The following is a 72089-nucleotide window of genomic DNA, read 5'->3' on the forward strand; positions in this document are numbered from 1 at the left end:
GTGGTGGAAGTGAACAAGAGAGAATGAGGGATGGGGGAGGGAAGTGGATGAAGAGGTGGGTATGGGGGTGTGAATAAGGGGATCACTGTGGGTGGAGGTGGAGTGAGGAGATTTGGAGGGGGATGGACAATGTAAGTGAGAGGATCAGGAATGCTGGAGTGTGAGGGGATGGGGGTGTGATTGTGAGGACTATGATTTCCCTTTTCCCTCCTCCATCCCAATCTTCCCTCCTCTTCCAGCCCACCTCCTCATGCCTGATCCCACTTCCTTTTTCCTCATCTTCCCTGAATCCCCAGTCCTCTCCTCCCTTGCTACATCTATCCTCTTGTACCTCTTATCCCACCTAAGATGCCTTCTTCATTTCCCTCCACCGAGTTCTCCTTTCCCTCTTCTGAGATATCCTCTCTTCTCGTTCCCACATCCCTTCCCCTCCTTCTTCACCATCCCCAGTCACCAAGATTCCTTTTCTCCAAGAACCAAATAAATTAACTGGATGCACAAATGTCAGAAAATGACTTTCTTTTTTAAACTGCATTATATATAAATTCCAAAATTCTGCAAATTCGCTGCCTAATTTTGAAAAGTCTGCCACAGAATTTGCCAACTTTTGCAGCAGAATCTTGAAAAATCTGCCGCAGGAAACCGGGGCTCTGGAACAAACTAATTAGTTAATTAGCTGCACCAACTAGGTGCACTCTCAGTAAGAGACTGCCAGCAGACAGAGAGAGGGAAAACTTGGCACACTCTTGGCGGAATGTGCACCAACAAAAAAAAAAAAATGCTGAACAGGCGAGCGGGGGCAGAAAATAAGTCAGCTAAGAGGCTACAGTAACAGAACAGGAGCGAGTGAAGGCAAATACAAAGAAGGGAAGGAAGAGGGCAGGAAAGTACAGTGTCAGGGTTAAGGGTTCAGCTCCCCCAAATCCCCAGGGTGTTACCTCTTAAGAGCAGATGGTGAACCTGCCTGCAGGACTTCCCCGTGCAGATGTGCACCCCCTGCCAAGCCCTGAGAAGGGCTGGTGCTCCGCAAATTAAAGGGAGACAAAAAAAAACCCCAACATGTAGGGGGGGGGCGGGATTTAAGAAAGAAGTAAAGTGAATGGAATTAAAACAAAAATGCCTGGGGCTGATCCCTTGAGCTAGGAAGCAGCAGGAGCAGAGCTTGGGGGCAGGTAAGAGCCCTCCTAATCCCCGGGCAGGCAAACCAGAAAGGTAATAGTGCCGAGCTCTGTCTTTCTCTTCCCCACAGCTCTGCAGACCAGGACCGGGGGAGAGGGGGAGGCCGTGACGTAGGCGGAGGAAGGCGGCGCCTCAGCTCGCGTCATTCTTGCATGCAGGGGATGGGGGCGCGGTCTGCTCTTTGCGCTCCTTGCGATTCTCTCTCGCTCTCTCTTTTCCAGCACTGCCAGCGCTTCCTCCTCCTCCTCCTTCCCCACCATTGTATAATGTTTGGTGCCTGCAGCCGGAGGAGAGCAGAGGCTTAAACGCCCCGCAGCCCTGTGCCTGCAGCGAGGAACATATGGAGCTGGTGTAGATCAGCAGCCTGCAACCCTGATGCTTTAGTTCTCAGGTGGAGCTGCATGTGGTAAGTTCGGCTCTTTTTTTTTTTTTACACGGTGGCTGCCCTTTGCTGTCCAGCTGCCAGAAACTGGCTGTGGATTTTGTTTCTTGGGCAGCTTTGGTTTGGTTTTGTAATTTTTTTTTTTTTTTTTTAAATCTCTCTGTAGTCAAGAAAAGCAAACTGCATAGACAGAAAAAAATAATAATAATAACAACCGTAAGGGCTTGGGAAAAGGGGATCGGGCGAGTTAAGTTTCGTTGTTTCCGTGGAGCAGAAAAGAATTGGTGGGGTAACGTTTCTGGCCGGAGTGATCGCTTGCTCGCACGGGGCTCTCTCTTCTTCGGGTCTGTCATGCGTCGGGATCGGCAGCAAAACAAGTGAACGAGAGGAGACGGAAAAGATGAGCAAGACCAGACATTTTTTAAAATGATTTCTTCCAAATGTTATGTGCGAAGCTGAAGGCGCTGGGCTCGGGCAGGTGGGGTGGAAAGTATTCGCCTGCTTGGGATCCGGGGACAATCCCAACCTTTCCGCTTTCAAACTTGTGGAAAATCCTTCAGCGTGAGCATAAAAACTTAATGGTTTTGTTAATCAATTTGGCCGTGTAAACGGGGAAGCCTCTGGCCGCCCTCCTAGACGCATCTTGCCTTCCACCTTCTCCTTCCAACACCGCACATCAAGTCACAGCCCCCCCCAAGCGCTAGGTTCCTGGAAGTTTTGGTCCTTTTCAAGTGTGCACTTAGGGGAAAGTTTTTGGGAAGGGGTTTACATTGATTATTCCGGAGCCCCTGTGGCATTTATCGCTAAATGGTTACGTGAAAGCTTGCTTGATATGGTGCGTTTTTTTTTTTCTCTTTCATTTATCCCTGCCCAGTGCATCATCAGGTCAAAAGCCATTGTAGGCCTGTGGTATAGATGCATCCATTTTGCATACATATGGTCTCTTATTAGATTAAGAAATGAGCAGATGGGTGTTGTATGTGTGCAAAACATATATCCCGACTTTAGCTTTCTTTGCAGTGCTCCTTTGTTTCATAGGGCAGTAGCTTTCTGTCCAGTGTTGCAGGATGTTAAAGGAAGCTCATTTCCTGGCTCACTTGGGCCTCCCTAAGGTTGGAGCAGTCCCTGTGGCTCCGTGTCAGTGATGCATTATTCCCTATTCTGTCTCAGGCATGTTATGTACTTTACTAGCATAGTCTTCCGAAATGTGCAGGTGCATGGCCTGGTGGCCTGCTTCAGCTGCTTGAACTGCATGGCAGCTTCCAGAGCACAGAGGGGAAGAATGAACAATATTTTAGTTACCAATTACATTTGGGTATAATCAGACCCACCGTCATGTACCATGTGGTAAACGAGATTCAAACTGGAGTCTCCCCGTGCACCAGACCCAAGGCTCTTTGCCGTGCTGCTGCAAGTTCCTCCTTCATACTGGGTCTCTCCAAGGGGTTGGCAAACAAGCAGGTAGATTGCATGTCCAGTTATTACAGAGCAGTTTGCCGTATCATCCCATGCCATTAAAAATGGATAAAAATTGCTTATAAACACTTAGTACTGTTAATGATCTGGTGATTGCTAGAAGCAGTAATCTTTAACCCTTAGGTCTCTGGCTTGACTGTAGTTGCTTAAAAAGAAAACCTTTCTCCGCACATTCTGTGTGGACTGCTACCAGACCCAGCTGGGTGAAACTTTGCTTTGGTGAGTTGAGTCGTCTCTCTTCAGCACGCCACTGGTTCTAAGATGTGTAATTTAATTGCCTCCTACTTGTGTAGTTAACCACCCGATGGCCAGCTGAAAGTCCTGCTTAAGAGCTATTTTAAAGGCCTGCAACTTCAGCCGCTTGAGTGTCTTCTCCTTTAAATTAAGATGATTGTGTGGTTAATAACATTTATTCTCAGGTACAGGCCTAGCTGTATACCGACATGTTCAGATAGCAAGAAAGTTATTTGAAACAATTCCAAACACCCCCCCCCCCCCCCCCAAGGTGCAGTGTGCAGATCAGGAGTCTGATTTATGTATTTATCAAGCAGATTTGGCTTCCAGAGCTAGCATTAAACCTATTACTCTGTTTATCAGAGCAGGAGGGAATGAGCAGCTTGTGGTGCCAGACGGATACACCGGAGCCTGCATCCCAGAGAACATTTGCTCTGCCCAGACAGGTATCACAACACCTAACAGCTGCAGAGGACCGCCCACCTTCAAGCATTAGTGGGAATAACGTGCATCTAATATGTGCACCTTGATTTTAATTTACAGTTTCGATTGCACCTAATAATTGACAAAAATGTATTAATTTAAAAAAACCTTTCCTCCTTTCGTCCTAAGCTGTCCTTTAGTGGTTCCGATGGCAAAGCAGAACTGATAAAAAGAAACATATGCATCTTTTTTTTTTTTTTTAGGTTTATATAGATATCCAGTGATTTATTTTTTTTCCCCTCCTATTTCATGTCTCCTCCCTAGCTGGTCAGTCCTGGGCAGGGAGCCATGCACCAAGGCCACTTCTGGGAGCCCTGCACTCAAGGGCTCTAATTCTGGTCACTAGGTGTCACCCTTGAGCAGTGACATTCCTCCCTTTTCTGGGGTGGCTGTGATGCACCTCTCTAGCATCCCCAGCCAAACTTGGGCAGTGGGAGAACTAACTTGGGGCTTGACTAAGTCACTAGTCCTTGGTTGTGAGTGAAGGTTCATGATGCCGATGCGAGGATCCCAGTCCTGGTGCTGACTGAGCGGGAGGAAACTGGCAAGTCGTTTTGATCACTAAACTCTCCGGAGGTGGTTAGGTGCTGGTTCCATTTGTAGTTCTGTGGTGGAGGGGTGGGGATGGGGGCATAGGCTGTGCTCATCCATGGCGAGGAGGGCCCCTTTTTGAGCAGCCAGGCTTTCTCACCCAGCAGGACACAGGGAAGCCGGCGCTCCAGTTCCTCCACTTTTCTTGGCACTGCATCACCAAAAAAAAAAAAAAAAAATCTGTGCTAGAAAAAGCAGATGCTGATTACCAAGTCCAAAGATCATCTGCATATATGAGAGAGAGAGAGAGAGCAAGGTCCAGTTTAAATGGAAACAGATTGACAGCAGGTACAGAGGCTAGAGCAGCAACTCCTCCCACTAACTAATGCTGGTAACAATGAGCGGGACTGAGATTAGGGAATGCTCTGGGCTTTTATAGCTGGATTGTAATTGCTGCTGTCTAGCTGTTTATTATTAGAAGTACGGTGTAGGGTTTGTTGTTTTTTTTAATCCTCAAAATTACCGGTGCACTCAGAGGTAGAAGAGAGTATTTTCAACAGTCTAGGTGAAGGATATTTTCTGTTTAGTCACGAATGGCAGAAACCTCCGAGCACACTTGCCTCTTGTGCTGTATTCCAGTGCTTACTTTTCCCGAAGGATAGGACAGTTAACACGGCCTGGGGTTTTTAAATTAATTTTTCGGTATTCCGGAGTAGTAGAGATTGCTGGGGCTTTGGATGGCACAGCCTTGAACTGGGAGTGGAATTGTGGTGCAGGATGACAGTCTTGGATTAATCGATTCTCTGTGTGTGTGTGTGTATCTGGCCAGCTTTATTTTACCCTTGCTAGCCCTGTTTTAAACTGCTCCCTGCTGTGTGGTGATCAGCTTGGCACACAAATCCTTAGGAAGGCAGGATTGAATCCAAAAAGCTGATGGTAGTTTTCCTGGTTAAGGAGCCGAATTCCCTTGTTTTGACCCATGGTAGATATCTTCTTTAGGAACTGAGGGTGGGGGGGGACAGCTAAGCGCAGACCAGGTTAAACATTACGATGCCATGCACAGAACGTTGCAATTTTATTCTACAAAATCGGAAAGCATGCCATAAACAGCCGCTGGTCTTGCATGAAAGCGATGCACTGGATTTTATTTAGGTGGAATATTTTTTTTTTTATTAAATTGCTTAACAGGCTTTGGTTTAACGTAGTGGTATGAGGAATTGTCACGTTGCTGTACAGGAAAGTAGTTTTTAGCTGAGGACTAGAACTGGTGGGCTTTCAACCTGTAAGGTACATAGTGGTATAGATTTAATTCTCCAAGATTGGATACCTGTCAAGATTATTCATAACACCCCAAACATTTCTTCTTGCTGTAGACTGCAGTGGTAGCCTCCCGGCGCTTCTGGCATTCGGTGGTGTCCGGTTCAGATTGTGGCACACAGGCTGTCCCTCGCCTGTGCTGTGGAAGTCAGGGGCTGAGTGAGCTCCAGCAGTGAGAGAGAGAGAGAGAGAGAGAGAGAGGACCGCCCAGGACTGGCGATAACTATGCGGATGCTTGGGGGTGGGGGTTGGAGGGCTGGCCGCCTGCCACAGCAGGTCTGACTAGTTTTAATTGCCGGGAGGCAGCTGTGCACCGGGGAGCTGCAAACTCTCTAGTTCTTAAACCTAGCCGGGCTGCGTGGGGCCATCCCTGAAGTGTCACAATCCCCTGTTCTTGTGTTTCAAGATCTGGCTCTCTGGATCTGTTTTGTCTTTTTATATTTTCCAGTTTACAGGCTCCCCTCTCCCCCCCCCCCCCTCCCCCTCCCCCTCCCAAAGTGCAGCACAGGGTCCCACGCTGGTAGATGCTGAAAGGAAGTCTTCGAGTCTCATCCTCACCTTTCCAATTTGACAGCGGATTGACACGTTAGCGGTCCCCCAAACTCTCCTCTCCAGAGACACCACAGAGCAGACAGAGGGGTATACGAACAGGGGCGCCAAGCTGCCCTGTCCTGAGACCCAACACATCCCATTTTACCTTCCAACTGAGTGCCTGTAACAGGGGAGCCATCCCCCCCACCGCCCCCTCACCCAGACGGCAGCTGAAAAGGCTGTGAAGGTGAATTTTCAGAACTTACATTTGAGTTGTAGGAGACTTTTTTTTGCTTCTTCCTTGTATGCTGCTTTTTTTTCTGCATTGGCAGGAGACTTTTCTGTTCCAGGTATTCCATCTGAACAGCTGGCTCTGGGGACCCTGAGACTCCTAGGTCAGTGGGATGCTTACAGTGAATGTTTCTGGGCAGTAAGGAAGGTGGAAATTGGGTCCTAATAATCGGGAATAGCATCAGTCATGGTCAGCCTTCCATGATGTCCTAAATCTCTAGGAAGTGGACCTAAAAAAAAAATTCTCTAAACCTCACAAGCACACTAATATCGCACAGAGCTATCCTGCATTGGTCCTTTCAGCCACCTCCAAATACAGTTTATTTAAAATGATTCACTTGGCAGGTAAAACAGAATCATTATGATCCCTCATTGTCATTCTGATTTATATTTTGTTTTTTAAGAGGTGTTAGTATTTAAAATTGTATTGTTTGTCTTTTTAAGCCCTCCCCATCACCACAATTTTAATTAAAGCAGGGCCCTGCGGTGCTGCTCCTCTGCAGGCCTTGTGCATATAATTGTGAAGCGGGAATACAACGCAGAGGGCCCAACGTAACAAGCCAGGAGTAAAAAACAAAAAAAAAATCTTCTTAATGTGCTCCCTAAGAAAAAAGTCTAGATCCCAGTGCAGTAAATGAATAGTATGTAAATGCATCAAGAGTGTGAAAAAAAAAACAGGTAAACCTGAAAATGTGTGCAAAAACTTTGAATAGCACATATGAACCCTATTTACCCTTAGGAAACATGATTAGTTCGCCCAAAGAAAGCTTTAGGAGCGCAAAACATGGTTTTTGCACATAAATCTTCGGTTAACGCGCACACAACATCCCGGGAGCATAACCATGGTTTGCTCACAGAAGCTGAGCTCCTAAAATGGAGAAATTACTTACCTGATAATTTCGTTTTCCTTAGTGTAGACAGATGGACTCAGGACCAATGGATATTGTGCTCTTCTGCTAGCAGATGGCAGACGGAGTCAGATTTCAAAGCTGACGTCACTCTAGATGTACCCCTGCAGTAACCTCAGCTCTTCAGTATTCTCTTCGAAAAGCCATTGTGGATATATATTTACTTAAATAACTTGATTAAACTTGAGTAAATCCTGAACTGGTTCAACTAATTTCCAAACTGGAGGCGGCCAGTAAACTCAACCAATTAACGCCGACACCAGACTAACTGTGGGTGTCTTGAACTAGGGGTAGGCCGCGGCTTAACCGTATTTGCTTAGTCTCGAGGTTTGTTATCCGAGGTTCTCTTTTTCCGGGGCAGCCTTGGGCGGGATGCTGAGTCCATCTGTCTACACTAAGGAAAATGAAATTATCAAGTAAGTAATTTCTCCATTTCCTAGCGTGTAACCAGATGGGCTTAGGACCAATGGGATATACAAAAGCTACTCCCGGACAGGGCGGGAGGCTGCCGTGGCCCACTTAATACTGCCCTTGCGAAGGCTGCATCTTCCCGGGCCTGAACATCCAGGCGGTAGAACCTGGAGAAGTTGTGTATGGAGGACCGCGTCGCCGCCTGACAGATCTTGGCGGGCGACAGTAGCTTGGTTTCTGCCCAGGAGACTGCCTGGGCCCTCGTAGAATGAGCCTTAACCTGTAGAAGTAAGGGCTTTCCTGCCTCTATGTAGGCTGCCTTGATTACTTCTTTGATCCAGTGGGCTATGTTTCCCGTGAGGCTGCTTCTCCTTGTTTCTTCCCGCTGTGAAGAATGAATAAGCGAGCCCTTTTGCGCACTGGTTCCGATTTTTCCAGGTATCGCAGCAGGAGTCTGCCGACATTCCGATGGCGAAGAAGGCGTGAGTCTTCCAAGTCCTTATGTTCATCCGGAGCTGGTAGCAAGATGGTTTCATTCAAGTGAAACTCGGAAACCACTTTCGGAAGGAAGGAGGGGACAGTGCGCAGTTGTATTGTTCCAGGTGCGAACCTGAGGAACGGTTCCCAACAGAATAGAGCCTGTAGTTTGGAGATGCAACGAGCTGAACATATTGCCACCAGGAATGCCATCTTCAATGTTAAGAGGCGTAGTGACAGACCACGTGTTGGTCTGAAGGAAGCCCCAGCTAGGAAGTCTAATACTAGATTGAGATTCCATAGAGGTACCAGCCACTTTAGGGGTGGTCTGAGTTGTTTAACCCCTTTCAGGAAGCAGGACAAGTCCGGATGGGTTGATAGCCAGATACCGTCCACTTCTGCTCTGAAGTAGGTCAGTGCAGCTACTTGGACCTTGAGGGAGTTGAGTGACCCTGCCCAGTAGTGACCATGGGGGGAAGGCATACAGTAAGTCTTCCTCTGGCTAAGTCTGGATGAGAATGTTGATTCCTTGGGATTGCGGCTCTCATCAGCGGCTGAAGAACCTGGGGACTTGGGCACTGAGATGGGTGGCCAGTAGGTCCATGGCTGGGAGGCCCCAGCGATTTTTACTATCAGTTGGAAGGCTGTGGTCAACGGCATCCATTCCCCCGGGTACTTTAGCGATTGAGAGGGCTGCAGACTGCTCTTGCCCATGTTCATGACCCAACCAAGTTCCTGCAGTAGGCTCTTGACTCTGCTGGTCACCTGCCGGCACTCTTCCGAAGACTTTGCCCTGATTAGCCAAACATCCAGGTAAGGGTGTACCAAGATCCCTTCCTTCTTCAGTGTTGCCGCCATGACCACCATGATTTTGGTGAAGGTTCTGGGGGTGGTTGCTAGGCTGAAGGGTAGTGCTCGGAACTAGTAATGGTGACCCAGTATCGCAAAGCGCAGGAAGCGCTGGTGATCCGGATGGACTGGGATGTGAAGGTAGGCTTCAGAAAGGTCCAGGGAGGTTTGCAAATCTCCTGGTTGCACTGCCATTATTACAGAGCGAAGAGTTTCCATGCGGACGTGTAGAATCCGCAGATGACGGTTGGCGTTCTTGAGGTCCAAGATGGGCCAGAAAGATCCTTCCTTCATGGGAACGATAAAATAGATGGAATAGTGCCCCATATTTTGTTGGGGTGTGGGAACCGGAGTTATTGCCTTCAGACTGAGTAGTCTTGTTAGAGTGGTTTCTACTGCCAGTCTCTTGGAATGGGAGTGGCAGGGTGACATCATAAATTTGTCTCGAGGGATGCTGCGGAACTCCAGAGAGTAACCTTCTCGAATAATGTTTAGAACCCATTTGTCCGACGTTATCTCGACCTATCTTTGGTAGAAGAGAGCAAGTCGACCCCCTCCCCCCATATCTTCTTCCTATGGATGGGTCAGCCCATTCTCATTGTGGAGCATGGCTGGAGCCTGCCCCCAGGCCTGCTCCCCTCTTGGCTGGGACCTTCCGGAGGGTCTAAAGCGCTGTGATTCTCTGCCCTTGGTTTACTCTATCTTCCAGTAGCCAAGACACTGGGGATGCCCCTTTAAAAGGCATTCTTGTGAGATTTACTTTAGATGTCGCGTCCGCAGACCAATTCCGTAGCCATAGTTGTCTTCTGGCTGCCACTACCGAGGCAACGCCCCTGGCTGAGGTGCGTACCAGGTCTTGAGCTTGCGTCCGTAAGGAAGGCTGCTGCAGGTTCCATCGTCTCACCGGTATACGTTCCGGAGTTATTTGCCTCTCTCTCGAGAGGAGCAAGCAGGAACGTGCCACCAGTGCGCAGCAGGAAACAATCTGCAGTGTCATTGCTGTTGCGTCGAAGGCCGCTTAAGGATGGATTCCAATCATCTGTCCTGAGTGTCCTTCAATGCAGCCCCTCCCTCAACGGGAATCGTTGTTCGCTTTGAGATGGCACAGACCATTGCGTCCACTTTCGGGAAATGCAGGCGTTCCTTGATCGCTGGTTCTAGAAGCTATAGGGCTTCCAAGGCCTGACCCCCTTTGAAGCTGGCCTCTGGGGCATCCCATTCCAGGTCAGTCAGTTCCTGGATGGCTTCCATCATTGGAAAGTAGCATGAGGCTTTACGAAGAGACACCAAGATGGGCTGCTTCTTTGGTTCCGCCATAGGGTCTGTGCCAGGAATACCCGGCGTCTTCAGAGTCTGGGAAACAAGGGCTGGTAATTCATCCTTGTGGAAGAAATGAAGCATAGTTCGGTATGGTTCCATTCCTGGAGGGATTTCTCCTTCTTCCAGGGAGTCACTCTCATCATCTGAGGTGTCTGGGTCCCTTTTAGAGAAGTTCTTGGTTAGGCGAGGCATGTCTCGAGGCATCCGAGCAGGGCTGGGAGGATCTTGTGCTTCCGGCAGGGGATGAACCTGGGGCGCAGCTGGGGCTGATTGCACCTGAACAAAGGCTTGCAGCCCTTGGAAAAATTCCAACCAGGAGAGGGTCCCTGGGTCCATGTTAATCCTAGGGGGAGTCGGAGTAGGGGCCCCAGAGGTGCCCTCCTGTGGGGAAGCCATCTCGGAGATGGAAAGTTCCGGTGAGCTAACGTCAGTAGTTCCAGAACCATCTCCCGACAGTAAGGGACCAGGCTTTGGTTCTCCCTGGGCTTCTTCGCAATGTTGACACAGGCAGGACTCCAATTCAGGCTGTGCGGCTCTTATGTGGCAGGCTGTGCAAAGAGAGTGCCTTCTGGCCTTCTTGGGCACCGGTGCCATTGTTTCTATGTGTTTGTGCGTGTGCAGTTGTAAACGCGGCTGTGCGTGTAGTTATGCGCGCCAGGTGCGTTCAGTTGTGTGTGCACAGCTATGTGCGTGTCTGTATTGGACGCGCGCAAGTTAGGCGCATCAGCCGCCCGGACTGCCCTGTGCGTGCCGCCGGCGAGAAGGGAAGATGGCGCCGACGACCCCCGTGCGTAAGATGACGCATGGCCCCCCCCCCCCCCCCGGAGGGTCTCCATGTGTGTGGATCCTTGCACCGGATCGGGGCCTAGCCTAACCAAGGCTGCTCAACCCGATCGGTGCTCCCTTCTAACCTCACCGGGACGGATTCAGTACGGCATTCCGAGCTGTGGAAACCGGAGACCTGAATTTAAAGATTTTTTTTCTTACCTGTCTCTGTGCTTACCGATCATGTGCTGGTCGCTCTCTGGCTGCGGGGGGAGAGGGAATTACCTTTACCGCAGCGCTCATTTCTGCACCTGCTGCCTTTCAGCCACACTGGGGGGGGGGGGGGGGGGCGCTAAGTCCACGCCGGGAACCGGCTACCGGACCAAGGCTCACCTCTGAGGGATATCAGAGATCAACCTCGGGAATTCTTGACTGGGGAAGGGAACTTAAGTATCACCGCAGGAGAGCGGGGCTCGATCTTCCTTAAGGTAAATTTTGTTTCTTCTTGCTGTAATTTTTAACACTATTCTAGTGTGTGGATTAGTGTCCGCATCTGCTAGGAGACAGAGAGATACTGGGGAGCTGAGGGTTATATCTAGAGTGACGTCAGCTTTGAAATCTGACTCCGTCTCCCATCTGCTAGCAGAAGAGCACAAAACCCATTGGTCCTGAGTCCATCTGGCTACACGCTAGGAAAGTTTTTATTTAGCATTTCAGGACCCTCACATCACGAAATCCAGGCTGAGCCCCAGAAATTCTGAACAGGAGTTAATTTTCCAGCCTTCAGAAAACACGAGTCAAGTCTGTGCCCCTCTCTGCATTGGGGAGTGATAGCCAGTGCTTTGATTAACGTGAGATTTTCATGAAGAAGTGCTAAAACTACGTGTATAGTTATACCCTTTTTTTTTTTTTTACTCTGGGTTGTGCACAAAACTTGTTACATTAGAAGTGAAAGTTCTAGGCAGAAAAATGTTCACATAAAAGCATGCTGATTACATCGAGGCCAGCGTGAATAAGGGTCCTACACTTCGGGGTTTATAAAATGAGAGCCGTCACCCAAATAAGGTGTATGTATCTATACACATTTTATTTATTTATTTATTTATATATATATAAAATATAATTTATTTTTTTTTAAGGCCAAAAAAAAATATTGGCCTCTGAGACTACCAGACAAGTTGATATTGTGACTTGGAATCTAGTGCATGCTGCTGGTTTGACTTGGTTTCTTTCTCTCATATGTTGCTCTGTTCATCTTCCAACTATTTATTACTACTAGTGCTACTCCTATTTATAGAGTGCTGCAAGACATACACAGCATTGTACAGACCCATAGAAGATAGTCCCCTCTCCGTGGAGCTTGCAGCCTAGGCCGTACACACAAACAAGGCAAAGAGGTTTCAGGAATCTAATTATTATAGAAGCTGTTTTTTTATGTGTTTTCCTAAAATAAAGGCAATTGTTCCCTCTGGTGTTCTGGGGCTTTCCTTCTGGGAGTGTCTTCTGATGTGGGAGTGACATGAGCAGTGTAGTGACGTTGCCCTCCCCCCCCCCCCCACCTCTCATATTTGTTATTGCTTCACATGCTATGCGTCGCACGTTTTTATTCAAACATTAACTTCTGAAAGTTGAGCTGTAAAGATGTTGTTTCTGAAAGGTAAGGAAGTACTTTTGGTGCTTTCCGTCTGATGGGGCAGATGCATTATGGGGCAAGGCTGCATTAACTCTTCTAGTGATGTCGTCCGTCCCCCCCCCACCCCCCCCCTCCCCCTTGCAGGACCTTGTGCACAGTCTGAGGTACACAAGTCAGTTATGGCTCAGCAGTCGACGACCGACTAGCAAAAGATATGCGCACGTCCCTGCCCCAGCCGTGTGTTCCAGGCATCCCTGGCCAGCGGATTTCTTGGAGCACTGCCCCTGCTGTACCGGCCCTGCTCGGTGCCCTTATGTCTTTTATAAGACACAACTGCTTCTGCTCCCACCTTTTGTACAGTGTCGGCGCATAAAATATAGACTTTCAGCTTTCTCTCTGAATTTAGTGTTTAAAATGTGGTGGTGGTGGTGGGGTGTGTGTGTGTGTGTATATCTATATATATAGCAGGAGGTGTGTGGACCCATTTCCAGTGTTCTGTTCGATCTGGTAAACCTTCCCTTTCTTATATCTGTTACAGTTTACTGGGTTAGGGTAGCTGTAGGCTCTCGGTTTTTTGGTTTTGGAAATCTTACAGTGAATCGCTCTTTTTGATAAGGAGAACACTTAGACCTCCCTGTTTTGGTTCGCTTTTGTTTTTCACAAGGCATTACCGATGTGTGCCTGCTCCCTTTTTGGCATACGGGGCACTGGGAGGATGGAACATGGCGCAGGGATCTTGGCATTGGTATCGCTTCTCTCTCTTGACTGTGGGAAGAGCTGCTTGTCTGTGTTGAGCTGATGTGATGGTACCTGGGACCCCTAGTAATGGCTCCATTAACAGAAGACACCGTCCCTGTTACAGGCATGGGAAGAGAATGGGATTTCAGCATGCATTACTTTATATATATATATATATATATATATATATATATATTGTTACGTTTAAATCTTTGCTAGCTGATTCAGGCAGAAATCTTTCAGGCTAAGAAGGGTGGCTGTGAATGAACATAAACCTCAAATCACCAATATGATCAGCTGATTTGGGATTTATGCTCGCATAAAGTACTCCATGTGCCTTATGAGATATTATCTGGACTGGGCATTTAAAAGCCAAATATTGTAATAGGTTTTGCTCATTGTGTATGTGAAAATGCTTAATACACCTGGTCCCTTGAAGCGGATTTCGATTCTGGCTGCTTGATTCCGGTGTTGACACATGAGCGGCCAGACTTAGTCCTTCTGTCTGCCAGTGCCGTTGAGATTCAGGCGTATCATGTGGAGTTTGGGCTTGGCAAAGGGGAGTTAAGAGGGTGGTTACTGCTTGCAGGGGATCAGCACTTGGTTCCTTTTTAGCAGGAGAATTCCTTTCCGGCCTTGGCCTTGGATCACCCTAGCCCATGTCCTGAGGGATGGCAAGGAGAAGGGAAAAAAAGACGACAGAGCAGATTCTGAATTTGTAGATTTCCAAATAATGCAATATTACTATTACATAACTGCCAAAATGTTTTGCAGTACATGGGCAAGCCTCCCAAATTAGCAAACTAAATCTTTATGCCAGTGTTCCACGGTTCTCAGACTCTCTCTGTTCTAGACCCAAAACAGGATGCTGGGCTTGATGGACCCTTGGTCTGCCCCAGTATGGCAGTTTCTTAATATCCAAGCTATAGTCAGAATTCTGGAACTTGGCACAAAAAATGCAGTCATTCCATTGCAAATCTGCAGTGGATCTTTTTCTGCCTTGATTATTTAGTCTAACCTCAGTCTACCAGTACTCATGGGCTTTATAAAGCAGCCGCAGGCCTTCGCTAGAGAAGCCCCAGCCCCTAGGGGGAAAGACAGATCCTGCGGTGTACAAAGCAAGGTAGCCAAGTCTTATCAGGACACGTTATTCCCCCATGGCTACTCTTTCCCTGGCAGATGCACAAGGGCAGCTGTGTCTCTCTTTTTCCCCTCCCCATTTGTACAAGATCAGATGTGTGAAGATGCTGGTTCTGGTGCTAGCTGCCGGCACTAGGGCTGTGTCCAGGCCTTTAGTCCCTGCTTCCTCCAAGGTCCTACGTGTGCCTTTTAGTCCAGAGGGTTGAGTCCTTATGCTTAAGGCTGGCACGAGTCATGATGCCACCAGGCTACGACATTGACTTTGTACCAAGCTTACTTTCTCAGTCCTAAGTTGTGCAGACGCAATGCAGATTTTCAGAGGGAGATATAATTAAATCCTAAATTTTAAAAAGCAGTAATGAATGGCAGTGTGTTTATACTTTTGGCTTTCTTGCTCAGTTAGGCCTAAATGTTCTTTATCTGAAAAAAGCAAAAAAAGTTACAGTCCTGTAGTGAATCCTGATCCTTGGTTCAGGACTAATTTTTACAATTTTTTGGACCTGATTTATGAAAGGATTCCTCCCATTCTGCTGTTTTTCTCACCAGGCTTATTAGATGAGGGGTGGCTAACTCCAGTCCTCAAGAACCACAGACAAGTCTGGTTGTCAGGATATTCACAATGAATATGCATGAGATAGATTTGCATACAGAGGAATTAGTGCATGCAAATATACCTCATGCATATTCATTGTGGTATCCTGAAAATCAGACTGGTTTGTGGCTCTTGAGGACAAGCATTGGTCACCCCTTTTACTAGATGGGTATAGTACCACCTACAGGGTGAGAATTGTTTCCTGAGCTTTCATTTAAGCTGCTCCTGCCATTTCCCTTCTCTGGTGACATCACTTCCTCCTCGGGACTATAGCAACTGATCTGCTGGGGCAAAGATGCCTTGACAGCACATAGTTTGAAAGAGACTTCATTTTGTTCTTTTTTTTCTTGCCAAGTCAGTTTGCTGGCTCTTCAGCCACTGAAGGAAATCTGCAGTTTTGGCTAGGGCTAGAGTGCCCTGTGCTGACAATTAGGAAAATGCTGACAGTCAGGAGAGTGCCTGTGCTGCATTCCTCCAGAGCTTGCCTGAGCACATGGAGCTGGCTGTCAGCTTCACTGCTGCTGTGCAAATCAGCTTGGATTTTCCCACACTGCAGGTTCTTGGGCCCCACAGGGCCTGGGTGTTTGCCAGAAAAAGGTGGTAGTAGTGTCATGGGTCTGTTTTTCCTCTTCCCTCAATCTGCTGCAGTGATTTTATATATTCTTTTTTTTCTCCTCCTGACTGGCAGGTCTTTGTATTTGTGGACCCTCGGGACTCATGGTCTCAGGACAGTGTTTGTTTTTACAGTTGGGGATCTGGTTGCCTGTAAGAACAGTAAAGCTGGCCACACTTACAGAGATGCATCGGGCTGGGAGGTCACAGGGTAGTTGTTGCTTTTCCACCTCTGCTGCCCCTCCCCCCCCCTCACACACCTGTGATCAGTCTAGTTGCTTTTTTGGGTGGAAGGGCAGACCTCTCCTGCTACTGCAAGGTCCCCAGGATAGTAGATGGGGTCTCACAGCCTAGCATGGGTCTCCAGTGCAGGAGAGCAGGGAATGGCTCAGAAGCTCTAAGCACAGGTATTGCTGCAGACAGTGTCTTTGAAGATGATCTTCCGGGTTCCATCATTTAACTTGTCAGGTTGGGAGGTATTTTATGCTGCCTGGGTCTCCAGGATGCCTTTCACTTCTTTCTGATTGCCAAAATCTACTATAGGAACCTTCTGATTTGCTGGATTGAGTACATTTTCTGCGCACGGCGTTGGTCTTTTGGGTTGATATTCCTAATGAAGGTCTTTACCAAGGTCATAGTGATTTTTCAACAACTGGGAATTTTACATTACCAATTTACTGTTAATTGGAGTTTCCTCATTCCAGAAGTCCTTTGTGGCATTGGACAGGGTAGTAGATACCAAAGTCCATGAGTGTGTCTGCTGAGACTAGTATTTCCAATACCCTAGCTCTCAGACCTTGGCAAGAGTGGCCAACCAGACATCTAAAGACTGCTGTGATAGACCCAGCTGGTACGGTTTTAGATGAGTTGTAGCATAGTTACTTACTAATAATCCTTTTATTAGTCTTACACTAGACTGGACTAAGCATCCCTCTGGACCTTAGATTGCAGAATGTGATTAGTAAATGTGCTTATGGGTTGATACTGTAAAATGATCATTTTGTATATCAGGGCTGTTAATGCAAGATAGACTGGTGCTGAGGAGGGAAGGATGTCGCCCGCAGAATAAGATGGCTGGAAAGCTCAGAAAGATTGATGATCTTATCCAGCAGTTGGCGCTAAACCCATCTAATTCACTCAGCTTATGGAAACTTTTTTTTAAAATAAATCAAGCCATTTGTGAGTAGGGGAATGCATCATATTCGGACCTTGATGAATTAACATGTTTATCAGTTAGCTTTATGGATTTCTTTGGGGCCCGACAGGTCCCTCCCTGTTCTTTTTGGGACACTGTGATACCAGGATATGAATTATATTGACATGATAGGGCAGATCAAACTGGTGGAGGGCTGGCGCTATATGTAAAAAATGACATAAAATCAAGCATGATAAAAAAAAAAGAGTCACCTCAGATAACCAAATACATTGTGGAATCCTTTATGGATAGAAAGTCCATATATGGTGGGTAAGAGTATAACAGTGGGTGTATACTACAGGCCACCTGGCCAAAATGAAGAAACACAAATGTGAAATGCTAACTGAGATTTAAAAAGCTAAGAAACTTGGCAACACAATAATAATGGGACATTTCAATTACCCTGGTATTGATTGGGTCAGTGTCTCATTGAGACATACTAGAGAAGTTAAGATGCTAGATGCCATAAATGACTGCTTCATGGAGCATCTGGTGCTAGAACCAACGAGAGGGGCATCTACTTTAGATTTAGTCCTCAATAGACTGCAGAACCTAGTATGAGGGGTTTCTGTGGTGGGGGCTGCTAAATAAGTGATCCTAATGCAATCAAATTTGGCATAATCACAGGAAGGGAGGACATTAAATAAAACTACTATAGTAGCATATAACTTTAAAAGGGGAGGCTATCATAGAATAAAAAAAATTAGCAAAAAGGAGCAGTTGTAAGGATTACAAGTTTGCATGAGGCATGGACATTGTTTAAAAATACCATTTTGGAAGCCCAGATTTAAAAAAAAAAAAAAAAAAAGTATTTTTTGTATTAAAGGTTGATGGAAGACCAGATGACTGTCAGCACAGTTTAATGGTGAGGTAAAGGAGGCAGTTAAAGCTAAAATGGTATAGTTCAAAACATAGAAAGCAGACCCAAATGAAGACAATAGACAAGAGCATAAACCCTGGCAAGTTAGATGTAATACAGAAGAGAGACTTTGAGAAAAAGCTTGCCAGTAAGGCAAAATCTAACACAATCTTTAATTATATTCAAAGCAAAAAGCCTGTGAGGGAGTCACTTGGGCCACTAGATGACTGAGGGGTAAAAAGGGTGCTCAGGAAGGACAAGTAAATAGCAGAAAAATGAATTATTTGCCTCTGCATTTACTACAAAGGATATTAGGAACATACCTGCACCTGAAATATTCTTTAATAGTGGAGATTCTGAGCAACTAAAACAAATATCTGTGACAATGGGGGATGTAATAGTTCAGAGTGACAAACTAAAGAGTAACAGGTCACCAGGACCAGATGGCATCCACTCCAGAGTTCTAAAAGAACTAAAATATGAAACCGTAACAGGTTATCAATCATTTAAAACAGCCACGATTTCTGAAGACTGAAAGGTAGCCAGTGTGACTCAGATTTAAAAAAAAAAAGGCTCTGGAGTGATCCAGGAAACTATAGACTGATGGTCCTGATGTTGGTGCCGGACAAAATGGTAGAAGCCAAGCTTAAAAACAAAATCATTGGTCATATAAGCAGATATGAAAGATTCAACATGGTTTTAGCAAGGGGTAGTCTTGTCTTGCCAGTCTTTTAGATTTTTTTTGATAAGATGAGCTAGGTTGGTATGGTGTATTGGTAATTTCAGAAAGCACTTGACAAAGGCCCCCATGAGGGACACCTTAGGAAATTACAAAGTCATGGGATAGGAGGCAGTGTTCTATTGTGGATTGGTAACTGAATAAAAGGCCAAAAACAGTAGGACTGAATGGTCAGTTTTCCAAATGGCGAATGGTCATTAGTGGAGTACCAGAGAGATCCAGTACTGGGAAGTATGCTGTTTAACATATTCATAAATGATCTGAAAAGGGGAACAGTGAGTGAGGTGATTAAATTTGTAGATAAAAAATTATTCAAAGCTGTTAAAAAAAACAAAAACAAAAAAAAAAAAAACCCAAACAAACAAAAAAACGCAGTGGATTGCGAGGAACTGCAGAAGGACCTTGTGAGACTAGGAGACTGGGCATCTGAATGTCAGATGAAATTTAATGAGGAAAAGCGCAAAGTAATGCACATAGGGGAAAAATAATCCCAGCAACCTGGCCACTGCTGGAAACAGGATGCTGGGCTTGATGGGCCCTTGGTCTGACCCAGCATAGCAACTTCTTATGTTCTTACAGGTACACGATGTTGGGTTCTGTATTGGGAGTCACTATCTAAGAAAAGGGCCTTGGAGTTCTTGTGGACAATACACTGAAATTCCCTGCTTAGTGTGCGGCAGCGGTCAAAAAAGCAAATAGAATATTAGGAATGATCTGAAAATGAATGGAGAATAAAATGGAAAATATATTTCCTCTATATTGAGCCGTGGTGTGACCACACCTTGAGTATTGTGTGCAGGTCTGGTCGCCCCATCTCAAGAAAGACATAGCGAAACTAGAAAGGGTGCAGAGGAGGGTGACTAAAGTGATTAAAGGGGGATGGAACAGCTCCCCTATGATGAGACTACAAAGGCTAGGGCTCTTCTTGGAAAAGAGGTGGCTGAGAGGTGTCCCGATAGAAATTTATGAAATCATGAGTGGGATGGAATGGGTAAATAAAGGACGGCTATTTACCCTTTCACATAATGCTAAAAAAAGGGGGCCCTTCCGTGAAACTAACAACCAGCAGATGCAAAACAAATCATAGAAAGTATTTTTTTCTCTCAGCGCACTATCAAGCTGTGGAATCTGTTGCCAGAGGACGTGATCAGGGCAACTAGAACAGAGAGGTTTAACAGTTTTTTGCAAGTTCCTGAAGGAAAAGTCCCCTGGGGATAGGGAAAATACCTACAGTACCTGAATGTAAACCGATGTGATATCTCAGATCGAATGTCGGTGTATAAAAAAAAAAAAAGTAATAATAATAATGCATTATTAGCCAGGCAGACTAAAGAAAGCTCCTGCTATCCCTGGGAGTGAGTAACAGGATTTAGATTTATTTCATGGGATCTGCCAGGTACTTGTGACCTGGATAGGCCACTGTCCGAGACAGGATGTTTGGCTCCATGGAGCTTGGACTGACCCAGCATGGCATTCACGTTCTTATGGTACTGGTTTCTACTGGGGCTATGGTAAAATGAGCTTTTTTTTTTTTTTACTGGGGGGGATATTCCCCCATCTTTAATCCTCTCAGGAACCTGATGTGCATGCATTCTGACTCTGGCCATGAAGTGTTGCCATGATGGGAGTTGAGCTCATATCTCCTGCGTGGCCTTGTATCATCAGGCCAGCATTTTGGCTTTCAACACGGAATGATGCATACAGTGTTAGTAGCTATTTTTGCATTTATTTTTAAGTCTCATGTAGTATCTCTAGGTTCCTAGTGTTGCCTGTGTGCATTTGTTTGTACGTTGGTGAGTCATTCTTTCCAAGTTAAACCCCTACCCTACTGAATTTTGTGTTTTGAAGGTGCATACGAACATTTCTCCTTCTGAAAGCCTAAAATTTGGAGATATGTAAAGCTAAGATGCTCTGGAATTTTTATGTCCTCTGGCTCCCAAATTGTGGCGGTCATAGGCTTGAGTCAGCTGCAGGATTCAAAATGCAAACCTCTGGTGTGCTAGACCACAGTTTGATGCACATTGCTCCTTAAAGCAGACCTTCAGCCTGAAAACGCTGAGGGTTTCACAAGCTCTCCATCACTAGAAACCTGATTATAATTGCTTGTTTAGATTTCTTTAGTCTTGCTCCTGGGGTTTCTCAGCTCATCAAGTCTTAACCTGGAAGGGACTTATTTAGGATCTGAAGGCTTAGTGATAACTAATTTAATATATAAAAGAAAAAAAAAAAAAAAGGGAGAGCTCCCCATATTAATGATTGCTAATTTTAAAACCATGACTAAAAATGCTTCCTGCTGTACTTGGTTTTTGTGTTCATTGCTTGCAGAGGTAAGAAACCGGCAAAGAGCTGAAGTGAGGAAACCAAAAGGGCTTTTGCCCCCTCCTTCATTTCTGGTCTGTGCTCTTGCTGTGCTCCAGCAGGCCGGACAGCTCAGCTGTGACAGTGATTTATGGCTTGGTCCCTGATACCGACTCTTCCTTGGTGTTGTCAGACATCAGTATGGGGGGGAAAGCAGGCTTTTCCTGAGGCGGGGGGAATGTGCTACAGCGGGCCTGGAAGCAAGGATTTCAGCCAAGTAATCGGAGAGACCAGAGAAAACCAAACAGTTTGTGGGACAGAAACTTGGAAGGTTTGCATACGTTAAGCCAGAATGTAAGGTGCATCTCTGCTCCTTCCAGTACAACACAGTCTTGTGTAAAACGCACTGAGCAAGATGTCATCCTACTACAAGTGATCCCTCGAAAACAAACACGCCAGGTCTCCTCTTTTTTTTTTGGATACAGTATATCCACATGAGCTACAGCTTTGGCCTTCCATACTGATAGCGGATGTGACATGCGGCACTGTAATGTCGCTGTTTAAGATTCGTGGTTTTTGCTGTGAAGCCCAGGCGTCCTTTCGGAGGGCTTTCTTCCCTTCGTTTTTAAGCCTCTGCACCATCCCGACTAACCCAGCCGTCCTAGGGATAGTTCTTGGTCAGGAACGGATGACGTAAGGCAGGAAAAGAGGGGGGAGGCATTGCGAATGATTTCTTTTATTCCAACATATTAAAATTCTGCGCCGGCATAAGGCCTTGACAGCCGCTTAGGCCTGGCTTAGATAAGCCCCCATCTCGGACGACGCACCCATGCCCATCGCAGCTGCAGCCCTTCGCCAATGGCCCCCCCCCCCCCCCGGGATCACAACTTCGTTTGGACCCGGCACTCCTGCCCTGGCCCCGTTTGCATGGCGGCGCGTAAGGAGATGGAAAGCAGCCTAGACGTTAGCAGCTGATGCTGGTCATCCTGATTGCTTCAGTTTCCATTGCCATTGCTTTCTGGGACTCGAAGGCCACCTTTTTGGAATTGTCAGAATAAGAAGCTGACTTTCAGGATCCAAGATGGGGATTCAAGCTAGGTCTTCCTCTGAGGTCAGCCTAGGTTAACATGGGCAGTCCAGGGCACTTGAAATGGGTTTTGAAATCTAATTTTCAAGCTTCGTTTGGGGGTCTGTGTTCAACTGAAGTGGTTTTAAGGTCTGAGCAGGTTGCCTGTTCTTTGAGGCAGTGACTCATGCTTTGAAGCAGTTGGGTTGCAGCTGTAGTGGGGTTTCGTTTTAGACTCTGCAGAGAGGATTGATTAGGAGGAGCTGCGTTCAGATAATTGGAGGAAGGTTTTCGCTCTCGCACCCCTCTGCCAGTGAAGCGGCTCCCTCCTTCCTGAAATCCCATTAGTTTTGTTTTTGACTGTTTCAACAGGGTCCAAACCATATCCTGTTCCTAGTGGGATCAGGTAAGAGGACAATATCTGGCATATAAAGAAGTTTATTGCCTCGGTGATCTTCCAGCTGGAAAGATAGCGTGCAGCTGAAGGCACAAGTCTGTAACACTAGTTTTGAGAGCCTGGCTAACTTTTATTCTTGCTTTACTGACCAGAGACTCATTCAGGGCTGTCTAGGCCAGTCAAGCCCAGAAGTTTGGTGGAGGTCATGGGTTTTAGTGACTTCTGTTTTCCATTATCCATCAGTGGCACAGCTGTGAGTGGGAGTGCCCTGCCAGGAGAGCAAAGACCAAGAATGCGGCATTTCCCTTAACACTACTAATCCCATGCTCATAGCATAATCAGGATTGTGTAGGCTGAGTAAAGATCCTTATCTGTCGGGCAAATTTGTGTGTGTTGGGTCAGTCACATAAGGAACATCTGATGGATGAATGTTCAGTTTCTCAGATCTTTTGGACTGTATGATTTACTGTAACTCCTGGCGCTGACTTAGGCACCGTTTTTTATCTTTTGATCTTTAGAAAGGAGGTATTTTAAATGACTTCTGAAGAAGGCACTGAATTCCTGCCCTAGTCTGAAATGCAGAAAGGAAATTCTTCCTGAACACATTGTTGTGTTGGTGGTGCTGCATGCATGGGTTGTGTTCTTTATGGATGCACGGCATGCCTTGAGAGAGACACACACACACACACGTGCACGCACGCTGCTGGGGCAGGGCAGCTACATTGATGGAAAGTGTATTTGACCAAAGTGCCCCACAAACTTATGATTAAGAGGAAGAGGGGATCCACATGCATGGAGAAGGGAATTCCCTGTCTGGGCCTGGGTAGGTTCCACTCTGGAACCCCGGCGGAAGGTACAGCATGTCGCCAGCTTGTCTTGCAACCAAACCCGGCAGCGCCTTGTATGTACTAACGTGGTTGTATCATACAGGATGCTGTTCCTGTGAGTTATTTAATGAGCTTTTCTTTCAGGTTGGTTTTTTTTTTTTTTTTTTTTAATGGGTTTCTTTGTCGTCATTATTCTCTGTGGTAAATGCAGTTTGTGTCACAAATGCCGAAGGTGGCATAGCGAGAAATAAAACACGCAGCACATAAAACACTGCACAGGTTGCGAGACTGACGCTTAACAATCTCTTTTTTTTTTTTTTTTTTTCTTGCTTTATTCTTAGTGATGTAAAATTGCACAGAGCCAGTGCTGTGAAGGTGGTGGGGAGGAGGGTTCATCTGAAGGAAGCCAGGAAAGTCTGAGCTGCTGAAGGATAGCGCGGGTGGCGGTGCTGCAGGATCTCAGGCGAAGTGCAGTGTCTGAGCATTAATCAGCTGCAGGAGCTGCCTTTACCCTCTGGGCCTCAAATAGTACAGTATGCAGCAAGGGAGAGCAGGCAGGGCACGAGGATGGAAACAGTAGTATCAGATTACAGTTTCAAAATATCACTGGAACACGTTAGTTGGCTCTGCACTGTTAACTTGCTTTATAATTACATTGCTTATTTGTTAAAGCAGGTTTTGCCTTACTTGCCACTTAATGTGGATGTTTCTGCAGGGACTGTAAGACTTTTGAGAGAGATTTGGCATTCATCTAAGCTCCCTTTTTCTATTTCAGCAGCTCTGTGTAAGGCATAGCCAAGTCTTGTCCTTGATTCCTAAGCCCCTGTTGTCTTCCTCTCCCGCCCCCCCCCCCCCCCCCACCTTCCTTGTGCTTCTCCTTTTTTTTTTTTTTTTTTGGCAGTAGCCCCTGCTGGCTATAGGGCAGAGAAACCACCGAAGGCTCCCTCAGAAGACCCCCTGCTGCTGTCATTCACAGTTGCTCCTCCAGCACCATTTCTTCTGCTGAATCACTTCAGAAATCTTGAATTTGATTTTATGCTAAACTTACCTGCTAAGGCAGTGACCTCTGGTGCATGGACCACGTAAAAGCGCAAGCATTGATTTCTGGCCACACTGCCGCACATGACGCCCACAGCGGCAGCACTGGTTGGTCTGGTCTGGTCACCCTGGTTGATACCTCTGGACTGGCTTTCTATCGAGCCTGGTCTCCATTCCAAGTTGGTCTCAAGACGGTGGCCTTCCAGGTCATGTTGGGGTTTTTTTTAAAGGAGTATTTAACTTGTAGGTGAAGTTGGAAAGAAGTGCAGAGCAAAAGCCTTTTTTTTTTTTTTTTTTTTTTTTAACGTGCATTGAGCTGTTCATTCTATACACTGCTCTCTGCATTGGTGATGTATGGAAAATATGACCTGATGTTAACTTAAAGTGGGAAAACACTGACCTCAAGGGAGAGAGGATAGTGCTAGAGAGGGGAAACTCTTGTCCTGAGATCACTGTGCTTTCTAAGGGGCAGGAGCAGAGGGGTTTTTCCCCCCTACTGTAAAGCAAAAACATCTGTTTACTTTGATACTGTCTCAGAAATTCTGGCAAAATGTCATGCTGATAGTTGCTGAGGCTGGTTTACCTGTGGGTAAAATGGCCTGCATAGCAAAGGGCCCATAAAAGCAGAAGGGAGAAGAGCTACTCTTCTCGCTAATTCATGTGCTCCTCTCTCCTCCTCTGTGCAGGGAGCAGGAGTGGAGGGGTTGAGGCTAGAGCAAACACACGTTCTTTTCTGTGCTGTTTTCTCCAGTCTCACCTTCGGTTCCCTGCATAGGAGGAGAGGTATTAGTTTAGGAAGAAGAGTAGCTGCTCTCTGTGCTCCCTGCAGAGGAGGAACCAGTGGCATCAGAATTTCGGATGGAGCATGGAGACGGTTAGAGGCTGAGAGGGGTTGGCATGGGCCTGGGGAGGGAAGGAGGAGAGTGGTGGTGAGTGTTCCCTCTAAATTTTTTTTTGTGGGCTTTGTGCAAAAAATGGTTCTCGTATGCAATGTAATATACAAATTTGTACACCATGTTCTCCTTTTCTTTGCACACCCACAGCTTAAAGAGAATATTGATGATGAGTCTGGAGAAAATTAAAAAGGGGGCACATCCAGAAGTTTGGCCAGCAGAGCTGTAACTAGCCTATGGCCAATATGGCCATGGCCATAGGCACCATCCACCATGGAGCGCCACTTATAATGTGGCTTACAAGTTGCCTTTCCTTCTCCCCGATAAACCCTTGGTCATCAAGAACTCTGATGTGGCTGGGAGAAGATTAACTAACTCTGCCTGCTCATGGTGCCCCCCACTCCTTCAGCATCCTCCTTTGAAGAGGGAGGTGGGAAATCGCCACCAGAACAAAAATATAAAAGCTGCCTCTCAGTCGAGGTGACATATACAGGCCACGCCTCCCTCTGTAATCAGTCCTATGCCTCTCCCACCCAGCACTCGGCAGCAGAAGGAACAGCACAGCCCAAGGGGCCAACAGAACTGTTTTCCACTCTTCCCCTGAAGACAGAAGCAGGAGTAGCAGCATGACCCACCGGCCAAAAGATGCAGCTTCAGTCAGGAGCAGCGCTGATTTGAGGCTAGGAGGAAGGACTGGTGGGCCCTGGGGCTGGAGGCTGCTGCTGCTGCTCCTTGGCTTCCAGAGGAAGGCAATGAGAGTGAGAGAGCTTTGTGCATGTGTGATTGAGCATGGCACAGAGAGAACGTGGGTGGGTCAGTGTGTGTGTGTACGCGTGCATGTGATTAAGCACAGTGTCATTCCTATAGTGTTCCTAGTCGGGGTTTTCAGCGATTCATTAAGTTTCGTGGCAGCGATGCATCGGTACCCCTGGCCATCGCCACCTCACCGCCATTGTTTTTGGTTCGTGCACCTTTTTCTTTTGTCCAACATGGCTACGGCCAGGTTTCGGCAAAGTCCATCATGAATCTGCATGAGATATGTGTCCTGTGCCTGGGGGCATCGTATAATGTCTGGTGTTGCTGAAGGGACGTCAGCATTGACTTGACAAGATGGAACAGCTCTTCAGATCAAAGAAATCTGAGCCATTGGCATCGGCAGCATTAGCTTCGAAGGACCAAGGAGCCACACCAATGGACACCGAGTCATCAACATCTGCGGGACTGTTGGTTCCATTGATGCTGTCGGCGGACAAGGGCACTGGAAACAAACCAACATCGCTCTCCTCTAGGCCGAGGACGTCTGGTTCCTCATCATCGGTCTCGGCTCAAGGGAAAGACCGTTGATACAAGGGGATGCGACGGCTTTTGCTGCTTTGCCCCTGAAGCGACCCTGTGGCGAGGAATACCAATCCTCCTTCATTGCTGGGGGTCCACATTGGTCTCCACCGGTCCTGATGCCAATCACCAGTCCACTTCGAGGTTCTGAAGAGAATCTGACTACTCCTCCTTCCTCCCAGTTGATGTTATCGACAACATTTGAGGAGGAGCTGGAGCGCAGAGTTCAGTAGCAGTGGACCGGGTGCTGCAGGGCTTCGGACCCATGGCACCGACAACACTGGACCCGATGCTGCCCGTCCTCATTCCACTTCTGGGAAGCTCAACATGCACTTTGGTGTACAGCTGATGTTGGTTCCTGGCACAGCCTTGGTGCCCGATGGGGCATATTCCTTCGCAGGTTTTGTGAGGGTGATGGCAGAAGCCATCCTGTTTCACCTATTGATGGAGACACAAAATGTTTGAGATCTTCTAGTTCATGGAGCCTTCTAAGGAGATCTTGTGTACTGGGAGAGCCAAGATCTTTTAAGGAGTTGCTGCTGAGGATATGGGAACACACCCTCATGGTGCCTCCCGTTAATAAGAAGACAGACTGGGTCTACCTCATCCAGAAGGCTGCTGGATTCAATAAGCATCAGTTGCCCCACCAGTCAGTGATGGTTGAATCTGCCCTCAAGATGGCCAAGCACTCTCAGACTCATTCCTCAGCACCCTGGGGAAAGACCATAGAGCGATGGACACTCTTGGAAGGAAGGTGTTTTGAGGTGCCATGCTCATTGCCTGCATCACTGCCTACCAACTCTACATGAGCGAGTACTCTTGTGACATGGTGAAGAAGGTGGCCAAGCAGTTGCCTCAGCAGCAGAGCACCTTCATGTCACTGGTTCATAAGGGCCTGGAGTGTGGACCTACAATGTTTTCGAGACAGCATAGAGTCTCTGCAGCAAGAATCAGTGCCCTCAGAATGGGACAGCTGTGGGCCTTAGAATTCTGATAAGAGGTACAGGAATGATTTACTAATGTGCTGTGTACTGGAGGGAATTTCTTCGGATATTGGGTGAGCGATGCTGTGGCTCAACTCTGGGACCACCATGAAACCCTCCAACATATCTCCTGCCAGTACTCCAGACCCGTCCTTCTCTTCTAGGTGAGACTAGGGCCAAGGAAGTACTATCGTCCGCCCCCTCGCTTCCATCAACATCATTAGGGCTTCTGCATCCATCCTAGTCAGCAGAGATCCCCCAAGCCCCAGTCAGCTCCTCAGTCAACTCCAGGGATGGTCATAGGGAGCGTACACTAGTAACCAGGACAATGGACCTTCCGGTCGGGGAAAGGCTGCAGTGAACCAGTGTCCTAGAATAAACTTGGACCAACTAATTGAATTTATTGAGTGTCCTGCCAAATTGCCTTCCATGCCCATTTTGGGGGCTGGTAGCACATCAGGAGGTATACTAGTGGAGCTCTCCTCCCTCTTAATGGCCAGAGTGGTCAAGCCCATACCAGCAAGTCAAAGAGGGCAGGGATTCTATTCCAGTACTTCCTGATTCCAAACAGAACAGAATGACTCCATCCCAACCTAAACCTAAGGGCCTTGAACAAGTTTCTAAGAAAAGAAACATTCAAGATGGTTTTCCTAGGCACCTTGAATCCCCCTTTAGCAAAAAAGGGGATGGCTATGCTTTCTTGACCTAAAGAACGCATACACTCGTATCAAGATTTTCCCCGGTCACAGGAAGTATCTCAATTTGTCATGGGAAAACAGTACTTCCAGTACCAGGTGTTGCCAATTGGGCTCACGTCAGCCCCATGGGTCTTCACAAAATGCCTGGCTGAGGTGGCGGCACACCTCTGGAGGCTGGGAGGCATGTTTTCCTGTATCTGGTTGGTTGGCTGGTCAAGGGGAAATCTCAGGCAGTGGCCACCAGGTCCAATCACTTGACCATTCGGATGTTACCATCACTATGGTTTGTTCTCAACTACCCAAAGTCCCAACTCAGCCCATCACTTCAGTTGGAATTCATGGGAGCCCTGCTAGATAACGCTCAGCCAAGGCCATCCTGCCTTGCCCAGAGGGCTGACATCTTGATGACCATTGCGGCAGAGATCCAACAGAGCTGCAGGTGTAAGCCTGGTACATAGTGAGGTTGTTGAGCCATATGGCTCCAACCGTCCATGTCACTCCCTTGACACATTTTCATATGGGCAGAGCCCAATAGACCCTGAGGTCACAGTGGTGCCAGGCCACTCAAAGTCTCCAGCATTGCATCTGAGTCACCCCGTCTCTCCAGGACTCATTGTCTCTTTTCAAAGTCCTCCTACTCAAATTGTCCCAACCATTGATGCATCCACCCTGGGGTGGGGAGCTCATGTTGATGGTCTCAGTACTCAGGATCTCTGGTCTGCCCAGGAACGCTATTGTCAAATCAACTTCCTGGAACTTAGGGCAATCAGCTATGCACTATGGGCTTTCAGAAATTGGCTGTCTAACAAAGTTGTCCTGATCCACACAAACAACCAAGTAGCTATGTGATCTATTAACAAGCCGGGAGGCATGGGTTCATACCTCCTGTGTCAAAAAGTGGTCCAGATCTGGTCGTGGACCCTGTCCCATGGGATGGTGCCAAGGGCCATGTACCTGCCCACGTCAGCGAATGTGGTAGCAGACAGGCTGAGTCGAGCTTTCAGACCCCAAGAGTGGTCCCTGGATCAGGGGTTGCAAATCATATATTCCACTCTGAGGGAGCCCAAATGTAGATCTGTTCATGTCCCCCTGCAACTGGAAGGTGTCTTGTTTCTGCTCCCTGTACAGGTCAGACAGCAAACCAGCCTCAGATGCCCTCACCTGTCATTGGGGCAAGGGTCTTCTGTATGTCTATCCTCTAATTCCCTTAGTAGCGAAGACTAACTTGAATCTTTGCAAGGACAGGGGGACTATGATCCTCATTGGCCAAGACAGGTCTGGTTTTCACTTCTGTGGGAGTTGTCCATCCGGAGACCGATCAGTCTGGGGACTTCCCAGATCTCATCATGCAAGATCAAGGCAGGCTGCGGCATCCCAACCTCCAAGCCCTGTCGCTCACAGCCTGGATGTTGAGAGGTTAATCCTGCAGCCGCTTGATCTTTTAGAGGATGTGTCTTGGGTCCTAGTGACTTCTAGAAAGCCTTTCACCAGAAAGTCCTATGGACTGAAATGGAGGAGGTTTTTTATGTGGTGTGAGCAGAAGGCACTAGATCACGTCTCCTGCCCCACACAAAAACTGCTTGACTACCTCCTTCTTAAAGACCAATTCCGTTAGAGTTCATCTCAGAGCGGTTGGTTCATACCCCCAAGGTGTAGATGGTACACCCATCTCTGTACAGCCTATAGTTATACGCTTCATGCAGGGCCTGCTTCAGTTGAAGCCTCTCCTAAGGCCTGCCACTGTGTCTTTGGACTATTACGTGGTATTAGCTCAGCTGATGAAAGCTCCTTTTTCTTTTTTATTAAATATAAACTTTTATTGACCATATAAACAAATCACATTGTACAGATTTTGAGACACTATGTCAACAGTGGTCAAGATATTTTGTTATGATACAATTGCCAAATTCCAGCCACAATAACATATAACCTGTAACCCTCCCCACCCAACCACCCCCACTCTCCATCTACTATTATTGTACATGATACATAAATAAAGAAAATCAAATACTACACAATGCCTGGGTGTCTGCTTTCAGCTATATGTAAGGAGTTACTTTATTCAATCAAAGGAGTTCTGCTTTTGTAATCATCTGCTCAAGGGTTCCCATATTGCATTGAAGGCGCATAGCCTGTCCTGACGCAGTGCAGTGAGATGAGCCATGCGATAATGAGAATGTAGCCTATGAATCACCACTGGTAATGTGGGAGGGTTAGGTAGCTTCCAAGCTCTTGCCAGTTGCATCTGGCTGCTATACATACACTTGTGTGCAAAAGGTTTGGGTTGACTTATCCATTCCCTCAACAGGTAGGTTTAGAAGTGCATGTTTAGGGTCCAGTACCACTCCACCCCCCACTAGAGTATCCAACCACCTACGAATCTGGTCCATAACGGCAATACCACCAAATATGAGAATAAGAACCTACCTGGCCACAGTTCCGCCAACATTTAACCATTAAATGAGGAAACATGGCATGCATTTTAATCGGGGTCAAGTGCCAGCGATAAAGCAATTTAAAGCAATGCTCCTGTATCGCTGCAGAGAGAGAGCTTTTCGCTACCCTAAAAAAACTACATCCCACTCATCCTCGCTGAGTGTCTCCTAAATCCTGTGACCATGTTGCAATGTGTGAAAAAGTGTAGGGAGAGTGCACGTTGAGAATGATGTATATCTTTGATTTCACCCCTTTAATTTTGCCCGCATGTTCACAATATGATTCAAACAAGGACTTAGATACCCGTAACATTTGGGACATCTGCATCTCTTTCAAAAAAAGGCGAACCTGGGAAAAGCTTAAAAAATGCTGCTCACTGTCTTTATATTTACCCTGAAAATCAGCTAAAGTCATCATTGCACCCTCCTTCCAGAGGTGTCCGATACAGGCAATACCCTGGTCAGCCCATATAGAGAAAGCTTGTGATTCCATGCCCGCCGGGAAACAAGTATTATGAAAAAGGTAGGAAAGCTGGAAATATTTACAAGGGCCCACCAATTTTGCCTTCCACTGATTCCAAACTTTGAGCATATTTCCTAACGCCAGCGGTAAATACTTCACGGGTCTCCATGTCTGTTTGGGCTGCCACATGAGTGACTGTAACGGCATCCCACCAACCACTGCTTGTTCCAGACGGACCCATTGCTTAAGATCCGTCTAATAGGCATCCACTAGGGCCTGAAGTTGCGCTGCTCCAAAATACCATTGCAGGTTAGGGACGCCCCCTCCCCCATTTTTTCTGGGAAGATATAAAACTGCCCTAGCAATGCGGGGCAGCCTTTTTTTCCAAATGTAATCCAAGATTTTTTTTTCTGCCAGGTCTTCAGCATGGCGGCGGAGATGTGAATGGGTAATGTGGAGAAAAAATACAGTAAGCGGGGCAAAACATTCATCTTTATAACCGTTATATGACCCGCCCAGGAAAAGTGTTCCCTACTCCAATTATTAAGATCCTTCTCGATTTTCTTCCATAAAGGGATATAATTAAGCTGATATAGTTCAGAGAGAGTGGAGCTAATCTGAACCCCCAAATATTTAATGGACTGCATAGCCCAGCGAAATGGAAAGGTTTTGGTTATGCGAGTTACCTCTTCTTGTGATAGGTTTATATTTAAAAGCTCAGATTTATCATAATTCACTGTAAAGCCAGCTACTCTGTGAAAACGATCTATCTCATCCACTACTGCCATCAACGAGCTATATGGCTCTGAGAGGGTAAATAGAATATCGTCTGCGAAGTGTTAGAGTTTAAGATGTAAGTCTGCAACTGCCACTCCTAGGATACGCTCTGAGTTACACACCCTGGCTGCAAATGGCTTAACATTAGAGACAATGGGCAACCTTGTCTAGTTCTTCGTTGAATATTGAAGCTGGAGCCATAGCCCCCATTTACCTTTACCCTAGCCTTAGGCAATTCATATAACTTGGCTACCCATCGCAGGAAAAAAAACCCAAAACACATTTTCTGCAGTACTTTAAACAAAAATGGCCAGTGGACAAGGTCAAAAGACTTTTCAGCATCTATGCCTAATAAAACTGAGGGAATGTGATTACCTTTCACCCAATCTGTAATATCAACCACCTTGCGGATATTATCGCTTGCCATATCCGCAGGTTTGGTAAAACTGCCTTTAGTCTCCCTGCCAATATTCGCGCCAGTATCTTAAGATCTAGGTTGATCAAAGATATAGGTCAATATGACCCACATATAGCTGGATCCCTCCCTGGCTTAGCCAGTACAGTAATTCCTGCTACATTAGCATGGTTCGCAAAGGAGCTATCCCCCCCCCCCCCTCAGGGAATTGAACACTTCGGCAAAGGTGCTGAAATTACATGGGTTAATTTTTTATAATAAGCCCCCGACAGGCCATCCAATCCTGGGGCCTTGCCATGCTTCAGCAATTTTATGGCGTATAGTACCTCCGACTCCTGTACAGGGCGGTCTAACAGAGCCTGCTGTTCTGACATGAGTGAACTAAGAGATACCGTCTCTAGTTATTGGTCAATATCTGCCTCCCAAATTGAGTCCTCTGCCTTGTATAATGAAGCATAGAAATCAGTAAAACACTGGCATATGTCTTCTGATGACGTGAGCATAGAACCATTGGAGCTTTTAATTTTGGAAATTTTATTTTGGGCTAATACTATGCGAAGGCGCCTGGCTAGAAGACAATCCACCTTATTACCTTCTTCATAAAAGTGCTGTTTGGTTACCTCTAATGCATGGACAATTGCCTCATCATCTAGAGTCTGAAGGGCAGACCAGGCAGTGTTCAACTGGCGGTAGATTTTAGGGCGTTGTGAGGATTGATGAAGCTGTGTAAGCTGGGCTATTTCTGCGGATAACTTTGCCAGTCTCTCCCCCTTCTGTTTTTTTACAGTAAGCTGCTTGGGAGATAAGTAATCCTCTAGCAATAGCTTTAGAGCAGTTCCAGATTATTGGGGAGGAGTGAGTCAGGGTGGTATTTAGCTTAAAATAATCTTGAAGCCCCTCCTCCAAGTGAGTCAGGAAATTAGTATCTTTTAATAATGCTTCATTTAGTCTCAAGAATCTTTGTCCGGGGTGGGGAGATGCTAATTGCACCTCCAGCCAGACAGGCACATGATCTTTCCAGGTAATGGACTCTATGCCCACCTTAGTCACTCTATTCTGTAATTGGGGGTCAATCAGAAAATAACAGGGAGTAAGACTGGTGTGCATGAGAGTAGTAGGAGTAGCTACGTGATTTAGGATGTCTTTTCCACCATATATCTTTCAAATCCCACCTTGTTATCAGTGCCTTAAGGGAACTGCGGGCTTGCCTCAAAGCGATAGATCTTTGCTAGGAACCATCCAGGAAAGGATTATATGTTAAATTTCAGTCTCCACCCCCCCCCCCCCCCCCCCCTAAATATTAAGAGCCCTTCAGCATGTTTTACCAATAAAGCATCCATGGCTTGGAAAAAGGGATCTTGTCCCGTATTAGGAGCATATACAAACTAGCGTAAAGATTTCCTGTCCCACACCCAATTTTAAGATAACATATCTCCCTAGGGAGTCATTGATTACGGCTCGTACTTCATGTATGAAATCCCGTGCTATCAGAATACCCACCCCTGTATATTTTGCATCTTTAGTGCTTGCCGAGAGGTTTCTATGGGGAAATTGCCTAAATGATAGAAGATGTTCATGCCTTTTGCGAAAGTGGGTTTCTTGTATCATTGCTATTGTCGCTCTATTAGCCAGTAGCTTCTGTTCCAATAGAAAACGCTTGTGATGGTGATTTAACCCTTTCACATTAACTGATACAATCCATTCTACCATTGTCCTGATTGAAGTACATAAAGAGCTCCCATACAGTAATACAGTGATCCCCACATTATCCATAAACCCATCCCCATTTTGCAGACATTATTAAACCAACTCCTTGGAGAGTCTCTCCATTCCCATACCCACCCCCCTGATCACACCATCTAACCACCCAGGTGGTCATCTCCTGTCTGTAGTGGGCACCCAGTGCTGTCAGGAACAGCCCTTCTGGGCCTCTCCCCCCGGAACACACAACATTGCACGTGAAGAACTTAGCTATGAATAAAGGATAATATTAATAACCTGAAAAAAAAAATCCTGAAGCCGCAGCATGATAAGAGAGGACCATCTCTCCTTCCCATCGTATTCAAATAAGTCCTTGAGAGGTATCTTACATATAGGTGCAAAAATAGTCCTCCAGTCTTCAGCCTTGATCTGATGGTGCAGCTCTGGAGTCCTCAGAGTGTCTACGCAAGTGCCTTCCTCCTTTACCCACTCTGTGCCAGCGTGGATGGTCCATCAGTTCTCTGTGCTTTAGTCAGTTGCTTAGCAGTAGTGATGTTTGGCCTAAATCCAGCCTTATCTAAGGCCTCTGCCGCCTCAGACAGTGTTTTTACTCAATGAGTCGTTCCATTTATCATGAATTGGAGCCCAAATGGGAAAGTCCATCTATAGTGAATGTTCTCAGCTCTCATGAAGGATGTTGCCTCATGTAGTTCGAATCGCCGCTTCAGCGTGGACAATGCCAAATCCTGGTGAATGCTCAAGGAGTGGCCCCTCCATGGCCAGGTGTTTTTCTTTTTAGTGGCTTCCAGTATTTGCGCTTTTTGCACATAACTATGGAAACAGATGATAATGTCCCGTGGTCTAGCGTCTGTCCTCGGATTCCACAGCTCAATTTGCCCTTTCTATTTTAATGTCCCTTGGTGCGACAGGCACATCTCCATTAGGAGGATTTCCTTCTTGCAATATGGCCTTACACACTTTCTCAGCCACCTCCTGCGCATTTGCATAATCGGCAGAATCAGGTACTCCCTGTATTCGGATATAGCACCTTCGAGACCTGTTCTCTAGGTCTTCAATTTTATCTTGAAAGTTGGATAACTCCTTTTCCATCGAGCTGTGCTGTGCATTTAGTTATTCAACGCTGCTGCATGGTTGTCTGAGCGCACATCAATATTGTCAACTCGATGTCTCAGCGTTATAAGATCTTCCCACAATTCAGTTATAGAGGCTAATAGTTCTTTTTTATGCAGTTTGAGGTCTGATCTTATTTCCAGGAACCAACCCCGAATCTCCTCTTGTATTTGTGGGGTGACCGATGCGGCTTCAGTGCCCTCTGGTGAGGGGTCCCCTGCGCCTTCCCCAGCCAGCTCCGATGGCAGTTTTCTAAATGAAAACTGCTTTAAATCTGCAGTTTTCCTCTTCGCCGCTATCCCGACTATGATAGCTACCCTAAGGTGTCTCAGCAAGCCGGATTCCAGGGTTCAGGATTAGAGTTTTCAGCTTAAGAAAGTTCCGGTGGGGAGAGCTCCGTTCTTATGTGGCCATTCCCATCGCCGGCAGAAGAGCACCCCTGAAAGCTCCTTTTTCAGTCGCTGCACATCTGTGACCTGAAGTACTTGACCTGGAAGGTCATATTTTTGTTGGCATCACGTCAGCGTGCAGGGTCAGTGAGCTCCAGGCCTTAGTGACTTTATCTGCCTTATACTAAGTTTTATCATGAAAGGGTAGTCTTGCCTAAGTTCTTGTCTAAGGTTGTGATGAATTTCCATCTTAACCAGTCAATTGTCCTGCAAATATTCTTTCCCAGGTTCCATTCGCACCAAGGCAAACGAGCATTGCACAGTTTGGATTGCAAGCAAGCTTTAGCCTTCTATCTGGAGCAGACAGAAGCCCATAGACAGTCCCCCAACTTTATATTTCTTTCGACAAGAATAGGTTGGGTGTTGCCATTGTCAAACAGACACTTTCCAGTTGGCTAGCAGATTGCATCTCCTTCTCTTATGCCTAGGTGGGACTGTGTCTTGGGGGTCATGTCAAGGCTCATTCTGTCAGTCATGGCAGCGTTTGTGGCCCACTTGCAAGCAATTCCCATGAAGGAGATCTGCAAGGCTGCGGCATGGAGTTCTCTCCACCCATTCAAATCTCATTACCGTCTGGACAGGGATGGCCAATGCAACAGAATGCCAGTCTGTCCTTCGGAACCTGTTTGAGGTGTAGAACCCAACTCTCCTGTTGTTTGGGTTCAGGCTGTCTCCCCCTCTGTTACCAACAGCACCGGTGGTGTGGTGTCTGTTGGCACCTGGCTGGGTGTCTTTTGGTTCCCTTTTGTTTTGGGGAGCATCCTGTAGCTAGGGATTCACCCATGTGTGAGGACTACCATCCTGCTTGTCTTCAGAGAATACCTGTTACAGGTAAGCAACTCTGCTTTTTTTAATCCTTACATTTTTTTTAATTATTGCATGTTTGATTCTGTTTGCTGTTTTTAAAATATTTTATTGACATTTGGAAAAATGTTATGAGTTTTTAATTATTGGATGTTCTATTCTTCAGCTGATTTGAAATATGTATTCTTTGTGTATTAGTATAGTTTTACTATTATGATTGATGCTTTATATTTCTTGACTTTGTTTTATGATGAATGGTGATTTTTCTGTTTTTCCATTGTTGCTCTGCATACAGAGTCTGGCTTGTTGTGGTTTCCAGTTCAGTTTTTGGCTGCATATTTCTATTTCTATGTTATAGTCTCTCTGTTATGTATTTGAGAATCTCTGAGTTCTGCATGTATGACTAAGGTGAGGGATTCTTCTAGCTTGTTTCTGTGTAGGCAACTATTGTGGTGTGGCTTGTTATGTTTTCCTAATAGAAGGTGCACTGGTGTTCCAGGGCCTGATGTGATATTTTGCAGTGTTGTGTTTTCATAGATAGAGTTGTTACTTTTTGAGTGCTAGCAGTTAGTGCTGTTTTGGTATGGTAGGTTTACTGTATTGTAATTGCAATTCAGTTTACTCATAGCATTCTCAAGGTCAAGCCCATATCCAACACGTGTTATGATAGGCTTAATACTATATGGGTTCCAAGAGTCTCTTTTGCAGAGTTGGCATCACAGCAGAGTATAAATATAATTTACATGTTGTAAGTGATATTTTTGCCTTGGAAGACTGGGGTTCTTTTTTCATGTATTCTAAATACATAATTTTTCATTGTTTTGGTGTGGAACACACGGCTTTAAGGGGGAAGGTGGAACTGGCAAGCAACCTCCTGGGATTTAATTTTGAAATTCGCGCATGTGCTTTGATAACAGGTGCAAAGTCTGTGGGCGGGCAAAGATTCATGGTTCTGGCTGGCTCCCAGATTTTCAAAGTGGATGGTTTTCCAGCCTCTTAGATTTGGTACATTGGATATATCTGATGATATTGAATCCTCTGATCTATCCATAAGAGACAGATAAAATTATTTTCCATGCTTATGATTCCTGCATTAAAAACCTAACTCATTTAAATATGGTGAATACTATTTGATGCATGGATGTATAAATATTACTGTCTTGTTTGTGAATCTTTTGACAATTAGTTATAAGTTTTAATCTGTATGAAATTTTGTATTCCACCTAGAATTGTAGACCGAGCAGGCTATACAATTTTATAAATACAACTTTTGGTGCCAGGATCTACTTACTGGGTCCAGTTGAGCTAGAAGCTCAAAGGAGCAGGAGGAAACTACTGGGTCAAAATTAAAAATAGAAATGAAAGCCCTCTACCACTTTGTGGTGGTATGTTGTGTTCGTGGTGAGGGCGCACTTTTTTCACTTGGCCATAGGTGTGAACTGGCCTGGTTATGGCCCTGGTGGTTAGAGCAGCCTGTTAGTTGCTGCCTTAGGCAGCGACATTTTAGTCATGTGAATCTCTGAAATCACAGGTTGCATTAGTGTAGTAGGTATGGGGGGTGGGGGGGAGAAGCTCCAGACATTGGAGTTTGGGGTGATGGCAGGGGGAGCGTGTAGCATTCTTATCAATATGTGGTAGGGGCTGACAAATTTCTGCTCCTAGGGGCCGATGCAATACACTCACACGAGCGCACTGTTTAACCCGCTGTCGGACGCGGGTTAAATAGACGCTAATCCATTCCCTTATGCAATTGGGGGATTAGCGCCTATTTAACGTGCGTCCGACGCGGAGTGAATGAGTTGGCGTACATCGCATGTGAATGAGGCTATTAGTTATTCACTCCAAATGCAAAAAAATAAATGTGCGTCTCAGAAGCACATTTATCGCTCAGTTATTAACGCCTGCTCCAGGCAGGCGTTAATAACTGAGCGCATGTAAAGGAAGTATAGAAAAGCAGAAAAAACTGCTTTTCAGTACTTCTTCGATTAAAAAAAAAAAATACCTCGGAAGACCGATGCAGAGTTTACCGGCGTCGGTCTTCATAACTGGCAGCCGCCGCGGGGTCACCTTAGCAAGGAGGCTAGCGCGACCCCCTACTCTGCATATTGCATGGGCGCCATGCTTGCACTAAGAAAGCAGACGCTGAAAAGTCAGCACCCGCTTTCTGTAAAATTTATTGCATCGGCCCCCTAGAATGGGAGGCTTATTCTAGGCTGAGATCTTTTCACTAGCACAGCAGTTCCTAAAACTGTCCTTTGGCATCTCCAGCCGACCTGAGGCAGCGCATACAAATCCGTGTCCTACGTATTGATTGTGGCTATCCTGAAAACCCAGTCGGGAGGTCCCGAGGACAGGTTTGGGAGCCACTGTTCTAGCAATGCCTGCAGCTAATAAAAGGTGGATAACAGAATGGACTGTGCTGATCCTGCTGTCTGCCGCCAGTGCTAGGGTTAATAGGTTTGGGGGGGGGGGGGGGGTTTGTTTTGCATTTGTTTTTGTGGCCTGGCAGTAGTCTTCCTGCTCCTTTTGGGCTTTTAGCACAATTGCAACCAGCCTCTATTGTGCTGCAGTGCAATGACCCTTCATTCACAACGCTCAGCTTTTTCCCCTGTGCTATATTCCCCCTCCCCTCCCCCAACTCCGCAGCTCAGCCCAGCCATCCATTACCGTCATTGTTCGTGCTGCTGAGGGCCCACAAACTGTGGCTCCCCTCAGAACCAGGATAACAACGTGGGCCCTGTCTCTGTTGCACGTTGCCTGAGTTTCCATGCCCCCCCCCCCCTTCCTCTGCCTTCTCCCCTCCCCAGTGCCCCCAGGTGGCCTCAAGGAACATAGTCCTGGTCCAAGAATCCAATCTTGAGCCTCCGTAGTGATGTGCACTGCACTTACCACCAAGCTGGCCCTGAATTTTGGGTGTCTTTTTTTTTTTTTTTTTTTTGCACTTTGAGATAGCTGCAGCAACTTAAGCTTTATTCTTTTTATGCTAAAATTGCTTCTCAAGAATCAATCTCCTCTTCTAAATAAGGATAATTTGTACCTTTTGCATAGCTTAACCCCAGAGAAGCCATCCAGGCCGCCCCAGACAGCCACCTAATTAGGAAAACAGTTCAGTAAGCGCCAAGCAGAAGATAAATAATTTAGACTGCAGAGGTGACAGACTGGCCTGTGGTTTCACTGTAGAGGTAGGGGATTACTGGCTGCCCGTGCACGCTGCAAAACCATCAGGTTGAGAGTCAACAGTTGGCAAAAGTGCTCAGAGGAGGCCTTGGGTGGAGACTGCAAGACTTGACCAGAATGTGCTAGCAGCGTTGGCAACTACACCAGAAGGCCAATATTCAGCGCTGGCTGTTTCAGTAATTTTAGGTGGATATGATTAATCCAGCAAAGTTACAATGTATATTCAGTGGCATGACAAAGTCGCTGAATATACCCGTACTATGTGCACACTTAGCCAGAGAAGGCAAGCCGTTTAAGTTTAGACCTGCTCTGTGGAGTGTATAAACTTAATGTACATTTTTCCGCCTAACTCCAAATATTGGTAGTTAGGTGTATAAGTTATATATCTAACTCGCTCTGCCTCTGATCCGCCCAATGCATGCCTACTTTTGTGCATACATTTTAGGCGCAGAAGGGACTTGTATGGCTAAGCGATGGCCGCTGAACGTGCACACACATTTAGCAACCACTACAGTCTCATAAGTCACACTTATCTGGCTAAATAGCGCTGAACGCACCTTGAATATTGACCTCCAGGCTTATATTGGTGTAGTAGTAACTGTTTGTGGAGAGGGTAGGGTGTAAGGGTGTCCCTCACCACAAATGGATCAGGATTATGCCACGGACAATATTAGACAGACGTGCGTAGATTTGTTCTTATGGTTGACACGTTTTGTTGCTCCTGCTCACCCCGACGACTTCTGTTGAGAACATCTAGCTGGGGGTCTCGCCAGGACCAGGTTGACTGTTGTGTTCTGTGCGCGTTAGCTTCCAGCCTTGAGAGCTTGTTCTCGGATTTGCAGCCCTGGCTCATGCTATTGGTGTGACTTCAAATTACCAGAACCCTTTCAGGCTTGGGAGTTCAAAGCAGGTGCCAGGCTTTATGCAGCCTCCTCTGTGAATGTTAAATGATTCGATTTTTTTTTTTTTTTTGGCAAAGGGATCCAAACTAGTTTAGCAGTTTGGCAAAATCCAAAATGGGTCCCAGTCTTGTGGGTGCAGTGGACTTTTGATTTCAGGTGCCAGCCATTCCTCCCTGCTTTTGAGAAAGTGGGAGTCTTGTCTTTTTCTTGAATTCGTGTTGTAGGATTCATAAGTGGTTGGGTTTTTCCTGAACTAACGAAGCATGTGAAAAATGTTGAAGTGCTGCGGTTAGTGCTGCACAGGATGTCAGGCAGGAAGTAGCTGCTGCCAGCCCTGCTCTCACAACGCTGACCCCCCCCCCCCCTGTTTCTTTTAAACCTTTGGACCCAGAGGAGCAAATCTCAGCCTCTGAGTTGTCAGAGATCAGTTGTGAATACCTTTTAGAAACGCGCTGGGCACGGCTTTCCTGCTTCGCTTGTCTGAACCCTCCTGTGCCTGATGTAAAGCCATAATTTGGTAATTAAGTGGAGGGATTAGAAATTGTTGCTTCCTAAGATTTCTTTCTGGCTGCTGGTATGTCGGTTTCATTTCCATCTTTATTGTAGGGATTCTCTGTTCAAAGCCCCCTCCCCTCCCGGCAACCCTTTTCAGGAATCACTTTTGGGGTCCGATGTCCACCCCCCTCCTCTGGTGACCTTTGTGCAGGAGGAGAGCTGCTGTTGGCTGGTTCATGCCATTGGTGTCTAACTCCTGGCGAGTCCACGCCCTAGAAAAGAAGTTTTCCTGGCCATTAAAGGCCTTTGATAGGCTCAAGGGATTCAGTTTGGTTTTGGTTGGTTGTTTTTATTTTTTTTATTCTCTCCCTCTCGCCAGGGTGGGTGGCAGAGGCAGGAGGCCCAGCTCTGCTTTAGCTGACTTCCCTCTTTTTCCTGCATTGGGTCGTTACCCGTCTCCCAGAGGATGAGCATTTTTCGGGATGCAGCATGCCCAGTGCCAAGGGTCTCATATTGGAGTGGGCAGAAGAGGGTTTGGGAGACTGCCGTATCGCAGCCCACTCCCACCGGGCTCTCCTCCGCCGTGCAGTGTGGATGCAGGTCTCGGGACAACGCGTTAATGTGTTTCTGTCCTGCTACACCGCATGGTCTCCCCTAAAAACGCTGATGGATTCCCCCACTTCCCCTTCCATTACGTTACTCGGCCGTTTCACACTGACGCTAATGGCAGAGTGATTATGGAAGATAACTTTCAGTATTGTGCACAGTTCAGCACTTGCACAAAGTTGCTGCACCTAACGTTACGCCTGTACTTTACACAATTCGTAAAGTACCATGCGTATGTTTTAGTACATGCACACATCTTTTTAACACAGGGATCCACATAATTCTTACACCTGTTTCATAAAAGTACGCAGATATATTTTATACATTGAATAATTGTAACATTTGTGCGTAATAACCCTCAGTTTGTGCGCGGAGGCAGGTATTTTATAAAGTTGGCTGATTGTATGCACGCGGCTGCTCGTGAAATAATTGTACTTGTGCTTCCAAGCACCAAATTCATCTCCAGCCTCCACCAGTTCACCCACAGCCTCCAGCATTAAATCCAGATCCCCCACACTGAAAAACTGCAGACGAGAGAAATTGGATTTAATACCCACGACTTGATTAGTGGCTGTATGAGCACGCGTGCAAGCTTGATGAGGTACGCAGGCGACTCCATTTATAAAACATGGGAATGAGTGTGTACTCCGAAACCCCGCCCCGGAATGCCCTGTTTGTTTGTGCGTATTTTCCCATGCGACCTCTGTATTATGCTGGTACTCTCACCCTTGCGATAAGGCGCTTACTGTGCATAGAGGCTTCTGAGGCACGTATACCTGCCAATCTTACACTTACCGTCTCTGAATTATTATTTTTTAAATTCGATGAGCAAACAAGTGATCCATTTTTACTGGATTAATTGTCTCAGAGGTACTTGTTTGGCCTATATTTGTACGGTAAATGGGAAAACCCCTGTAATACATGAAGTCCCGTACGACTTCCTGTCTTTGGTGAGCGTGTTGTTTTTTTTTAACCATCCGTATTGCTCCTTTCTCACCAGAATGGCGCCACGTTTACTGCAGTGCCATGGTAGTGGCTGGCATGTCTAATACAGTTTGCCCTGGACTGGCTTAGAGAACACACAGACCGTTGCCGCTGACGGCCTTTTAATGGCTCAGTTTATGGACCAGGCGGATGCAGGGATTGCCTTTACTCTTGAAATGTAGCCATCACCTGTGTTTTGCTCTGAGGATTGGCTATCTTGGCAGAATGAGGACGATCTTATTTTCTTTGCAATTGTGCCTTCAAATCCCAGATGCCAAACACTGACTTTGTGATACCGCCTCCTTAAAAGGTTCCCATGATATCTGCAGAGAGGTTGTCCCAGTTGATTGGAGGAGACTGCTTGCTTACCTTTCGTTGGCACTTGGGTGATAACCCGGCGTTTTGTACTTCACTGGTTTTCAGAGCAACCCTACAGGTCATACCTTAAGCAGTGATGGCCCAAAGGGCTTCTTGCCTCTTCACTTCCACTCGGCGAAGAGCAAGTGATATCTGATGGCTACTCCGAGTCACCAAGTACTGAGGAAGCGAGTCATTTCTGAGCAAGTCCTGCAGGCTTCCTGGAAAATGCCCAAAACTGGTCACACTATTTGTGAGTTATAGGTAGCTGAAGGCTGTTTTTCATTAGCATTCACGAGTCGCATTTAAATGTCTACCTTCTTTAAACAACCTCTGCACCCCTCTCCAGCACAAAACCTCTCTTTAGGGGGTCTTGTGTATGTAGTAATGTTCAAGGGAGAGCAAACGGCTCCAGTGCTGGCCTAAGATGAGCTTTGCTTTTCTGGCAGCACAGAAATCGTGTCCAGATCTCACGTGCAGGCTTTGAGAATCACAGAATGGAGTGGCAAAGGCCAGAGTGAGGGAGAAGGCCACTTAACGTGGGTAGCACCGGCTCCACCTTCTGGCAATTGAGCTCCTCCGGTGCCTTCTCTGGAGCAGGTGACAGTCGGCGTTGTTCCGGTGACCTTTGCCCTTCTCAGCTCTTTCCTAGCGCAGTGACTGTGCAGTATTGTGGCAGGTTTATAAAAGATTTACCAATCGGGTGTTAAGTCATGTTAATGTTCATAAAAGTCACTTTGAATTTTAAAGATTCATGTCCCCTGACCCTAGCATTCCTTGAAACTTTTTCTCTATGCAATTAAGATGTCAGAATTCCTTTATTTAAAGCACATGTCGGCTTATGACTCTGTATACACCATCTTACCCCCCTGTTTCGTGCCTGTTGGTTAGAAAACCTGAAACATAGTGTACTGTAATTCCTAGCCTGGCAGGTAGTGTACGGGGGGAGGGGGGACCTTTTCTCTGCTCCCCTTCCCCCCTCCCCCCTCCCAAAGGTGACCTGGCCTGCCGACATCTACAGCCATGCCTCTGACCACTCCTGGAATGGTGCTGCTCTTTGATCTGAGATTTCTGGCTACTCCATGTAAAAACCTGGTAGCCAGAGGTGGCGGGGCTCTGCTTTAGCTTCTCTTCGTGCGCTGCAGGCACCACAAGGCCTAGTCTGCCAGCCCAAGGCAGTGTCAGGGCCTTCCATTAACACTACTGTTTGCACTAGTCAAATCTGACTTGGCAATGCCTTACAACATGGGTAAATGTAAAATTTTGCTTAAAAGAAAAGTCCCAACTCCTGCAGCAGGTGATAAATTAGGACATTCTCAGCCCGCTGAGTGCAGTATAAAGCAGCGGTAGACCATTCAGGTGACGGTTCAGCAGCTTCATTACTGTCTCTCCTCCTCCTCTGTCCCCACCCCACCTCCATATAATTATTTTTGGGTTGTTTGGATGTTAAGTAAGTCCTGAGGAGATTTGGAAGCTCCACTCGCTGAGGCTGCTGCTCTCCTCCTCCATATGCAGCACAAAGCCTGGATAAAAGGCAGTGAACTCGGGGACCACAAAGGCACGGAACGCTGCTTTCATTCTGCAAGTGTGAAAGCACAAAAAGAAAGGCGACCTTAGAATAAAATCAACATAGGAAGCCAAGGTGGAAACTTAGTAGCTGGGGGGGGGGGGGGGGAAGAGAATTTTATGTTGGTCTTATTCTAAGGACGCCTTTCTTTTTGTGCTAACATTTTATTTTAACACTTGCAAAATGAAAGTGGTGTAAAAATGAGTGTGTGTCTATGTATGTGTGTGTATAGATATACCCATATATATATATATTTATTTATTTTGCTGCTGCTTTTAAAATTCATATTTTGCTCTTCCCACATCCTCCCTCCCCTTCTGCAGCCCGATTCCAGTTCTTTCCACCCTTGGATCCTCTGCTTGGTGGCAGGCACCAAGCTGATGAGTTTGAGGCATCTGGACAAGCTGCATCCAAGTTTTTCCCAGCCTTGTTAGGAAACAATGGTACCCAGAATTGGGGAACCTCACACATTTCCACCCTAGTGCTGCTGCCTTAAATAAGTGCTCTACCCATGAAAGCATCTTCTGCATCCTGACTGATGCATGAAATGGAATTACCCAGAGTCCTATAAGCAGCTTTAGAAGTGCCAGAAACAAAAAAAAATCATTAAGATGGCTGAAATGAGTGATAGAGCCTGGATTTGATTCCTGGGTTTGCTGTGAAGGCAGCATTCAGAGCCCTGCGGGGAAAGAGAGTCGTGGACATTGCCCAATATTGACACCTAGGGCCCATGATAGCAGGCCGCCCCAGTGTGTGGCTCCTGGCTGCAACCATTGGACTAAATCAAATAATTTTGGAGGGTTATAAAACAGGAAGTAGGAAGAGGAAATACATGAGTAACAGAATACAAGTAAAAAAAAAAAAAGCTAAGAGCCCTCATTTGAAAACATAACTTTGATTGTTGCAATATATGTCAATATTGTATTTGTTCACACAGATACAAATAAGTTAACAAAGGAAAAAGTCTGGGATTTGTTAGTGCTTCTGTGTACATGCACAAAAGGTTGGTTTAAAAGTGCAAATGACAGGCCATGGCTTTGGGCCTTCTCGCAGCCCCCCCCCCCCCCCCCCCCCCCCCCCCCCCCCCTGTTTTGGCTTCCCTGATGATGCACACCACTAATCATGATGGGATTTTATAATTAATGGGCCTAAGATTCTAACAAGTTAATTGGAACAAGCCACACAGCCCCCTTCATATATGTGAAGGCCTGTGTGGCCTGCTGGTGAACCCGTGACATTTGTGGCCAGTTCCTGCACTCAAGGCACAGCTCCTACTACCAGAGACAGGACGTCGGGCGTTTCTCAGCCCTGATTATTAGAGACATGTGAAACGGACTCGCAGACTATTGTCAAGTTGTCACCTCATACAAATTCAGTTTGATGTCCTAATAGACTGTGGAAGAGTGTTTGATTTTTTTTTGGGGGGGGGTCTTTTGTTGGAATTTTGTGCATCTATATTGCATTTATTATTTGTTTGGGGAGGGAGGCAAAACTTTTTAATGTTATGTGAGTATGTGTATGCTTTTTTTTCCCCCCTTTGAAATCATTATTTTATGCGCAGGACATGTCAGAGAGTTCAAGCAGATCCTGAGGGGGGATATATATATATATATATATATATATATCCAGATAGATGCATGTTCTGGAAAGTAGGCTTCATGAGTTCTGCGTGGAACTTGTTAATTTTGTGCCCCCATTGCTCTGCGACTTTATGGTTGAAATTCAGCTGTTTCCATCCAATCCAAGCAAGACTTTGGTTTCTTCTGCACCAAAACTACCCTCTTCTTTTGCACACCGTCCATTTCTGCAGGAAATGGGCCACATGGTGTGGAATTCTTCGGAGCACCACAGGTCAGTCACCAAAACCATTTGGATGTAAAGGGAGTGAAACTGTTCCAACTCTGCATCTTTCAACCCATAATGGAGGTGCAAGCCTTTTCTGAGATGTAGGTATTCCCCCAGCTCCAGAAAGAGATTAGATTTGAGATAACTTTATGCGCAAACCTTTTTTTTATTGATAGACAAACACAACCCCAGGCCAGCACTACACAGATTCAGATAACTTGATTGGCATGATGATTTTACATGAGGTGTCAAAGTAATACATAATGAGGCCAGTATTTAGCATTACTTAGCCGGATAAACGTGGACCTATCTGATTAAATGGTCACCACTTAGCTGGATAAGTATTTATCCAGCTAAGTTTATAGCTGAATATCTTGGGGGGAGGGGGGCAGGCAACGGGCGGATCGGGGATGGGCCACTTCTCTGGTTATCCTAACCGGATAAGTTCCCATAGTTGGAATTATCTGGTTAGGTTAACAGATTAAGTTAAACCTGCTCAAAGCAGATCTAAAGTTAGCCGGATATAACTTATTTGGCTAACTAGAACTTATCTTGGTATATTTGGCAGCAAATCCACCCGTCTGCATATCCCTTCTAAGTTGCCCAGAAAAATGTTATCTGTCTAACTTAGATAGTAGATATCTTTGAATATTGGGCCTCTGATGATTAAAGGAGAGAACATTTACAAAAATAGCTATAACAGTAAGTTAAAATTACAGTGTACAGAAAAGATGACAAAAAGGACAATTTCTGTGTTTTGGTTCTGGTCCATAATGTCCTTGGTCGGATTTCATTTCTAGCCTGATGGCAGGGGAGCACAGAACTTGCTGCTGCAGCTGTGGTTTCTCTCAGGATTATGCAGAGTTTTTCCTGCTTGTTCTTTCCTGGGAAGGCTTTGATTTTCTTGGTCAGCTCTGGGAAATGTGCATCTCTTCATATCTCTGCATTTCGCTGGGCACAGGAGGAAATGCATTTCTGTTTCTGTTTCTCCAGTGCTGTGCTGCATGCAGAGTCGTGCTTCTTGGGGTTTCCAGTTTAGCTTTTGTCTATATCTGTTTCTAGTCTGTGATCTCTCATCCTGTATTGGATGAGGGTTTGTCTGTGTTGTGCACGTGTGACCAAGATGAGGGATTCGGTTCCGTGTGGGGATCTGTAGTAGAGAGACGAAGAAATGAGGATCAGCCCTGCTGTGCCCCTACTTTAAGAGGGGAGAGTTTGGAATGTTGCTTTTTAAGCTAAACAATGAAATGTCCTTTTAATTTTTTTTCTTATGGTAAAATTGTGAGTCTTTTTTTTTCTGCTTTTTTGAATCTTAACACGAAAGCAGGGAAACAGAGGGGAACCCCCTGGCTTAGTTCTACCCTCTGAGCTGCGTGTATGGTAAAAAGCCTGTGAACGTGGCTTCATTTGTCCTGTTCTTTTACTGACTGACACACTGCACAGGATCTGCGATCTTGCTGCATACTGCCACAAGATAATTAAGAGAAGAAAAAAAAAATCCAGCCCGACCTACCATGTGACTAGCAATTTAAAAAAAAAAAAAAATCTAGCTGCGTGGAGCAGCACTCAATTGCTGGGTTTTAGTTAAGCAAAGATTTTAGACATGGAGACTCCTGGCAGGCAGCCCAGACATTTGGATCACTGCCTACAAAGCCCTAACACAATTGGTATTTTATTTTAATATTGAGTATTTCAGATCTACGGGGCGTGGCTTTGGTTGCCAGGACAAGAAATGTGCTTGGTCCCCAGCAATCCCGTCTCTGCTCTCGATTAAAACAAAACACGAAAATACAAAGCTGCATTCTGCAACCCATCTTTTTTGACAGCTTGGCAACTGACCGTTACAGCTAAAAAGATTTTGGATATTAATGAACAGTCGAGTAATGCAAGCGTGGAGAAATTGTTAGCACGACTGCGGGGCGAAATTTGGGAGCGCTTTGTAGCAGTGCTTCTCAACCCATCCCCGGGACACACCTAGCCAGTCAGGTTTTCAGGACGTCCAGAATGAATATGCACGAGATAGATTTGCATACGATGGAAGCAGTGCATGCAGATTTCTATCTCGTGCATATTCATTCTGGATATCCTGCAAATCTGACTGCCTAGATGTGTCCGGGGGTTGGGTTGAGAATCTCTGCCTTATAGCATTGCATTGCTGTATACTCTCCTTTTATTTTTCTCCTCTTTACCTTTTTATGTTTCTTTATTTCAACAATCTCTTTATTGGCAGAGAAGGGTGAATTTTAAACAGTCACAGGAAAGAAAAAAAAGATATTACCTGGGAGTGTTCCCTTATACATTTTAAGTTAGTCTTGGAAGCTTATTGGGGTCAGTCACTTCTTGCAGCCATGGATGGAGCAAAGAGGAAGAAAGCAGTGCATTTGGAAGCAGTGATGTATCTTGTGGAACTACAATGGAGAAAATCTGTTTTGTCCATTTCGCTGTGTACCTGATGCCACTGGTTGCTGTCATGTAATTCTGTTTGGGTTGGTGTCTCCACCGAGGTTTGCTGTGCGCATACCATGACAGGAATGGACCTTTGTTCTTAAACTTGAGTGTGAACTCCAATCCTTTGGATTTACTGCTGATGCTCACTTTCAGTGCTTGCTTTTCTCTGGCATGGGATATACAGTGCTCTACATCCCAGGTGTGCATGGGAAAAAAACTTGTGTCACTTTTCCATGGCCGGATTTAAAATTACAGCATTCGTAGGCAGAGGACTCTGGATAGGGGGGGATTTTCTTCTGGAAATCAGTTGGGGGGGGGGGTGTTTCCCTGTTTTTCAGGTACCTTCAGAATTTGGCACTTGGGCAGATGTCTGTGTTGCCTGTGCCTACATCCAACCCTGCCACCTTCTTTATTTTGGGGGTGGGGGGAAGCTGGGGTTTGGGTCTTCATTTTGTTGCTTTAGCACATGCTAAAATGACAGACAAAATGACATTTCATTTTTACTTTTTGTTTCTGATGGGAAACACAAAATGAAACAGATGTCATTATTTCCCTGTCATTTGAAAATGGCAGCACATCCATCCTTAAGGCACGCTTCCCCAGCCTGATTTTCTGGCTAGCAGGAATGACTATGCATTCAAGAGATCTGTATATACTGGGGCTCCAATGCATGCAGATATAGCCTATGCGGGTTCCTTATAAGTATCCCGAAAACCCGACCAATTAGGTATGCCTCCGGAAGAGGGCTGGAAACCTCTGCCCCGCATCCACACAATCTCCTTTCCCATTAATAGGAAAATCTAACAGAGTGCCTCAGGAAACAGGAGAGAATGTGGGTCAGACGGAAACCCAGTCACAGGACATCCTGAAACATTTTTAGCATAGGGAGGAGCCCCCACACAAGTTTCTACTATTTATCATTTCTACAGTGCTACTCTGCATACGCAGAGCTGTTCAGAAACACCTAAGAAACAGTCCCTTCTCAGGACAAACATACAGGGCAAAAGAGACTTTGGTGGTGATTTCATTTATTAAGAAAATGGTTACCATCAATAAGGCTGTAAGTGGAATAATTTGGGATTAAGATTTAAAAGTAGCATCAAAAAGGTGGGTTTTAAGACTGAATTTGAGAAGGCAAGAGGAGGGAGTATGACACACCAACTGAGAAACTTCCAAGAATATGGTGAAGCCAGATGGAAAGCCCAGAGTCAGGAGCTGGCAGTAGAGGAGACAGGCATAGATAAGAGAGGAGAGACAGCTGAGGGGGTAGAAGTCTCCAAAATCATGAAAGGACTTGAATAGGTAAATGTGAAATGGTTATTTACTCTTTTCGATAATACAAGGACTAGGGGTCACTGCATAAAGTCAGTAATTAACACATTTAAAACTTATTAGAGGAAATTCTTTCACTCAATGCACATGTTGCGAGTGCGCGTGGGCGCGGTCGTCTCGGGCGGGTGGTGAGCCCTTGGGCCACGGCAGGACCCCAGGAGGAGCCCAAGGCCACACTGTGGGAGGTGAGCTGAGCAGGCATGGTGAGCCAGGCAGGCAGGAACAGAAGCAGGAAGTCCGGCCCTCAGCCGGACCGGCATGCCCATGGTAGCCAACACGGGGAAGTTGACTAATGAACGGTCCTCCGACTGTTCCCGGCCCTTTCGGACCTGCCGCAGGGAACGGCAATGGGCAGCAGGCCGGACAGAGGTGAGGGCAGTCAGAGTCCTTAAACAGAAGACATCAAACGGGGCAGAAGCAGGCTGAAGCAAGACGAAGACATCAGGACAAGGGCTGAAGCGAGACACAGGAAAGGCCCAGGCGAGCAGGAACTCCGATGCTGGGATACTCACATCCGAAGCCCCCTCAGCTGGCAGAAGCTCAAGAGCCCGTGGGACGAATCCCTCCTGTTGGCCACTCCAGGGCCCAACAGGACAGAAGGCTCAGGAACCAGGTCAAGGCAGAGACAGGTAGACATCCGGACAAGGGCTGAAGCAGACACTGAAGACAAGGCTGGACGGGAACATTGCACTGTCCATCAGGGCGCCCTACTCAGCCCACCCGTGGGACTGAGTCGCGGACCACCCTGTCCCAGACGCGCCCTACACAGCCTAGGAAGGCTGGTCGCGGACCACGCTGAGAAGGAGGGCGCGGGGAAGACCCAGGCGAACAGGAACTCCGATGCTGGGATACTCACATCCGAAGCCCTTACGGCTGGCAGGCACAGGACCAAACATCTAGGCAGAGACACTGGACAGGGATCCATCAAAGCATAAGTGATCACGGAAGACCTGGATCAGCAAGTATACAGACGACTGTAGGACCTGATCGAAGGCCGAAGACAAGCAGGAGTCGGAGTCACAGACCGGAGTCAAGGCAGGCTGAAGACAAGCAGGAGTCGGAGTCACGGACCGGAGTCAAGGCAGGCTGAAGACAAGCAGGAGTTGGAGTCACGGACCGGAGTCAAGGCAGGCTGAAGACAAGCAGGAGTCGGAGTCACGGACCGGAGTCAAGGCAGGCTGACAACAAGCAGGAGTCGGAGCCACGGAGGACCTGGATCGGCAGGGTTACAGACTACTGTAGAGCCCGATCCGAAGGCCCAGACACAGTGAACAGAAAGTCCTTAAATACTGGAGGTAGAAGGCAACTCCCTGGGAGGAGCCTGCCAGGACCGCCCACCGCTGGTCCTATAACTAGGGTAGAGAGCTGCGGGCCAGCCCCTAGGGAAGGGCGTCGCCCAACAGGAATTCCAAACACTGAGGCTGCAAGCCACAGGCATGCCTCAGGAGCAGCTAGGCCTCTCAGGCCCTGGAGCAAGTCCTGGATGATGCGCAGGCGAGGCCCTGGCTTCAGAGCGGCCTCTGGAGGAAGGTAAGAGACCTCCTGCAGCGCAGCAGCAGGGGGGATCGCAACAGCACAATTAAACTCTGGAATTTTTTGCCAGTGGATGTGGTTAAGGCAGCTAGTGTAGCTGGGTTTCAAAAAGGTGTGGATAAGTTCCTGGAGGAGAAGCCCATAAACTGCTATTAATAGCCACTGGGGTCAGACCAAGGGTTTGGACCCTTGGTCTGACCCAGTATGGTATATCTTATGTTATGAGTGTGACTTGCATGATGAGCAAAGTTCACAAGCAGGCATATAGGAAGGAAGAAGAGATTGGTGAGGAGTTGCAGAGTGAAGGCTTTTCTAGGTGAGTAAGAGGAGTTTGAACTGTATATGGAAATGTGTGAGAAGCAGGTTGCAATAGTCTAAGCGAGAGGTGATAAAGTAGATAAGGGTTCTGTTAGTATGTTCAGAAAGAAAGGGACAGATTTTGGTGATATAGAGAAAGAAATGATGCATTTTAGCAGTATATAGATATTTGTAGAAAAGGGGGAGAAAGAGAAGTCAAAGATAACTTCAAGGTTATGGGCTGAAGGGACTGGGAGGAGGAGTATGCTATCCATAAAATAGAGGGAAGAGGGAAAATTGTTTTTTTTGGGAAACATAAGGAATTGTGTCATGCCAATGTTGAGTTTAAGGTGGTGGTGGGACATCCAGGCAGCAATGTTAGACTAGCAGAGAGAGATTGGGACTGGATTCCTGATGACATTTCTGATATAGAAAGGCAAATATGTGAATCATCATAATAAAGATGGTATTGAAGGCTATGGGAAGAGATCACAGCACCAAGGACATTTTTTATAAAGTGAGGGGCCAGTATAGAGCTCCGAGGCTCTCCAATTGATGGTGGGAAGGCAGTAGAGGAAGATCTACTACAGGACACCTGAAAGTGCAATGGGAGAGGTAAGAAGAGAATGAAGACAGGACAGAGTCCAGAAATCCAAGTGAGGACAGAGTCTCGAGGAATAGGTGGTGATCAGCAGTGTCAAAAACAGCAGATAGGTCAAGGAGGATAAGGATCAAGTCAATTTGAAATTCATAAACACTCAAAAATATGTTGGATGATCATGAACCTTGGGCTTTCCAAATATACAAGAACAAGCATGCTAAATGAGTGACGTGCATTTACCCTACCGGGATGTCTGAGCACCATTTTTGAAGTATTCCATTGTTGTACCTACAGCCATACCTGGGGTGCGTGGCTTGGCTGTACAACCCCTGTTTTCATGCTGTATCCCACTTTCCAGAGGTTAGTTGGACTGACTAACTGGATAACAGCTGAAACTTTGTTCCAAGTGCTGCACTAGAGCATAGGGACTCTCCTTCGTTGTTGACATTCTGCATGACTTGGGTAACTCGGACTCTGTCCCAAGAATTCTTCTGACTTGTAGTTCAGTTCACTCCATACTAGACTTTACCTCTTCTACAGTTATTGGGAAATTGTTCTGTTTCTTCTAATACATTTACTTTGCTGTGCAATTGAAGCTCTTTTGATGTCACTTGTTTGCAATACAGGGTGATGATATTTGGTATAGAACTGGAAATATCTTCAGTTCATCGTTACTGTACACCAAAGGCCCTTGTTTTTTGTACCGTGTTACTTCTGCGACAGGTTTTTCAAGAATATTGTTTCATGTTTGCAGGATAAATACAAAGAGATTCAGAAAAATGGCTTTAGATAAAATTTTAAAAAGTTTGGAAAATGAGCACTTTTTTCCTTTTATTTTGCAGATATATGTTGGGCAAAGGAGGAAAGCGAAAGTTTGACGAGCATGAAGATGGGCTGGAAGGCAAAGTGGTGTCTTCAAGTGACAGTCCATCCAAGGTGTCGTACACCTTACAGCGCCAGACTATCTTCAACATTTCCCTTATGAAACTTTATAACCACAGGCCACTAACAGAGCCAAGTTTGCAAAAAACAGTTTTAATTAACAACATGTTGAGGCGAATCCAAGAGGAGCTCAAACAGGAAGGCAGCCTAAGGCCTGTTTTCCTTGCTACTTCACAGCCAACTGACCCTCTTGGTGACAGTTACCGAGAAGCTCAGCCGGCCTTCAGTCATCTTGCCTCACAGCCTGCTCACCCCACTGACTTAGTAAGCACTACACCACTAGAGTCCTGCCTCACCCCTGCCTCTTTGCTTGAGGAAGACACTCTTTGCACTTCCCAGACTGTCCAACACAGTGGTCCTACCAAACCAACACCTTCGCCTGTCCAACCCGGAAAGGATAGTTTCTCCTCAGCCTTGGATGACATTGAGGAACTCTGTCCAGCACCTACCTCTACAGAGACCTCAGCAGACTCTAAAGATAGCCCCGAGTCAATTCTTCACAAGACTGAAGGGGGAACCATAGAAAATAGAACAAGTGAATCAAAATTAATGGATGCTCTGCCTGGAAATTTTGAAATAACTACTTCCACGGGCTTTCTTACAGACTTGACCTTGGATGACATCCTGTTTGCTGACATAGATACATCTATGTATGACTTTGACCCCTGCACCTCTGCTACTGGAGTTGCCTCAAAAATGGCTCCAGTCACAGCAGATGACCTCCTAAAAACGTTAGCCCCTTATAGTAGCCAACCAGTGACCCAAAATCAGCCTTTTAAAATGGACCTTACAGAACTTGACCACATAATGGAGGTGCTTGTTGGGTCCTAAAATGCTGTATTTTTAATGTACCAGTATATACACACACGGTAGTATTTTCACAACCCCTCTCCCCCCCCCCCACCTGGAGTTCCAGCACTGTGCATGATGCAGCCTTGCTTGCCTTTTTTTTTTTCTTTCATAAAGAAGACACAAGATCCCACAGTAGGCTTTGCTTCGAGCAGAGTTGGAGTGCCTTCATCCGTGTATGGCCACCTATCAGTGTGCATCGAAGTGGTTCCTGGAGGAAGCTCAACTATCCCAGGATAGGAAAAAGTACCGAATGAAAGCAGGTTTCTTATGTTGTCATGACAAGAAACTGAGTTGTAAATGCTAAGCACAAGGATTATGTCGGGGAAAGCTGTAAATTGTATGTGCATATTTGTCTATTTTTTCTATAAGTTTTATTGCAAGAGGTAACATTTTATTTAGATAAATCTCAGTTTTCCCCTCCGCCTTTCTTTTAGCCCTGTTGATTTTAGTCATCCAATCTTGGAGGCACTTAACTGTTCCTCTTAAGTATTGCATTTACACGGCTCTTTCAAAACTGCTGCCCAAATTTATTTTATATTTTTGTACAGATTCTGCGGTTTATGATGTTTTTCTAGAAAATAAAACAAAACAAAAAATGCAGTTTTTACCTACAGAATAGCTATTTTGATAGAATTTGCTCATCTGGTTCCTGCAAAGTACGTGAGATGTACAAGAAGGAAATACTTGTACTTTTATACGGAGTTATCCCGTTTTTTTTGTATGTGTACAGTGCGAAGAAGAAATTTTGGATCAAAAGGACTCTGCAATGGACACTTCCCCCCCGGTCCCAACCCCAAAACAAAACAAATGTGCTTTAAGAAAGAACAGAGAGAAAATTGGCCAGCGTTTCACAACTGGTTTTTCTTCCTTAGTAGAATTGCTTACCCCCATTACTGTGACTTTTGAAAACGCGGGGATCATGTTGAATTAACAGATCAGTAAAAGACAGGTAAGAAATTTTAGTTGTGAAACCTCCTGTGCAAAGTCACTGCAGGTCCAACAGTGTTTTGGGTCCTCCGCCCCTCACACCCCCCCACCCCCAGGTTTTTTTTTCTACTATGAAAATTGACCCTTGAGTAGCTTCGCATCCCATTCTGCAACCGCCACCTTCTTGGTAGGGGTGGATTGGGGAGAAGCCCTGACAACATAATTGCAACTTTCCAAGTTCTTTTCACCAGGTAAATTCCACGTGCTTCGTTGCGTAAGGGGAGGATGGTGGTTTGAACTGGAAGCTCTGCTGGTGACATGCAACCTTTTTGCTGCTTTAAAACCCAGCACCAACCTTTTTTAGTCATTTCATTAGCTGAAATTTTATTTTCTGGATGACTAGCAATTTCAATGTTTTGTTTTTTTCCATTTTTTAATTTATCTGTAAGAGGAAGTACATGTGGTATTTGAAGGCAAGTTTCCACTCGCCCTTTGCCGAAGCGTTCATTATCGGCGTGTTCAGTACTGAAGAAGGCAGCTTCAGTTTCCCTGCAGTGAAGCTCATCTCTGTCTGCACTGGATGGACGTACCTTAATATCCATTGATGTTCAAACTGGAGTCCGTCGTGGTGCACCACTTGGGCCATCTCCAATGGGCATGGGGTTTCTTTTGTGGACTGTGCCGTTGCTTTACACTTTATAAGACTTGTGTGTTGAAGGTGGAACTACAAACCCAGGATTCTCGGCACGTTTCCTCCCATTGCCGCCCCGTGAAGGCTTGCATGGGGAGGGGGGGTGGGGATTGTCCCATTGTGGTGTACCTTTTTATAAGATGTTGAGAAGAAAAAAAGAAATCTTGGCCATGTGTCATCATGCCTGCTGCCGAAATTGCTATGGTGTTTTATCTCTTCAATGGTACTTTGGCTGTCGAGTGCAGGTTACAACCTATATTGTTGAAATGCATATCTAGCTTCTTTAGGAATAACTTTTATATTAATTTATTTGAGAGAATTTAAATTATGTTGTATGTCCTTCTGCAGTACTCATTCAGGTTCTGCTCACTTCTTGCCATGGATGAGGGGGGAGGGAGCGGTTGGGGAGATAGTCGGTCTGCCTGAGAAGGCAGCATTCAGTAACGTCACTTTAAATATGCCATACGTTCTGCGGGTGCGGGGTGCCATCTCTTTCTTTATCTGCAACCCAAACGGCAGATCTAAAGCTGAGCAAGCAAGATGTTTCTCAAAGTAAAGCATATTCACAAAGCAAGCACGGCACCAGTGAAGGAACTCCTCATCCAAGGAGCAGAGCTGTATTGGCGTGAAATGGCCAGATTCTTCCATATCCTTCTTCATGGCCTAATGATCGATGCTGCTTCTCTCTCCCTGCTCCCACCGTACAGTATTTAGTTCTGAAACAATCAGATTATGAGAGAAGTAGTTTGCTGACAAGGAAGACCTTGGTTTTTTGTTTTTGGGGGGGGGGGGGGGGATTTTTCATTGGTTTTAACGTGTCTGACTTCCATTAGGGACCATTTATCAATTTGGAAGATGGTGCCATATTTTGAATCACAAAAATGAGCAAATGGATATGGCACATTTTAGATTTTTACATAAATATTAGTTTTTTTAAAATATCAGTAAAATCTGTATTACCAATCATTTTTCCAACTAATTATTTGTAATGAAGTATTTAAATATATCTTTAAATGTTTTTATGAAAATATTTTTGTAAAAGTTTGAAATGTCTTGAGATTCTCTACCACATGCTTATTTTTGTGCCGTATTTTGAATTAAATACATTAAACTTATGAGTCATTTACTTCATGTGTCCAATAGAGGGCAAGACTGCTGAAACTGGTGCATATAGTGGAATAGGAAAAGAATAGATTTACCTGTCCCCTTCATCTACTGATGAAATCACATGTGTTACTTAAATTGCAACTCTTCGGGTTAGTATTTTATCACAGTAAAAAGAAAACAAAAAACAAAACACATTGTAAAGGATTCTAAAGGCACCACCTTCCTTCTGAATTACCAAATTTTTCAAAACGTGCATGTTTATTTACAGCAGTTGCATCCCTCCATTCATACCAGGCTGAAGGCTACTGCCATCTCCCAGATCCCCGAGATGCTAAGCCCAGCCTTGTGAGATCTCTTCAGACAGCAGTAAGTTGTGTGACTCTATCACACCCCATACAAAACCATTTTCTAACTCCATGCTTCAGTATTAGCTGCACATTTCCAAATTCCTCATCTATGCTAAGATTTTGTTTGATTTTTTTTTTTCCTTTTAACACCCTATCCCGCTTCTCTAGTTGTCTGAAATTGCTGGGCTAAAAACATGCCTTGCCATAGTCCTTGAACATCCATCGGGTGCTTTGAGCCATCACACCTCCAGTGCTGTTCATCTGGTGTGGGCACACTGGATATCTTGCACCTCTCTTTTGGGTACTTTCCAGGTTCTTATGGCCTGGATTGGCCACTGTTGGAAACAGGATGCTGGGCTTGATGGACCCTTGGTCTGACCCAGTATGGCATGTTCCTATGTTCTCTCCGAATGTTAGAGAGTACACAGAAAGTCGTTTCTGTTTCCAAGTAGTTAACTGAAGTCCCTTTTGTTTTGAAGTGCACTGGGTGGTAAGTTTGAGTTCTTCCATCTGCACTATTTTCCTTTTTTTTTTTTTTCTGTTTTGTAAAAACAGTGTATATTCTTGAGAGCAAATTTCTGTGACGATCATAGGCAGCTGGTAATGCACATTAGAAGGTTAAGCCAGTTATGACAAAACTTAGACTTGCCAAATCAAATTCTGGGTTGTAACCCTACGTAATGAAGTAGGTGAGGGGGGCAGGAATGACAGGAGATGCTGCAGTGGCTCTGTATTGCTTGTCACTGATGTGCAATGACATGGCAAGAAGGGAGCAGAATAAAGGAGCTTTGAATTTGAAGTGATTTTTTTTTTGTTCTGTTTTCATAAGTTATTTATTGCTTTTGTTTTCTTTTCTTTCTTTTTTTTTCCTTTGTAAATATATTTATTTTATTGTGAAGCTAACAACATCCAGATTGTAACATGTACAGAATGTATGGTAGGAATGTACTCTGGTCATAGCCTGGGCTTGTATGAGAAGGGGATAGGACTGGGACTCTGGACAAATGAGCCTGCTCCGATCTCAGCAAAATGCACAATTCCACAATTTCTCACTTTTTTTTAGGTGAACCCCTTTCACAGTAGGATGAAAAATGCTGGGGATCCAAAAGTTATTACAAAACTGTGCTGTTTTTCTTTCTTTTTAATTTGTTTTGAGCCTCAGAAAGCTTCAATCCAGCTGGCACTCATCCGTAAAATGAGTGAAAACTCAATCTATAGCATAGGGAAGAAGAACAGCAATATGACACTACCTGGAGTTGGAAGGTCCGGCCTGCTAGCATGAACCGGAGGTGCAAAACTACACTTAGCCATCTCATTTTAAAAAAAATTGCATGTCTGATGTTTTTATTGAGTTTGTGTCTTTCATGGGATTATGGTTCTGTGTCCTAAACTTTGTATTCTTTTTCAGAAGTGTGCTTTCTGAGTTGGCATTTCTACTGTGACATTACATGTGGAACTTCCCATGTATATTTATTTTTCTAAACCATTTCCTGTGGTCTTTTGGCCAGCTTTTTTTTTTTTTTTAATTCTGTACATTGTGATGTCTTGGTCCTTGCACGCATCCTGGCCACATCTCCCAAAGGAATTCCAAGTTTGGGCATCGTGTACCTTCCCAGAACCTTAAAAACAAAAAATGGTTGCAGGATTGTTGAGTGCATTTATAATTTCATAAATTGGCCTGACTTTTCGGCAGCAACCCAAACTAGATCGCAGGGTCTGTAACCCTTGCAGACTTAAACATTGGAAAGCGGTGCTGGTGGTCCTTTCTTTTCAAGCAGGTGCATATTAATGTGTGCTGGTGCAGTGGTTCTTGACCTAGTCCTGGGGCCCCTTAGAAAGCCAGTCGAGTTTTCAGTTTATCTGTGGTGAATAGGCATGGCGTAGATCTGCATGCGGTGGAGGCAGTGCATGCAAATCTCTCACATGCAGTGTGGATATCCTGCAAATCAGACTGCCTGGTGTGTCTCCCAAGGCCTGGGTTGAGAACTACGGTGCTTGGTGTGTTTTATTGCCATTGTGAGGAAGCGAAGGGAATAAACCTCTCCTTAAAAGGAAAGTAAAGAGAAATTTTACATTTTTATTGCAGTAAAATGCAAAGCCTCAATACCAGAATCCATTCATACTGTCCTGACCTTGAACTGCACTGAAAATCCCCAGAACATTTTCAGCCAAAACAATGCTTGCACCTATCGGAGCCCTAAGCTTCCCTCAAGGCCGTTGTACTTAACAGCAAGCCTCTGTTCCCGCCGAATTGCAGTTTCAGCACTTGTATTCGAAAATCCCGAAACTTTCATTTCTGCTCGGGAAATGGTTGCACTCCCTGTGAAAGATAATTTTAATCCGGCACAGGCGAGTTCTCCTGTTAAAACAGTATTTATTATAAATGAAAAGCGCGTCCTTTAGGTGCCCAGTTTGATGGAATTAAGGCTGTGCCGGGACTGGAATGGATACAGACACCTGGAAAAGGGGCGCCGCGTTTAAAGCAGCCAAACTTAAACCTGTATATGTGTTGCCCGGGCGGTGATTTGAGGAAAGTTGCAAATTGTGTCAGTTGCTGAGTGCATGGCCGGTGGAGAGGCTTTGTTATTGGGAAACGAGGCAGTATCTCTCCCCTCCCCCTCCCCCACAGACCTTAGCGCTGTGCTTTTTCTATGCAATCTTACAGACATATATACATCTGAAACCAGATTACTGTCTTCATATGTAGAGATGGGCTGTAATCAAAACAATTGGACAAATGTACCTGGACATGAGCAGTCTTTTGTAGTTTTATATTATACAATAAACAGTTAAAAGAAAATGGTGTTTTGGTAATTGAATTTTGTCATCTGAATATTTTTTTCGCATTTTTAACTCTGTTCCCCAAAGGCCCAAGGCCAGAACATAGACCACATTCCAGTCAAATAAGTGCACAAAAATTAAACCAAAAAACAGTTCTACACATTTGAAAGCCAGAACAATATACACCTATCGACTATTTCAGCCCTGCTGAAAAAGGCATCGACATATAGTCATGTCACCTGTAGCATACAGCATTTCATATCAACTAGTCATAACCCATAGTTGAATTCCTTTATCCATTTGTAATGATTGAGACTGGCTAAGTCTGTTTCAGAGATTTAGCTATTCTCAATCAATTTATTTATTATATATTTATTTATTTAATTTTTTTATATACCAACATTCAGGACGATAGTCCCATCATGCTGGTTCACAAGAAACAGGGGTGCAATAATAATAAGACTTTACAATTTGAACAAAAGTGCAGAAAAGCAGTTACATATAACAAGGAAATCAATAACTTGGAGTGAGAAGGAAAATGAAGATCAGATGATTATATATATGTATAAATAGCATTGTATAAATAACATTGTAAGAGGTAGCTATTAATGTTATTATTAGCGTAGCGTGTTGATTGATGAGTTAAATAATGTTGGAGTTAGGAAATGCATTACAAAACCCATTAGCTGGCTTTTGTCGGGGGGTAGGATATGTTGTCTCTCATGCAAACCGAAGCTTTATAACTGAGAGAAAAACTGTTTAATGTCACCTTGCCCTCATTTTTTTAAATGTTAATTTTTTTTTTTGCTTCAGATTTTAGGTTTTAACCGATTAAAATATCCCTGCTGCTGCAAAAAAATAAATAAAATAGTGTTTATTAGATAAACCCTGGAAAGGTACCACTTCCTCTCATGGCTCCTTTTGCCTGATCCGGATCTGGCACCTTTATTTTATTTTGTGCTTTTTCAGAGCCCATGATTCCTCAGCTGCACAAATGCATGTATTTGATTCAACCAGAAAAGGTACCCAGCAATAGTGCCTTGTGTTGCAAAACCAATTGCTTCGTGCCCTCAAGGAACCCAAATTAGCCGTAAAATAAGCGCCTACATTTAAAATTTATAAAAACCTAAAATTAGAAGCCCTGGTTAAGCTACACCTTTTATGACATTCTACTGCATTCACTTCTACAAAGCATTTGCTTGTTGTGTAATCCACTTTCCCAAACTGCCAATTTTACCTTGAAATTGCTCCAAGTTTGGTTGCTATTTACTTTTAACAGTATGAACAGATCAATGCACGAAAAAAAGAAGCCAGTTTTAGGTAGTGCCTGTCATGGTAAGTATCACTATTCGATGCGGATATGGTCTGCGCAGGTTCTGCCGGGATTGGAAATCAAAGCGAAGCAATGCCTTTTTTTTTTTCCTGCCTTAACATGCCGCCGCGTGTCGCATCCCTGCGCCTGGGAACTGGCTCGTGTTACCCAACTTGCAGCCGGCAGTGCCAGGACACTCCATTTTGAATAGCTTGCTATTTCCTAGCAGCTGCGGCTGCTAATGCTGTGTATCTGTGGCTGAGCGCTGCTGACAAATGGCTGGGGGAATGCGGAGCAGAAGAAGCACTGACAAGAATGAAGGGTGATGGGACTAATCGGGAAGGCTGAGGAAACCAGCCGGCTCTGTTTTACAGAGCAGGGTGGTCCAGTCCTCGGTTTACTCCCTGCCCCTCCCACTGCAGGCGTGCACTTGTAGCTGAGGGTTATCAGGGACTATTAAGTGCACGCATTTAATAGCGTAAAACTGGGACTGGATCCACCTCCTGAAACGCTTCCCTTGTTTCAGCCCCCAACCTCCTCAAAGGCACAGAACAGTATGAGACGGGGCTTCAGTCAGCTTAGTAGCTTATAGTTCCCTCACTTCAGCCCTTGTGACTGTTTAATTACAAATAAAAAGATAGTGAACTGTGCGTGGAGCACCCCCCCACACCAGATGGGTAAAATGCATTCTTCATTTCAGACAGAGAGGTTTCTAAGCTGATGATACAAATGTTATCTTGACTTGAGCACAATGATATAATGGGTCGTGTTTTGTTTCAGGGTTTTTTTTTTCTTTGCACCATAATTCTTCAGACTACATGGTTTATTAGCTCCAAAGCTGGAAGTGTTTGCTTTGTGTCGATTATGCTGATTTGTTCCCTCCAGAACGATCAGTGGAAAGGATCACAGAAGGAGGATGCTAGAATACTTGGTTCTGTTGAAGGGTATGAGGATTGAGAGGACAAGATGAGATCAAAGAACAATTTAAGGAATTTAGGTAGGGCCCAGGGGATTTTTTTGAGCTGCACTGTGGGTTTCTGCAGGATGACATGAGGGGCTGTAGCTGAACTTGATGGTGATGTGTGGGCAGTAGGGAGGTTTTTGAGCGTGACAGTGGAGCTGGCTGAGTTGGTTTGAGTGGAATCATTCAGGGGAATAAAACAAATTGTTTGAACTGGATGTGGTATGAGGTGTCTGAGATGGAGAATAGGATATAGAAACATAGAAATGACGGCAGAAGAAGACCAAACGGCCCATCCAGTCTGCCCAGCAACCTTTCACACTTATTTTTTTTGTTCTCATAGTTATCTGTTACTCTTGGCCCTTATTAGTAACTTTTTGATTCTAGTTACCTTCCACCCCCGCCATTGATGTAGAGAGCAGTGCTGGAGCTACAACTAAGTGAAGTATCTAGCATATGGGCCGATACAGTAAAATTCGCGGGAGAGCCGGCACTCCGAGGCGAGCGCCCGCTGTCCCAACGTGCGCCTAGGCCACTCTCCTGGGCGCGCGATCCAGTATGCCAATGAGGGCCCGCGGTAAAAGGAGGCGCTAGGGACACTAGTGCGTCCCTAGCACCTCCTTTTTGACAGGAGCGGTGGCTGTCAGCGAGTTTGACAGCCGACGCTCAATTTTACCAGCGTCGGTTCTCGAACCCGCTGACAGTCACAGGTTCGGAAAATGGATGCCGGCATAATTGAGCGTCCATCTTTCAACCCACGGGCTGCCGGCCGATTAAAAAATTATTTTTTTTTAATTTGGGATTTTTTTTAAATTTTGGGGTCTCCGACTTAATATCGCTATTATATTAAGACGGAAGGTGTACAGAAAAGCAGTTTTTTCTGCTTTTCTACACACTTTCCCAGTGCCGGCAGAAATTAACGCCAGCCTTTGGGCAGGCGTTAATTTGTGAAAGTAAAATTTGCGACTTGGCTGCACATTTTACTTTCTGTATCGCGCGGGAATAACTGATAGGGCCAGCAACATGCATTTGCATGTTGCGGGCGCTATTAGTTTCGGGGGAGTTGGCCGTGTGTTTGACGCGATATTACCCCTTATTGTATAAGGGGTAAAAATAGCATGGCCAAACGCGGGCTAACAGTGCGCTCCACTGGAGCGCACTGTACCGGTCTGTTAATTGGTTAGGGGTAGTAACTGCCGCAATAAGCAAGCTACTTCCATGCTGATTTGTTTACCCAGCCTGTGCAATTCAGTCCTTGTTGGTTGTTGTCTGAATATAAATACTCTTTTCTTTATCCCCCTGCCGATGAAGCAGTGAGCTGCGCTGGATATGTATTCCAAGTGAAGTATCAGGCTTAATTGATTCAGGGTAGTAACCGCTGTAACAAGCCAGCTACATCCATGCTTATTTGTTTACCCAGACTATGTAATTCAGTCCTTGTTGGTTGTTGCCTGAATATAAATCCTCTTTTCCTCTTCCCCCCCTGCTGTTGAAGCAGAGAGCTATGCTGGATATGCATTGAAAGTGAAGTATCAGTCTTTCCCCCCTGCCGTTGAAGCATAGAGCTATGCTGGATATGCATTGAAAGTGAAGTATCAGTCTTATTTGGTTTGGGGTAGTAACCGCTGCAACAAGCAAGCTACTCCCCCGCTTTTTTGTGAATGCAAACCCTTTTTTCCACATTTCCTCTTGCTGTTGAAGCATAGAGCAATGTTGGAGTCCCATTAACAGTGAGTATGTTTATTGAATAAGGGTATTAATCTCCAGGTAGTAGCTGTCATTCCCGCAAGCCACCCCCATGCCTCTTCTCTTCATTCACAGCCTCTAGACCAGAGCTTTCCAAACTTTTCATGTTGGTGACACACTTTTTAGACAAACATAATTTCACGACACGGTAATTCAGTCTACTAGTAAACCAGAGATTAAAGGTTAAACGAACGAAACATATTTCGACAATTTATGTATGTTTCCTTAAATATATACATAAATAAAATGTTTCACGACACAACCTATCTCATGAAAACCTTAAATTTATATTAAAAATATATATTCCAAGATTCATGTTATTGTTATAATTTATGAGAAACAATAATAAAACAAATTGTCTGTCCCCCACACACTCATCTCTCTCCTCCCCCCAGCACATGTCTGGCCCCCACACACTCATATCTCTCCCCCTCAAGCACATGTCTGTCCCCCCAGCACGTTTGCCCCCCACTCACTCATCTCTCTCCCCCCAGCACATGTCTGGCCCCCACACTCCTGTACCTCGTCTTTTTGATTGTTGCCAGTTAAGTGCTTCACTCCCTTCCATGATCACCAGACACTGCTGCTTGCAGTCAGTACTCCTCATGGCCAGGCCTCATCGGCAGCAGCAGCCAATGCAAGGATGGCTGGGCTCGTTCCACCCACCAAGCCCCCCAAAAAACGCGATTGACAGCAAAAATCACCCAATAATAAGCAACCCATAAACTGAAAAAAAAAAAGTGAATCTCTAGAAAAAAAAAAGCCCAAACTTGCATCAGAGTTGACCGGGCTTGCGCGACACACCTGCACACTGCAGGCGACACACTAACGTGTCCCGACACACAGTTTGGAAAGCTCTGCTCTAGACTTTATGGATCCACGGTATTTATCCCACGCCCCTTTGAAATCCTTCACAGTTTTGGACTTCACCACTTCCTCCGGAAGGACATTCCAGGCATCCACCAAGAAATACTTCCTGACATTGGTTCTGAGTCTTCCTCCCTAGAGCTTCAAATCGTGACCCCTGGTTCTGCTGATTTTTTTCCAACGGAAAAGGTTTGTCATTGTCTTTGGGTCATTAAAACCTTTCAAGTATCTGAAAGTTTGTATCATATCACCTCTGCGCCTCCTTTCCTCCAGGGTGTTGTTATGCTCTCCTCCAGAGGGGAGGAGCTAGCAATCTGTTACACTCGCCTCCTCCAGAAGGGAGGAGTTAGCAATCTGCTGTCGCTCACTCCGCCAGGAGGGTGGAGTTGGCAAGCTGTTCTGCTGTACTCCTGAAAGGGGAAGGAGTAGTGATATGACATGACCTGCTCCTCCAGATGGGAGGAGTTAGCTATCTGTAGATCTGTTAGCGAACTGCTGTTAGATGCTCCTGTAAGGAAAGGAAGTAGCAAGCTGTTATCAATCTACTAAGGAGTAGCAATCTGTTATGGATCAACTCTCCAAGGAAGAGGAGTTGGCAATAGGTATATAGTACTTCGCTACTGAGATAGCAATCTATCATGCCCCCCGCTACGGAGTAGCGATCTGTATATATATATATATAAGTTGCTGGCAATGGTGAATCCCTGGGCCGATGGCAGATGACAGTGCCCCCAGGAGGAGATCCTGAGAGGAACCACCGGCTAGGCTAGAATATGAGATAAACACAATGGGGCGGATTTTAAGAGCCCTGCTCGCGTAAATCCGCTCGGATTTACGCGAGCAGGGCCCTGCGCGCCGGTGCGCCTATGTTCAATAGGCCTACTGGCGCGCGCAGAGCCCCGGGACTCGCGTAAGTCCCGGGGTTTTCCGAGGGGGGCATGTCGGGGGGTGGGGCCGAGCGGCGCGCCGTTTTCGGGGCGGGATGCGGCGTTTCGGGGGCGGTCCCGGGGGCAGTCCGGGGGCGTGGTCGCGCCCTCCGGAACCACCCCCAGGTTGCGTCTAGGCGCGCCAGCAGCCCGCTGGCGCGCGGGGATTTACTTCTCCCTCTGGGAGGCGTAAATCCCCCAACAAAGGTAGGGGGGGGTTTAGACAGGGCCGGGGGGGTGGGTTAGGTAGAGGAAGGGAGGGGAAGGTGTTAGCGAATTCTCTCCGAGGCCGCTCCGATTTCGGAGCGGCCTCGGAGAGCCTACCTCCGTTCCCTCCAAAGAGAGCCTACCTCCGTTCCCTCCAAAGAGAGCCTACCTCCGTTCCCTCCAAGGCCGCTCCGATTTCGGAGCGGCCTTGGAGGAAACGGAGGTAGGCTGCGCAGCTCAGCGTGCGCCGGCTACACGAAATCAGTAGCCTTGCGCGCGCTGATCCAGGATTTTAGCGGCTACGCGCGTATCTACTACAATCCCTCGTACTTTTGTATGCGCCTACAAAAGTACGCGAGGGCGCCCTTTTTGTAAATCTACCCCAATAGTTCTTTATTAGACTGGAAGCTGGACCACCAGGGGTGGCAGTAGTGAGTCGCTGTGTCCGGCAAGGCTGAAGTCCTTCTGATACTGGAATATAATCTCTGGGTCGCTGAACTGTAGAGAGAGACTAGAAGTAGAGAGTAGACAGGGTATACTGGATACAAGATGGTACACTCACAATAGTAGATGTCTGCAATGGTCTCTATGCCACAGAGAGTCTTCAGTACATTCAGGAACAGGAGCCGTAGGCGAGCACTAGTTCCCACAAACAGTCTGTAATAAGGACTCATAATTGCTGTATATGAAATGGCTTCTAGAGTAGAAGAGAGTCTGTATAAGATTCTAGGAACATGGGCCCCCTTGGAGTGCGTACTGGTTCCTATCTGTAATCTTGCCAATGTAACTCTTGATCTCTGTACCTGCGATAACGTTTTGGAGGGAAGGGAGTCTTCAAAGCAATAGGAATGTAGACCCTCGTGGAGCGAGTACAGATTCCTATGAAATAGAACTCACTGTGTTCACGTCCGCGATCGCTTCCAGGAAATGAGGAGTCTTCCGAGTGTTCTGGCAATCTGAAATCAAGAAGAGAGAGCGGAGCCCCTGTGGAGCGGGTACTCCTGGTAAGTTTGAAAAGGCCGAGCAGTGGGGACGGGTTCCCCGGCTGACTCGGATCGTTGTTGAAAGTATCGTGGACTGCCGAAGCAAGTCCCGTTGGAGTTCCTTGCTAACTCGTTAGAGGTTAGCAAACAAAGACCTTTTAAAGTGCAAATGGATGATGTTACTACGGGGGGACGCCCCCCGAGGTTTGCGCACCCTTGCTGGTACAAAGTCTGGAGCGCGCGCGCACCCTTACTTCATCAGGAACATGGCGGATCCGTAGCGTCAGGCCAGCCCGGGGGAACCGGGACCAAGAGGCGGAGAGAAGCCACAGCTGCACTGTCTGTCAGAGCTGAAGGGAGTCGCATCCCAGGTAGAGAAGGTGGAGCGAGGGGTGAGAAGAGGCATGAACGCAACAGGTGTACATATTTAGATTCTTCAATCTCTCCTCATAAGTCATTCGATGAAGACTCTCCACCTTTTTGGTCGCCCTTCTCTGGACCTTCTCATTCCTGTCTCTGTCCATTCGGAGATACGGTCTCCAGAACTGAACACAATACTCCAGGTGAGGCCTCACCAAGGACCTATACAAGGGGATAATCACTTCCCTTTTCTTACTCGATATTCCTCTCTCTATGCAGCCCAGCATTCTTCTGGCTTTAGCTATCGCCTTATCATATTGTTTCGCCGACTTCAGATAGTTAGACACTATCACCCCAAGGTCTCTCTCCTGCTCCATGCACATCAGACCCCCCCCCCCCCCCACATTGAATACAGTTCTTTTGGATTTCCACACTCCATAAGCACGACTCTGCACTTCTTGGCATTGAGTCTCAACTGCCATATCTTCGACCACTCTTCCAGCTTCCTTAAATCCCGTCTCATTCTCTCCACTCCTTCCGGCGTGTCCACTCTGTTGCAGATCTTAGTGTCATTCACAAAAAGACAAACCTTGCCTTCTATCCCGTCCGCAATGTCGCTCACAAAGATATTGAACAGGACTGGTCCCAATACCGATCCTTGCGGCACTCCACTTAACACCGCTTTCTCTTCAGAGTAAGTTCCACATTGTCTTCTGTCCGTCAACCAGTTTGCAATCCAGGCCACATTGTCTTCTGTCCGTCAACCAGTTTGCAATCCAGGCCACCACCTCGGCACTCACTCCTAAGCTTCTCATTTTATTCACCAGCCTCCTGTGCGGGACCATATCAAAAGCTTTGCTAAAATCCAAGTAGATGACATCGAGCGCTCTTCCTCGATCCAATTCCTTAGTCACCCAATCAAAAAAGTTGATCAGATTTGTCTGACAGGACCTTCCCTTGGTGAAACCATGCTGCCTCTGGTCCATCAATTCTGCTGCTTGTAGATAGTTCACAATTCTTTCCTTCAGCAGTGACTCCAATACCTTTCCCACCACCGAGATGAAGCTAACCGGCCTGTAGTTTCCAGCCTCCTCTCTGCTCCCGCTCTTGTGAAGCAGGCCCACCGTCGCTCTTCTCCAATCACTCGGCACCACTCCCGTTTCCAGGGAGCTATTGAATAGGTCACACAGCAGAGCCGCCAGCACATCTCTGAGCTCTCTCAGTATCCTGGGATGAACCTCATCAGGCTCCATGGCTTTGTCCACCTTCAGCTTTCCTAGCTCTTCCCATACATTCTCTTCCATAAACAGAGTTTCATCAATTCCGCTTCCCTCCAGTTTCTTGTTGACTAGTGTCGGTCCTTCTCCGGGGTCTTCTTTAGTGAATACCGAACTGAAGTATTCATTTAATATTTCTGCCATTTCTTCACCTGTCTCCACCCATTGATCCTTTTCACCTTTCAATTTCAGTATACCACTTTGGACTTTTCTCCTTTCACTGATGTATCTGAAAAATGTTTTGTCACCTTGCTTTACCTCTTTGGCAATCCTTTCTTCCGCTTGAATTTTCACTTTCTTGATTGCTTTCTTCGTCTCCCTCAGTTCCACCAGATATTCTTCCTTGTGCTCCTCTCTTTGGGATTCTTTATATTTCTTGAACGCTGTTCTTTTAGCTTTTCTTTTGTCAGCCACCTCCTTTGAGAACCAGAGAGATTTCATTTTTCTCTTGCTTTTCTTTACTTTTCTAATATATAGATTAGTTGCCTTGGTAATTGCTCCTTTAGTTTGGTCCACTGTTCCACATCTCTCTTGTTCTCCCAGCCTTCTAGTTCTTCTTCCAGGTACTTCCCCATTTCATCAAAGTCCGTGTTTTTGAACTGCAAAACTCGGGTCTTTGTGCTACTTCTCCGTATCCTACTTCTTCATATGAGCATGTTGGTGAGAGGGAAGATTCTGTGAGATGCATGGAACTATGGGCAGCCGAAGTGAAGAAAGGGCTTGATTTGACAGTATCCATAAGGGGGGTAGAGAGGGTGAGCTGAGATATGGGTAGACGTGTAGTTCTGAGGGAGAGGACACATTGTCAGGTGCATAAGGCAGTCCATAATATACATACTGCAAAGTACCCTTAAAACAGGTAGTGAGCGTGGGGTGGGGGAATGGACCTGGGCTAATATACGTAGTTGTCTTTCTAGCCATTACATTTCCTAAGTTCCATTTGGATAATTTAGAGAAGAGTGATAAGTCAGAATAAGAGGGAAACCATGGGATTTGCAATTACAGGGAGATTAGTAATAGAGGAAACAAATGTCTTCAATTCCTTCTGTTCATTTGATAGTATTTGATGATTTTAAAGTCAAATGTACATTCTTGAGTAGTTTTGAGATTCCCTTCTAGAATCCTGATAATAAGATCTGTTCTGTTAAGGGTAGTAACTGCCACTCTGTGCAGATTACCCCATGCGTTCTGTTAAGGGTAGTAACTGCCGCTCCGTGAAGGTTACCCCATGCGTTCTGTTAAGAGTAGTAACTGCCGCTCTGTGCAGATTACCCCAAGCGTTCTGTTAAGGGTAGTAACTGCCGCTCCGTGAAGGTTACCCCATGCGTTCTGTTAAGAGTAGTAACTGCCGCTCTGTGCAGATTACCCCATGCGTTCTGTTAAGGGTAGTAACTGCCGCTCCGTGAAGGTTATCCCCATACAGAAATGTTATACCTAAAATTAACGTAGGTCACCCCCTTTCTTCATTTCCAACCTCAAGCCTTTAGGGAACCATAGTGTTTAATCCATGCCCTTTTAAATTATTTACTGTTCTTGTCTTCACCACCTTTTCTGGGAGGGCATTTCAGGCATCCACTACCCTCTCTGAAAAAATGTTTCCTGATACTGGTTCTGAGTCATCCCCCCACCCCCACCCCGGAGTTTCATATTGTGACCCCTAGTTGTATAGTTTTCAACAGAAAAGGTTTGATGCTTGTGCATCATTAATACTTTTCAGGTACCTGAAGGTCTGTATCATATCTCCCCTGCTCTTCTTCTCCTCATAGGTCTTCCGAAACAGAGTCCACACCATTTTGGTCATCTTCCTGTGGACCACTTCCATCCTGTCTCTATCCTTTTGGAAAGACAGTCTCCAGAATGGAACATAGTACTCCAGGTTAGAGATGTGAATCGTGTGCCAGATCGTCTTAACGATCAGATTCGGCTGGGGGGGGGGGGGGGGAATCTGATCGTTAAGATATGTGAATTGGAATCGTTTCCGATTCCAATTCACATCGCTAATTTTTTTTTTTTAGGGAGGCCCGCGCCGCTAAAAAAAAAAAAAACCCACCCGACCCTTTAAATCGACCCCCCCAAAACCTTTTAAAATTACCTGGTGGTCCAGGGGGTCCTCAGGGAGAGATCCAGGGGGGCCTCGGGGACAGATTTCCCGTTCCCAGGCATCAGCTGTTCTAAAAAAAAATGGCGCCGATGCCCCTTTGCCCTTACCATGTGACAGGGTATCCGTGCCATTGGCCAGCCCCTGTCACATGGTAGGAGCACTGGATGGCCGGCGCCATCTTTACTCATCATCCCTACTCCAGGTGAGGCCTCACCAAGGACATGTACAAGGGTATTACCAACTCCTTTTTCCTGCTGGTTATTCCTCTCTCTGTGTAGCCCAGCAGCCTTCTCGCTTTAGCTACCGCCTTGTCACATTGCTTCGCTGCCTTCAGATTGCCATACACAATCACCCCAAGGTCCCTCTCCTAATCCATGCACATTAGTCTTTTGCCCCCATCACATACAGCTCTTTTGAATTACTGCATCCTAGATGAATGACTCTGCCCTTCTTGGCATTGAATCCCAGCTGCCAAATCTTTGACCACTCCTCAAGCTTTCGTAAATTGTTTTTCATTGTCTCTACTCCTTCAGGCATGTCCACTCTATTGCAGATCTTAGTATCATTTGAAAAAAGAAAAACTTTTCCTTCTTAAGCTCTCTGCAATGTTGCTCACAAAGATATTCAACAGAACCGGTCTCACAAATGAGCCTTGAGGCACTCCACTTAACCCTGTTCTCTCTTCAGAGCAAGTTCCATTTGCTATTATATGTTGTCTCCGGTCAGTCAACCAGTTTGTAATCTACTCCAATACCTTGGCACCCACTTATTTATGAACCTCCTATATGGGATTGTATCAAAGGCTTTGCTGAAATTCAAGTAAATCACAACGAGCGCTCTTTCTTGATCCAGTTCTCTAGCCAGTCAATCAAAAAAATCATTCAGATTTATCTAACGTGACCTTCCCATGGTGAATCCATGTTGCCTCGGATACAGGAACCCACTGGCTTGTAGATAGTTCACTCCTTCAGCAGAGCCTCCATAAAGTTTCCCAACCACAAAGGTGAAGCTAACTGACCTGTAGTTTCCAGTCTGCCCTGTGCTAGCCCTCTTGTGACATGGGACCACAACCGCTCTGATCCAGTCTTTGCGCACCACTCCCATTTCTAGGCATCTATTGAACAGGTCTTTCAGTGGATTCGTCAGCACATCTATGAGCTCCCTTAATATCCTGGAATGTGCCCTT

At 45.9% G+C, this 72089-nt stretch overlaps 1 protein-coding gene across 1 annotated transcript; it reads left to right on the forward strand.

Moving 5' to 3' along the window:
- The first annotated feature begins 1360 nt into the window (after positions 1–1360).
- SERTAD2 (SERTA domain containing 2) lies at positions 1361–60177 on the forward strand. The gene is made up of 2 exons (XM_029593636.1): positions 1361–1585; positions 53359–60177. Exon 2 carries the CDS (start codon positions 53363–53365, stop codon positions 54287–54289), a length of 927 nt encoding a protein of 308 aa, XP_029449496.1. The 5' UTR covers positions 1361–1585; positions 53359–53362; the 3' UTR covers positions 54290–60177.
- The last annotated feature ends 11912 nt before the right edge of the window (positions 60178–72089 follow it).

The sequence above is a fragment of the Rhinatrema bivittatum genome, chromosome 3, assembly GCF_901001135.1.
Source record: "Rhinatrema bivittatum chromosome 3, aRhiBiv1.1, whole genome shotgun sequence".
In the NCBI taxonomy this organism is placed as follows: domain Eukaryota; kingdom Metazoa; phylum Chordata; class Amphibia; order Gymnophiona; family Rhinatrematidae; genus Rhinatrema; species Rhinatrema bivittatum.

Coding starts and splice junctions, on each gene's coding strand:
- SERTAD2 (XM_029593636.1), top strand. CDS start 53,363: ATGTTGGGCAAAGGAGGAAAGCGAAAGTTTGACGAGCATGAAGATGGG.